The sequence below is a fragment of the Vidua chalybeata genome, chromosome 8, assembly GCF_026979565.1.
Source record: "Vidua chalybeata isolate OUT-0048 chromosome 8, bVidCha1 merged haplotype, whole genome shotgun sequence".
Taxonomy (NCBI): Eukaryota; Metazoa; Chordata; class Aves; order Passeriformes; family Viduidae; genus Vidua; species Vidua chalybeata.
Genome location: NC_071537.1, coordinates 5,252,609 through 5,324,697, shown reverse-complemented (window position 1 = coordinate 5,324,697; position 72,089 = coordinate 5,252,609). Strand labels below are relative to the sequence as shown.

The 72,089-nt window shown below is 40.0% G+C and overlaps 1 protein-coding gene across 1 annotated transcript; it reads left to right on the top strand.

Moving 5' to 3' along the window:
• Window positions 1-18,074: 18,074 nt before the first annotated feature.
• Window positions 18,075-65,352, top strand: PLPP4 (phospholipid phosphatase 4). The gene is made up of 7 exons (XM_053948884.1): window positions 18,075-18,222; window positions 33,828-33,936; window positions 37,853-37,943; window positions 41,250-41,313; window positions 42,549-42,673; window positions 57,681-57,851; window positions 62,392-65,352. The coding sequence occupies exons 1-7, from the start codon at window positions 18,167-18,169 to the stop codon at window positions 62,589-62,591; spliced, it is 816 nt and encodes a 271-aa protein (XP_053804859.1). The 5' UTR covers window positions 18,075-18,166; the 3' UTR covers window positions 62,592-65,352.
• The last annotated feature ends 6,737 nt before the right edge of the window (window positions 65,353-72,089 follow it).

The window sequence follows — 72,089 nt, the reverse complement described above, 5'->3', positions numbered from 1 at the left end:
ATGTAATTCTGGTAATATCATAGAGTTTTTTAGCTCCAGTTTCTGTACTGATTTATCAGAGCTAAGAGACTGCAGTTAGTTATGGGTGTACTAGATCTATTTTTCTTCAGAGCTATATCCTTGATTGCATTTCTGCGCAATATATATTTCTCTTTTATAAGAGAAGCTGTTGTTTTCTGCATGGAAAGTTTGTCAGGGTGGGTGAGGGGGGCTGTGGAGTAGCAGGTGCTGTGGATCAAGCCAGGCCTGAGCACCAAGGAGCTCCCAAGGAGCTCCCAAGGACAGGGGCAGGTTGCAGCAGGGTTCTCGGAGTCTGGGTGTCTCTGTGTGTTGGGATGACCCCAAGATTGTAAAAGTCCTCATTTCCCAGCCCGTGCAGCCAAAAAAGGAGTCTGAATGCTCAGGGTTGGCTTCTCAAGGTTGTTTATTTTCCCTTCTCTAGAACATTCTCTCTCTGCCCTGCTGAGCTCTGTCCAGCAGCTCGGCCATGGCATTCTGTCTGCCCTCAGGGCAGTGCTCACATTTTATACCAAAAACTCCGTGTGCCATGGTTACAATAACGTGCCAATATCTGTCATTGATGTTGGACAGTGTGTCTGTGCCTTAAACCAACAGAAAAGTGTCACCAGCACAGCAAGACATAGAGGGCAAGGAGAAGGAGAAGAAGGTCAGGACACACCCAAATCCCTCCATCTTCACCCCCTGAACTACATTCTAAAAAAAAGCCCCAAAATTCTACTTTTCCACCCTGTGTTAATTCAACTACCCCACTACTCAAACCCCTGTGGCTTGTAATTCCTCATACAAAGTTGGCAGCTTTTCCCACGGGCTAAAATCGAAGCCACAGGTGTTTTTGACTTCATGCCAAGGTCTCCAAGCCCCGTGCCAGGGGGGGATGTCAGAGGGATGTCCTGGACTCCGACACAGGGTCTGGGAGCTCTCCCAGAGGGAAGGGGCATCCCCCCACTGGGCAGCCCTGGAGCTGGCCCTGAGCCTCCCCTTCAGAGGGGATGTGCTCAGGACCCTCTCACATTTCACCAGGAAAGAGGAAAATTTCCTCTTTTAGTTAAAAGTCCAATACTGAGAATTAAGCTCCAGGAATTTATATTCCATGAGCCAAATAAATTTCTTTTCTTTTGCCTCCCTATCCCTCACTGTGCTGTCCTGGACCATTCCACTCCAGGGCAGAGTCTATAACCCCTACTTGTGAGAAAATGTGCCTGTGGTGAAAATACAGAAGAATCCAAGCTTCTGTGCTAGAAAAATTTCATTATTTTTAAACCAGTGCCATGATTTATGGGTAGCTGTGGGACAGAAGGGTGAATTTTAGCATTACTCTCATGAAAGATGGATCTCCTTCATCTTCCCCATTCATCTTTTTAAACATTGGCCTATTTTACCCTTTCACTTTGAGGCTGTCAGCACTAAGGGAAAAATTCTATTCTGGAAAGGCAGAATCAAAAGGAATTAGGTAACTCTTAGGCATTGCCAGGTTGGAATGAAGGGCTTTTCAAGGAGCATCGACATATGAATAGGATTACCTTGGATGCACTGGTGACCAGACATATTTTTAGCCTTTGGCAGAGGAGAATGGAACCTCTGAAAATAGCAGGACTGCCACTCAGAACATGGGAATCACTTTACAGAAAATTACAATTACAGAAATTTACAAGAGGGACTTGAAACTTTTGAAGAAGAGGACAAGGAGATGGGAAGTATTATATATTTAATTTTTTCCCTTCTTATTTAAAGATCATAAAATAACACCTTCCAAATGAGTAACAAATAAAAGTCTGCCTGGAGCCACTGCCAATTTGTGATGCATTGATTTTGGAAGGAAGAGGTTTATCCTCATTTGGGTCAAGCTCGGGGTGCTGGTGAGAAATCAGGGCTGGGAACTGAGCAACAAGTTATGAGAAGCAGTGATTGCCTAGAATTTAAAACTGGAATGGTGTCCCTGCCACGGGAGAAATTGGCTGATGTCAAAAATGGCAATCTTCAAGAGGAAATTTAGCTCTCTTTTGAAATTTTACCTCCTTTTACAGCAACATTGAATCATTCCCACTGATTTGTGAACTAAGCTCTGTATGCTGAAAATAATCTGCTAAAATCTGTGACAAAGCAGAATTCTCTAGGCTTGACTGCATCCTCTATCAAGATATTGTAAATCAGTTTAAAGCACCTCTTGCAAAGGCAGTGTCACTCTTAGAGCCAAGTTCATGAGCCTAGGTGGCACAAAACAGACGTGTAAGCAGGTGATTGAATCAAATCCATGCATGTTTTTCAATGTGTTTCACAAAGGGATTATTTTTAAGCCTGACTAATGAATGTTGTCAGACTAGCCTAAAACAAGGCAGAAGTGAAATAATAATAAAAGAAAAAAAGAAAAAAATATAATAAAAGAAAATGAGAAAGCATTTTAATCCTCATGGGAACTAAAGGCTTAAAATATTTTAATTAATTTCTTTTCATCTGCCTTTATTTTTATTTTTATTTTTCTGAATAGCATTATACTCAGCCGTATCACCACATGGACACTTCATCAAGAGATTTAGCCCATCATAAAATCTGAACTGACAGCATGGGCTCCTCTCTGAACATGCTGCTCTTCTACACTGACTGCAAAGGGAGTGGAAATGAACATCTTAAATTACACAACATATGAAATGCAAAGTTAAGGGGAAATGAGTACCATGTTGAATTTTGATATTTGGATAAATGTTCAGAGCTAAGGTTTGTTTAAGATCTCAATTTATAGGAAAGTCAGCTGGGCTTAAATGAAAAATTATTTTCAGAAAGACTCTTTTTATACCTGATATCATGCATTAGTTCTTCCCTATTTCTTCTCTGACCTGCCAATATAGACATAAAATTTCTGGACCAGCACTGTTCCTTTTTATATCAACACCATATAAGACAAAACCACTGATTTAATTTTTATTCTCCAAGAGCTGTTTGTAATAGGATTTATAAATAGTGATAAATAGAGTGCATGGCAAATTTTCATGTTGTATTTATTAGCTTATTAACTGCTGGACAGTCTCCAGTCTGCTACAGTATGGAAATGCAAAAAAACTTCAACAAAAAGCTGAATAAAGGTTTAATATTGGTTTTACTCTGGACTTCTATAGCACAGAAATTGAGTAGGTTTGGTCAAATATAATTTATAAAGTAGCAGAAGTTGCTAGGGGAAGAGACTCTGCAGAATTTCCTGAGAAATCCAACTTGTAAAAGAGCATAAAAGGACATAATTTGCTGTTAAATGTGAGTTTTTTCACCTAAAATGTGTGTGGGTTAGTGCAGGAGGGGACTAAAAAATGTTTTTGTAACTACTAAAGCACTTTAGGTAGGTTGCTTTGCTTGCTGGTGCATTTTCAAACATGTTAAAGGTTGGAAGCTCTGAGAAGAGAACACCTACAGAAATTTTCTCCTCCCCTTTCCCTGAGTCCCATGAATGTGAAATGAAAGCATTCTTCAGTGTATTAAAAAATTTTGATTCCTATTTGAAAAGTCAAAGGCCTTTTTAAAAATAGTATTGGCCTCTTAAAAACCCATTCATTGACACAGATCTGAGGGGTCTCAGTAAGGAATTAAGTAATGAACACCTGCAAGAGGTTTTCTCTGAAAACACCAACAGCCCTGAGCCTAGGGCGCTGAGTGAATATTGAAAATGTGCTTACTGTAATCTGCATCCTCTAATAGGGCAAGGAAGAGGCATTTCCTACATTCCCTCCTGCAGCCACACAGGAGATAAATCAGCCAAGGAACACGGCTTGTTTGTGCTGCTTTTTGTTGACTGATGTTTTATGCTGCACTGATCATTAAGCAGAAGGCACCAGAGGTGGATCTCATAAAAAGAAGTAATAGGGATGCATTTTTTTTTTTTAAGAAATCCAGATGATTTAAAAAGCCCACGTGTTGCTTGCAGCTGCCACATGGAGTTTCATGGCCAAGCAGAGGATGCCATTTATAATTGGCATTAGATCTCATTAGAGCAGCATTTGCTCTCATCTTCTTTCTGGGATTTGGACCCCAAATCCCAGGGCTTTAGCTAAACCTCTCTGAAAGATTCCCTCTTGTCTCCTGAGCCACTTCTGACCTGTCACTTTAACCTCTCTCTGCACTTAAGTGGGATTTTCTCTTTTCAGAAGAGATAATGATGGTTTTTGTTTATGCCATTCCCAGACAGGTCTCTGGCCCAACACTCCTGTTTTTTAGATTTTTGGTTTGTTTTTGTTTAGAACTAGGTGATCAACAAGTTCTGTATAAATCCTTGAGAACTCCTTTTCTTTTGTTATTTATGGGCTTATTTATTTATTCCCACAGTTATTCAGCTCAGTTTTTGGTGCAGATACAATGCCAGACACTAACCAAGATCTTTGTGTAAGGTTAGATGGAAAATAGGTATTAACCTGTATGTAACGCTGAAATATCCCATTTCCTGGCCTGCTTCTTGGCTCTTCTCCACTAGGAAAGGCTTCTCCTTCAGACTTGAACCACTGTCAAAACAAAGCACAGGAAGCCCAAATATAAATGAGGAGAAACATTTGCTTTTCACAAATCATCAATCTCAGACATCTATTTTAGCATTTATATTCTCATTTGGTCAACAGATAAATACAGGAAAAGGGATTTTGAGAAGTAGATTGTGAATGAACAAGCAACAGTGTCTGTCATCTCCCTCTCTGGTACCTTGCCTGCTTTTTGTGGAAGAGTGGATGGAGTCAGCAAAGCACCCTGCCACAGCAGAGGGGTGTGAAATGTGCCCAGCCAGGGAATGTCTGCTGGGCATGCCAGGGGAGTGATGAAGTGCCCTGGGGTTTGGAAAACTGAAAGCCTGAATGGATGCAGAATCTTCAGTGGCTGAAGCTGTGCCCTCAGTAGTGTGTTAGCAGCAGCCTGATGCCTTGTGCAGGCTGAGCTAGAGCAGGGGCTGGACAGAGCTGAAGAATAAAGCAGGGATTTATTCAAAGGATCTCCTCCATGGGTCCACCTTGGGCAGCACCAGAGCCCAGCCAGGGCTGCCCCCAAGAGGAACCAAAATGGTCCCAAAATGCACGAACGCTCCCGGGGGCTCTCACTGGGATCAGCTCTGCTCCATTTGCACCTTGCAGTTCATTGTCCCATTCCAGCTTTAGCCCATGCACTCCCATCCTGCTTGTTTTTCTCTCTCCAGCCCACGTTGTTTGTGCTCCTGGGCCTGAGATTTGGATCATTTGTCCTTGGTGCCCAGCTGGAGAAGGAATTGTTTTGTCTCCCTGCTCTGTGCAGAGAGCTCACCATCCCCTGATATGAAGCCCAGACCCACACACTAAAGCAACACAGAATCTGAAAAATATAAAAGCTAAAACCTGAGGCATCAAGCTTTGTGAGAGAATCTCCAGATCACTCCCCTTGACCACATTTTGATGGTGTTGTTGTGTCTCAGAGCACAGAAACCGAGTTTCATTTGGATGAAACCAACAGGAAGATCCACCTGATCCATAAACTGGATACTCATCTATTGATTTTTTAAATTAAAAACTCATCTAATGAATGCTCTCCCAGACATTTAGTCCAGCCTAGACACAGTCCAGAACAACCCCTAAATATACAGGCACTGAGTGCTCAGCACAGTTTCACACAGACCCCGCTCCTGGGAGGCTGTGCTCCCTACAAACACAAATCCACATGTAACACGTGCCAGAAAGGTTTGGAATATTGCTCTGCTTGCAAAATCTTCCCCCAGGCATTGCCCATGAGAAGAACTCCAGGACAGCAGAAAGATCAACACAGAGGTTTTGCTCTGCTGGGATCCCCTTTATTTACCACAGAACTTGTTTTTCTCTTTTCCTGGCTCCACTGACATAATCACAGCTGAAAGCACAGCACCTTAGCCCCAAGATTTTCCAATTTTGTCTGATCCTGAAATGAATAATTTGTGAGTTTCCGAGCCATCCCCTTCTTTCCTCCTCAAGAAATGTTATGAAACACAAAATAATATCAACATCCCATGAAGTTCCCACCCCACTTTTATTTTTAAGTGATTCCTACCTTTAATTGCACCATTTTGCAGGGGTAAAATGTGTTTTGTGCAACTTCACCTCTCTCTGGGACATTATTCCCCTCATCCTATGGCAGCTTTCAGAGTTTTTATCACTTTGCCATGACTCAAAATTCTGTTTCTTTAGCAGGGGCAGCCTCCCATCTGCTTTGCTATTGGCACTCAAAGGCAAAACACAGAGCAGGGGCTGGGGGATGTCAAAAAAGGGAGGAAAAGCTGAATATTTCACTGTAATCTTCCTTTATTAGACATGAGGTTATTTGCTGTGCAAGCAGAGGAGCTGCCCCTATTCCCTGTGTCCATGCCAAGACCTGCCAGCTTGGGAAGAAGCTGGTATTTCATAGAGGAATCTCTGTTTTGGTAAAGTCTATATTTTTGTGGAAAACAATTTCTTTTTTTTCTTTTTTATTTTCCTTCCCTGAGAAAAAGCTGTTTCTACTGTTTGGCCTTGCATGGAAAATAAAAATAGATTTTCCAGAAATCTAAACCCTTCATTTTCCAGTTTTCATAGAGACACTTCAACTTGTTATTCCAACTGTTTTTTGAAACGGAGAGGAATTTTAAAATAAAGCAATTAAATGTACTGAAATTATATATTGACCACATATGAATGACAAGTTCTGCTTTACATTGTCTATTAAACAGACACGTAAATTTATTAAAAATTACATTCACTTGTGACATAAGCTCTAATTGCCTAGCAGGTGTAAATATTTTCAAAATATGGGGATATTTATGCTCTTGTTTCACAGGTCAAACTTCTGGCTGGGAAAGCTCACCCAGAACTCAAAAAAAACTTGGGAGGCTCTTGGCTCCCACTCAAGGTACTTGATTTACTTTGAAGACACATTATTGGGGAGAGAACCCAGATCTTTTGGAATTATTACAGAATTTTGATCCTAAAGGATTTTAATTTTGGTTTGAAAGAGCAGTGGATGTCATTGCTGCCTTTGTTCTAACAGTGGCAATATGAAATGCAAGTTTTTGAGAGCACATATTACAGTGTTTGTCCTGGCAGTTATTTTAGGACAGATATGTTGCAGGAAATAACAGTAAATGAAATAATTGGTAGCTCTCCCATATGGCATGACAAGCTCTGATTCATTCAACAATTTGGGCTAATACTTTCACAATAAATATATATGCAAAGGAGTGTATGTGATACATTCTGTAATATTCAAGTTCTTTAATATTTATGCAATTCTTTTAATGATTCCTAAGAACTGCTGTTCTTAGGCTGTGGTGCTTTGGTTAGGAGCTGTTATCTTCATCTCACTTTAGACTGTGATGCCTTTGTGTGCCTTTGAAATCAATATTTTCTTCAAAGGAAAAAGAGCCTTTTTTTTTTTGTCCCTTTCATCTTGTAGCTGTTTTGAAAAGAAAAAAAAAAACAAGTATTTTGAGTAAAGAAAGCATTCTAAATTTTAAAATATTGATGTAAATACTGCAAGGTGTTGGTGCAACACAGGTGCCTACTGTGCACAGGACTGGTTTTGTCTCTTGAACATCAAAAGTATCAGACTGCTGCAGAAGGGGCTTTATAAAAAAGCTGGATGACACAATTAAAGTTATAAAGCATAATGGCAACATCCAGTTACAGCTCAGGAGATGAACTTAAGCCTTTTTCACTCCCTCATTCTCTCATTTTTATCTGCATGTATCATCTATACAGAGCTACCATTTTTGAAGAAATACCCCATTTTGATTCCTTTGTATTTTTCTGTTGGCATTTCTTTATCCAAGGCACTTTACGCTTCAGAGAGTGAATCAGACCCTTTAAACAACCAGGCTGGCTGCTCATACATTTCCTGAGCCTTATTTGCTGTCTCTAGATACAAAATAAGTTGCTGTAATAGGTTTATTGTCAAGGAAAACTCCTGAAGCTTTAGTCTTACTTTTCCATTCTTTTGACAGGAATGCAATTTAATATTGCTCTGATTCTTTGGATGGCTTGAAAGGTACAGAAAATTCAAAAGGAGATGCAGCTCTGTGCCACAGTCAGGAAATATGGATTTCTCCCTTGCAGGAACTTGTGCTTGGATTCCTTTCCCTCCTGAGTCTGAGACAGAAGTCAGTGATGGGTTAATTTTTGGGCTCAATGATCTTTTCCAGCCTAAATGATTCTCTGATTCCATGTTTGGATCACCATTGCTACAACAGGTAGCACACTCCCAATTTTTTTAAGATTTAAGTCCTCCAGCACAGAACTTCTTCAAATTATCCCTGGTAAATCAAAGTTATGGATTTCTCTTTCCACCAGGTCTGTGATGATCATACAGTTGCAGAAAACTATTGTGCTCTCATTTATTGAAAGGAAAATTTTGAGCAAATGTCCAGTGCTCCTGACCTGTAAGTACACACACATGAAAAAAAATATACCTTTTATATCTATAAAATCACTTATTTGTTCTGCAATATTTGCTAAATCTTTCCATCACTATATTTAAAGTTCCATCACTATATTTAAAGTTCCATCACTATATTTTCACAAAGTCAGATGAGAGCATGCTTCTTTTATCTCACCATCTATGTACATTAAATGTAAACTCAGATGTTATTTCCATTCTCAAAAAGTCACTAATTAAAATTTACAATTGTTGTGTCATAAAACTGCACTAATAGATGGAAACATTCCAGTACTTCAGAGTCCACTGATGATTCAGTGGTGTGCCCATGAGCAGCTTGTCAAACTGCAGTTAAAGACTGCAGATTTAATTAAAAATAAATATTTTTACCTTCACACCATAACAAAAAAAAAAAAAAGTTATATTTTCTTCCTGATATATCCAGATGCTTCCTTCAAAAGCAAGGAAATAATAAACCCAAACAAGTTTTCTGGGCCAGGATCTGAAGGACCTAGTCCTGAAAGCATGGATGGGAATTGCCAGCCCAAATCCATGGACTGAAAGCAGCACTAAGACAAATCACAAGATTTGTCCCTTATTCAAAGGTGGCCTTCTCCACTCCACTGCTAAAACCTTTCTTTGCAAGTCTAAATCTCAAGATCTCCTTTTTCCCCTGCCTCTAACAGGAATTAGAGACAGAGCCTTTCAACTGCTCTTTCCAGTTGCAGAAAATTACAAATGAGAGCAAGTCACAGTCCCTTCAGAAGTAAGGAGAAACTGAGGTTATTTTGGGGTTATATTGATGGGAGAATGCTTTGATATTTTTGTACCACTGTAAATCTAAACTTGTCTCAATTCCAGTGCTTGAGCATTGGAAGAAGATTACTTCTATGAACTACGTTAATGCCAGCATTGAAACATCAGCTGGCAATTTATCCCCTTTCTCCACCAAGACCTAAAATGTAGTTCAATAAATATGATTTGATTATCAACAGCAAGAAAATGGGGCTGGGGGAAGATATTAACTCTTTGAAGGAAGAAAAAAAGCAAAGTAGATTGAGGAAGAAGAAGAAGACAAAGAAGAAACGTGAAAAAGAGATTTAAAAAAAATGACAGAGGATAAAAACTAAGCATAAATGAACTTTTTCTTTGGCTCTAAGGATGCATTAATTCAATTTATTCCACCTGAGTGTAGGAAACTTGGATGGAATGCCAGTTCCCAAAAAACATGTCCACACTTCATGATTGTTGGGCAAAATGGGGATCCACAGTTTTGGAACCACCTAAAGACAAACAGTTATTTTTTAATTTTTTAAATTATTTTAATAAAGTTAACCTTCCATTTGGGTTTATAATGGATAGTTCATGTCCACTATTTACAAAACATTCAGTATTTTTTACTAGCAGAAAACAAGACCTGAGAATATGAATCCTAAGAGTCAAAAATTACAAGACTGGAAGACAAAATGAGAAGACTGAGGATCTTAAAAAAGGAAATTCTTTTAACAATTTTAATACTTAGAAAGTAGTCAGATATGCTCATGTTTGGGTTTTTTTTTGGTTTTTTTTTTTTGCCTTTTTTGTCATATCCAACACAAATTTAGCAAAACTGATTACTCACCACATTTAGAAATTATCATTTACTACACTGGCGACCAAAGAAGGATTAATTATTCAAGAAAAAAAATGTATAAATAGATGCTTGAAGATATTGGGTTTTCTCACATCTTTCTCTAAAAGTAGTAATTCTCTTTTATTTGTACAATTCTTTTAAATAAAAAATTCAGTAGGAAATGGAAAAAAATATACCGCAGAATACTCAGGGTAGTCAATCTAATAGGAAAAAAAATAGCTTTATTCCTTATTTTTCAGTGCGCTTAATTAAATGCCTTCCTGAAGCTTATAAAGCATTTTAGCTCATGTATATATTTGCAATTTCAGTGCCAACCCAGTTAAAGAACCTCTAACTTAAGTCTGGTAAGAACCTTCTGCTTTCTTGTAGCCCATTGCCACTGAGGTTGAGTTAAATATTCCCTCTAGAACAAATTAGAGCACAGAACATGTCAAGCCTTCCACTCAAAGCCTTGGAAACTTCAACAGAAATTCTGTTTTATTTGAGGGCTGAATTGCCAACAGAGGTGCCCTGTTCTTTTCTGTCTGCAGAAATGAAGCATTCAGGGAAATATTAGGTTCTTCCCTAAACCAAACAATAATTAGCTAATCATTATTGCCCTTGTGACTCCACATTGATTATAATAAATGCACAGAACTAGTTTTGGTCAGTAAGGAATTTTATAGGAATTGCACCACTTCATTTAGTTTGAGTCAAAATCCTTTTCAAAACCTTGTAATTTGTAGCTGAATCCACAACAGGATCCTTTTGTGGGTACTTGCCCAGCAGAAAGGCATCGCTTTGCCAAAAGCAGCTCTGCAGTTGAATATTTGCACACAGCACTGTTGGTGTAGCATGATGTTAAACAGCTTCCTTTCTACCCCCAAACAGCATAAAAGCCAGTTAATTAAAATCTGTCTGCAGTTTTAAAAAAGTAAAATATGCACAAACTGATTTTACTTGAGTTTGTTCAATTATCTCTATTTATATATCAATGCATAAAATTTATAATATGTTTTAAAAGTCAAATAAATATTTAATATTTGCTTTTGGCTTTCTGAGGGGAAGTTGCCCAGTGACAGAAATTCCTTATTTTTACTTCTGAGAGGAGACAAAGTTGCCTCATAAAATGAAACCTAAATATTAGTGACATAACCAGTGACCAGCATCCAGGCTGGTGGCACCAAGCTCAGAGGAGATAATCTAAATCAGCTGCCTGTGATTGGATTTCATCATTATCAACAGCTGTTATCATTTCCCACTTAGATATGGTCAGCAATCTCTGGCTCACCGTGAGAAATGCGTTTGGATTTGCCAGCTCAGGGAGGTGCTGGTGTCCAAAATTGTAGGATTGTTACAGGAATGCTGTACATTTCCCCTGCTAGGCAACATTAATGACAAAACTGGCTTGGAACACTGACTGCTTGGGATTCAATCACCCTTTAATTAATTAGTAGTCTTTACTTTGAGGAACTGCAGCAAAATGTGCAAAATTAGCAGTCACACACACACACAGAGACTCAATCAGCTCCTTAGCCTACTCAAGTTGCAGAGCTGCTGATTTTTTAAATATAGATAATATAGGAGGCAAAGAAAATGAGGTTGTCACAGTGCAAAAATAAGCACCAAGCTTATCTTTCAGCAAATAATGAAATTGTGAATGCATTTTCCAGGCATCCAGAAGTTAATACTCCTCAATGCTTTCTCTGTCCTTCATCTTCTTGAGCACTGGTAAAATATATCCTCTAATATATATTGAAAATGATACAAATTAAACCGAGTATCTTCATTTGACAGTAGCCTGCATCATGCTAGATGGGCCAGACAGAAATGACTTTGGTATTTAAATAAGCACATAAATTATGACTTAATAAGTGCTGAGAAGAATGAATTCCAGGGTTCAAGTTGGGAAACAAAGTTTTGCCACGTCAGCTCCAAACAGCATGAAGGGTTCATGTCTAATTTTAATTTGCCTTCAGTGGCATTCATGGAACCAGGATGTTTCAGCTCTCCTCTGACCTGTGCTATGAGTCTGACAAAACATCATCAATGTATCCCAATTAGCCATGGAATTAAGGGTGCTTCCACTTCTGCACTTACTGACCAGGCACTTCAGCCTGCAATTGATGTGAGGAAAAAAAGTGAAATGCTTCTTTTGCCACAATGCACCCAGTCTCACAGCATCACGAAATTTAAAGATGAATTAGGTCCCTGGTGTTGCTTCCTGGGTTAGGAAATCGGTTTTGCGCTCGCTCAGAGCTACAACTTAGAAATTGGTCTGGTTCTCATTGAGCAGAAAATCCTATTTTTCTGCTCCTACAAATCACTGACATGATCAGTGGCTGAGGAAGCCCTCAGAACAGCAGCAAGATGTGATTCCTGCTGGGAAACCCCTGGCACATTGCTCCTGAAGCCCTCAGGTAGCAGTGCAGTGAGCACAGCCCCCAGGATTCAGTGTTCTTCCAGGGCTGGGGATGCAGATCCTGTGCACTCACAGTGTGGCATTCCTGGGGCAGAGCAACAAATGGCATGCTTAAAGGGGAGTGCAGCCTGAAAGTGTATTAATACACTGTGACACCCTACTTTACCCTTCCTGGGGCTATTTCCAGTAAATTTGGGTTAGAACAAATTCCTGCTGTGAGCGGCTTCAAAATTCTGGCTTCTTTATTAAGAATCCAGGAGAAATGGCTTGTGGTTTCCAAGAATCCAAGTGAAACATGAACAAACAACCTTTTATTGTTACCAGTACCAAACCATGAGGCCATGTTCAAAATCTGGAGTGTTTGTTTTGCAGCTCGCTCCTGTCCAAGACAATTGGCCATTTTATTTTGTTTTTCTCCACTTATGTAGAGCTTGTTCTTCTATTTACCTCTTCTATTTAATTATCCTGCATCACTGTGCTCCCTTTCAAGTCAAGAGCAATTTGAAACGACTGCAGCAATGGTTGGCAAGCTTCTACTACATTTAGAAGACCAAAAAAGAAAAAAAGAAAAAGATAAAAAGTAATTACACAACAATTTCATTGAAGTCAATAAGGCCATTCTTGGCATGAAGTGTTACTCAAGATTAAAGACAGCAGATGTCTGCTTTAAGTCACAGTCTTCTGCTAAACACTGCACAAGAGCCCTAAATATTGTAAAGGTTAAAGACTGGAATTTATCACAAGTTTATTATGGGAGCATGAATACTTTTACAACAGTAACCCCATAACAATATACACAGTATATTGAGTACTAACAGCACCAGCGTTGTAAATGTCAATTGGCTCATAAATAATTTATCTCAGTTTCATGTACACATGAATTTAATTGTTTAGACTGATCAAATTTCCCCAAGATGCTGATTATTAGGGGCAGTGCTGTGCTGGCTGAAAATATGTCAGTTCTTGGTCTAGAAGAGCTATAAAGGACACATTTTGAAACAAGTCAGGGTTTAGTAGAGAAATTCCATGGACAACAGATAGAGGAGAGGCCAGAGGGCTGGCTGTTCTGTAGGGGTGGGATGTCTGGGATGCCTGGGAGTGGCCAGGTGAGTCCCTAAAGGAGAGCACACAGGGCTGGATGTCCTGGCAAGGTGGGATGTCTGGGATGTCACAGAAGTCACAGAATCACTGGGTTGGAGGAAACCTTCAAGATCATCGAGTCCAACCCAGCCCCAACACCTCAACTCAACGCTGGCACCCAGTGCCACATCCAGGCTTTGTTAAACACACCCAGGGATGGTGACTCCACCACCTCCCCGGGCAGCCATTCCAGAACTTTATCACTCTTTCTGTAAAAAACTTTTTCCTGATATCCTACCTATATTTCCCTTGGCACAGCTTGAGACTGTGTGCTCTGGTTCTGTCAGTGCTGCCTGGAGAAAGAGCCCAAGCCCACCTGAGCACAGCCACCTTTCAGGAGCTGGAGAGTGCTGAGGTCACCCCTGAGTCTCCTTTTCTCCAGGCTGAGCACCCCCAGCTCCCTCAGCCGTTCCTCATGTCCGGGAGTGGCCAGGTGAGTCTGTAAAGGAGAGCACCCAGGGCTGGCTGTCCTGGCAGGGTGGGATGCCCGGGATGCCCGGGAATGGCCAGGTGAGTCTGCCCCGGGCTGGGCAGCAGCACCATGCAGTTCAGTGCGTTGTAGTTCTGCTCCACCAGATGGCCCCAAGCACATAGTTTCACCCCCCCCCCCCCAAAAAAAAAATTCCCAGATGAAATATTTGACACAACTTCATTAAACGGCAACTGCTGAAGCTCGCTGATGCATTAATGTTTAGAACTGTTTAATTAGGCACAATCAGGAGCCAGTTGGAGGCACCTGCACAGCAACTAAACAGAACCATTAACGATTTGCTTTTAAAAATGTTTTAAATATGATATCCAGGGCAATTAAGATGTACGTGGCTGCATCATGCTGATTGAGGTTTTTAATTCCTTTGGAGTTTTATTGCCTGAAGTTTCTTTTGCCCATCAGAGCACCAATAACTACTTAGGAAAGAGACCAGCAGCAACGTATGTGGAATAGCAGCCAAATCCAATGATAATGGGAAATTCCCATTGCCATATGCATCTGTGCAGACATGTACAGAATAAATAAAACTATCTCAGTCTTGACCCTGTTTTTTTGACAAAACCCTCCATGGCTTTGGAGTTCTTCTAGAGCTGAATCTCCAGCCAAGGGCTGTGCACTGCATCTGGCTGTGCAGCACAGATCAGACTGTGCACAGGGAATGTGTATGCAGGAAAGGAAGGGGGAAAAGGGCTTTTCCCCATTGTGACCTAGATTTAAATACTCAAACAGGCAGGAGACGGAGTGGTAAAAGGTAAAAAGAAAAAATATTGACAGAAGTAAAGACAATGTAAGAAAGAGCTAAAATAGCTCTTCATTTATATCTTTGAAAGAATAAATAGGTTGTTTAGTGGACTGTAATTGCTAAAGAATAATAAAAAGCTGCCCTGGTGTCATGTCAGGCTGGATTTTAGTGTTTCCTTGACCAGCAGTTTTTGCTTGAACATCTGGTTGTGTACAGACTCAGGCAATGGAAAACTGGAAATGTTGTTCATCCAGACATGTCTTAATATTTGATCTTAGTGGATCTGAACCCCCATCAGTTTTATGTCCTGTGACAAATCTGAGTGTAAATCACTCCAAAATGAGAGTTGTCGGCCAAGCAGCTCCTGATTTTGTGTCAGAACTATGAAAGGTATGAAAACTTTATTCAAAATCCTTTGCATCCTTTTTAAAACACACAAAATTATTTCACTTTCATGTGTGGTTTCAGAGTTTCAGGTGTTACCACCACCTGTTTTTTTGTCATGTCCCTTTGTCCCTTCTGCTGCAAGCTTGCTATTTTCCACAGCCATTTGGCAGGATGAAGTTTACCTGCTTAGATAGAAAAATCTTTTTTTTTTTTTTTTAAGCTCAGTTTACCATGAGCTGTGAGATTTTGTCCCAAGGCAGGTAAGAAGCATGCACACATCCTGGCAAAAGGCTGTAATCTCCAGAAAAGCCAGGTCAGCTGTGCTGCTCTGTCTGGCTGTGAACACCTCTTTGAGGACTGAAAATTGGCTGCAGGTGGCTCAAAGAGAAACTAATCTTTGTGAGAGAAAAGTACAGAGAACCCAAGTTAGCCCCCTAAAAGGATGGACAGCTGCCTCCATTGGGGTGGGATCAGTCCTCTCTCCCCTGCAGTCACTCCTAAAAACATAAATAGCATTGAGGGCACCTGCTATGCCTGCTGTAGGGATGGATAAAAATCTGGGATGTTCCCAGGGTCACTGTGGTTTGCTCTAGGAAAGTGCTGTAGTGCAGTGGCTGTTCTGTACCTCCTGCTGGCTTGTAGCTTAATTCCACAATCTAGCCTAAAATCTTTTTCTTGCTATTTACCACCATAGCTCATATGCAGTTTAAAAATCAAAGCAAGTTTTTGTTCAGCAGCCAGCTGCAAGCTGGGTCTAGTTGAAAAAAAAAAAAAAAATCAGTCTGAAGTATTTATGCTTCATAAATCACCATCAGCTGATACATGTTGGAGAGCCAGAACACTGCAAGCACATCTCTGCAGCAGGACAAATCTTGTTTCATTTGTAAGGAGAACTCCTTGTTTCATGACTGGCTTGATCCACACAAATTACAAGGCTATTTCTGACTTAAAAAAAAAGATTATTCCTGTGCACACCTACCAGGAGTGTGGGTGCACATTCAGTCACTGGGGGCACAAACCAGAAGAAGTACAAGTATTTGACAACAGAAGACCAACTGAGTGTCCTCAAAGGAAGGTGGCATGTCCTTTGCCACTACCACCAGTTGAATACAGAGATTTCACAACTTAGCTTTGCTTCCTGAGAGCGAATCACATTTTTTAAAATCCGGACTGTAAGCAGGTGACTAAGCTTTGTCTGGAAATTAATAAAACAATGTGTACAAGGGAGAAAGACCTCTTTTAAGTAACATTTTTAGTGTTTTCTCCAGTGCCAGTCACACATCTGGGTTTTCTGGGTTTCAGTCATACTCTTTGCAACAAATCCAGCACTTCTCTGGTGTACTTCTCTGTAGATGAGTTTAGCACAGAATCTTATGTCTCTGCTCTTCCACAAACATGGTCAATCAAAGTTTTACTACTTAGTTAATTCGGAGTTCAAAGCTTCCCTTTAATGCACAGTGCATTAGGCAGATAGGTTTAACAAAGCCTCTCTGGCTTTAATTCTCCAGCAATAATCACGGAGGAAAGTGGATTGGATTCCTGCTGCAGTCCTGATGGCTGTCTTGTAGCTATGTGCAGTGTTAATAGCTATGAGCACTTTCCTGAAGGACATCCCCTTCAAATGCCCCAAGAAAGCAGGTAATTAAATACATTTAAATGTGAATTAGTTTGCTGCATTTCATGACTTAAGGCTGAAATTCTCTTACACTAAAGATGTTCAGAAGTCTCTCCATGCTTAGGATGCTAAAGGAAGAGGAAGTTAAATGAACTCTGTGCAAAAGTAGACTAAGGCAATACAAGGATTTGGGCAGCTCAGAGAATGCCATTGAGAGAATGGTGGATGGATTGGAGGGTTCACAGAAGTAAACCAAGTCATTGGTTGTTTTGCTGCCTTTCTCCCATCCCAGCAATTTGGGGTCACATACAACAACAACCTCTGCATGTTTAGCTAAACTCATCTCTGGGAAAGAACAGGCACTGAATTAATGACATCTTTAGGCCATAATATCACACATTATGCAGAATCTGACCAAGGGACACTGGGGTGCCACGCTGGGTTATCTGCATTAAGAAAGAGGAGTAGGGTTTAAGACGGCACGGATGTGTGAGCAGGTGAAAAGCCTGTTATATAAATACATGCAGCAGAGCATGTTCGAACGCTGTTAATCCTTTATGCAAAGATAAAGCGAATGGGCCAGGCTCAGCGCGGGTGGTGCGGTGCGTGATTGCCCTTTGCACAACGGGCCGGCAGTGCAAAGGAGTTTTGTGAACACCCGGTGTTATCGGTGCGCGGCGATGCTCCCTCCCGCCGGCCCCATTTATTATTGTTCTTCTCCATCTTTTCCAAGCGCGGGGCTTCATTACGAGCCAGAGACGAGCACCGGAACGCCAGCCCACGGCCGGAGCTGCCATCCAGCGTGTGGCGGCGGTGCCCTGGGATGTCAGCCCCTCGCACCGATGGGTTCATGGTCCTCCAGGGAAGGACGCGGAGCGCTGCGCTAAAAGGGGCAGAAAAAGAGCTCTCATCGCGCCCCTTCCCCGCGTTAGGCGGGGACAGCATCCCGGTGCGGGCGGTGGCGCAGGGCGGCCCCGAGGGGCGGGCGGGACGGGCCCGGCTCGGCTCCGGCTGCGGCTCCGCTCGGCAGCGCCGCGGGGGCGGGCGGGGAGGCGGGGAGGGGAAATCCCCAGGATCCCCGGCCCCCTCCCCCCGAGCGGGGACACCGCGTTAGTCACCGGGACCCTCCCCCCGAGCGGGGACACCGCGTTAGTCACCGGGACCCTCCCCCGGCGCTCGGCTCCGCCGCGCCAGCGCCGCGCCCCGCACAGCGCGGCAGCCGCGGCGGCCGAGGGATGGCGGGGCCGGAGCCGCGCCCGGCCGGGCTCTGCGCGGGGCTCCGGCGCTCCGGGACGGGCGGCCTGAGGCGGCCCCGCCGCCCCCGGCAGTGAGAGGCGGCGGCGCGGGGCTGCGGGAGCGCCGGACCCACCATGCGGGAGCTGGCGATCGAGATCGGCATACGGGCGCTGCTCTTCGGGGTGTTCGTGTGAGTAGCGCCGGGCGGCGGCGACCAGCGGCACCGCGGCAACTTTGCTCCGGTGCTGCTCTGACAGCCGAGCGCCGCTCGCACCGGGCAGGCGCTGCGGGACGGAGGTGCGGGATTGGAGGTGCGGGATGGAGCTGCGGGGCTCGCCCGGTGGCTCCGGCGGTCAGCGGACCCCGCCGGGGCAGCCCCCTCGGGATGCCCGAGCTGCCGCCGGTGCCCTCTCTGGGATGCTCGGGGGTGGAATATTTCGCCGAGTGGAATTTTTCTTGGAGAAGCTGCTGTTTGTGAGAGAAGTGTGCAAAAAGCGACCAGCCAAAACAATGCAGCCTCAAAGGTGCCGGTGGGTCGGTTGCAGTCTGTGGGGTAAAGTCTCACCTGGCGGGGCTGTGAAGGCGCCTCAACAGCTGGTTCTGGCAGCAGCGAGCCCCGGGGCCACGGAGCTGCAGCGCCGATGCTGGAGCTGAGCAGGGACCGCGGGCTGAGCGGGAGGCGGAACGTGTGAGAAAGGCTTTCGGAAGCTTCTCCGCGCTCTGTTGGGCAGGGAGGAAAGTCATGAAAATCTGGTTGTTAAAAGATGTGCAGCTATCACTGCAGGACCATTCTTTGTCTTAGCCTTTTTTTTTTTTTTTTTTTTTTTTTAAGGAGAAAGCAGTTATGCATCATTTTGCTTTGTGTATTTCAGCCCTTTCTTTCATGCAGTTTGTGTTCTGCGTGCATTTGAGCAATGAAAAGTTCCACTCTATATAAGTTTGCATTTCTTTTGCTAAATGTTTAAAGATGAGTATTCTCAGTCTTTGTGATCTCTAAGGAGTATCACAGAACCGGGATCAGATTTTGCTGTTTGCTCGTTTTTTTCCTGAGGATGGATGCTGTTGGTCACAGGTGCAGCAGTATAAGACATCTGTTAAGCTGTGATATTGACTTAGACCCGGTGACACAGAATGCTTTGATGAGTCTTTTCTGAGTCTCTCATGGTTAATTAATAACTTGTCCAATTTGCTGATGTTTGGTTTTTTTCCTCGGTGCTCATTTCTCCTGAATATTGATGCAAATCTTTTGATTTGCAACAAAACCCTGTGAGGTACCTTTGATATCTGTCAGTTCAGTTGCATCTCACTTTGAAAGTAGACCTGTTCCTGTCAACAGAACTCCTTTCTGGAATACATGGAGTTACAGGGTGAGCAAAGACTTCAGAAGCTGATGCTACATCAGAACCTTTCTCTTCTTTATGATTGTGTGTGTAATTCACCACCTACACCACCCCTGTAGGAGATCTCTTCATGTAGCTTATTACTATGATATGTAAATCATGAGCCATCATAATCAGTCATTTCTTGGTTGTGCTTCTCTTCTGTCTTTATTTCCCTCTCTAAAAGATTCCATTATTTTCACTCTTTATGCCGTGGTTCTAAAATCCTCTGAGAAGAGGTAGCTAACAGAAGAGCTCTTGGTAGAGTCACCATAATGGCAAATGCCTGTGGAAGAATTTCTCATAATTTCACAGAGCTCCTGCCTCATTGGGATTCTGGGGAATAATTCTGGTATTTCAATAGGTCATTCAGAGCATTCATTGACATCTGAAAGTGATGGGCACCGTAGTGTTCCAAATTCAGGTCACTGTTTATGAAGAAATGCACTTTATTTTGCTGGTAGTGGTTGCAAGAATACCATCTCTAGGTAGGCCAAAAGGAGAGCTTTCCTACTCAGATAATATTAGCACGGAAGTGATCCTTTGTTATTGCAATAGTATTCAGTAGTTCTCTCAGTTTTCTAAAGGGGCAATTACTTGCATTTTGAAACTTTTATGTTGCAGAGATTTAAACACTCTGTTTCCTGTGGTTTTATAGACAGCCAGTGCAAAGGTTTTTATAGAGCATTGAGTTCAGTTCAGGAATATCTTTTCAGGAGTGAACATTCACTGGTGAATTTGGAAGCCCTGGGACAGGAATCCAGGCAGCAGCAGCTTGAGCTCTACTGCAGAAGAGATTTCTAGGAGTGGAATGGCTGCACAGGTTCCACCTCCCTTGGAGAGGAAAGCCATAAACAGAAATGAGTTGAGGCTGGGTCTGAGTTCATCTCTGTGGTGAGTTCCAGGAACGGGTTCTCTGAGGAACGGGACAGAGGAGAAGGAGCTCTTTCTGAAAAAGTCTTGATGGCTTTGTGTCATTACCAATCCTTGCAGTGTCAGAAGCCTGACCTTGAAGGGAATGGTTCCACAGCTATTTGAGAGTTCTGAACCATCTGTGCCTCCCAGATGTCTTTGAGCTTCAACCTAACAGTTCATGTCACTCACAGCAATAGACTGGCATATTTTGTACCACAGAATGCAAAAGAAAAAGGTGCACATTCCACTCTGGAGCTTTGCTTGGTAATAAATGTCATTTCATAAAAATGGAGGTGTGAAAACTTCTGTTGATTGCTGAAATTGAATGTATTGCCAATTTGAATGTATTTTGGATCAAGAACAGCCATGTTTTCTATGTTTAAGACTGGCAATTTTTTTTCCTCCGGTTGCCATAATTATCAACGTCAGTCAAAGGCATCAAAGGCAGAAACCTGTACTTGTTATATAAGATCTCTTCTATCCTGCAGATGGGCACCCTTAGAAGCAATGCACATTTTTGGTAGTTGAGTATTGATTTGGTTGAATTCAGAGCCATTTAGGGAGGATAATGATAACAACTGACTCAGTTCTAGGTGTTGTGTTCATGGCAATTGCTGAGAGCTCACTTAGCAATTAAAGACCGGATTAGGTATTGAAATTTAGCAACTCAAGCTTCTCTGCCTATACAGAGATCTGTGCTAAAGGGCATTTTAGCCCTCAGGATTTAGTGGTATTGAAAGAGGGATTAGTTAGAAGACATTTATTAGAAGGACTGTGTCTACCTGAAATTGAGAAGCAGGAGTTAAAAAAAAAAAAAAAAAAGATAACAAACCCAAACTCCAAACAACAAAGAGTCAAAACCCAAAAACAAGTGGTTGCAGTAAAAAAATATACCTAAATATAAACTTTACTGCAAAATTAAATAGGTGTCTTTGAGTACCTTCAGCAAAATAGCTCTCAAGCTGCAAGTTGCAAACTGCAAGGATGGTGATATTTCTGTTCTGCTCCACAGTTTCTCCCAGTTTCTTAACTATCAAATTAATTTTTAACTTTCAAAATATTTGTCCTTGCACCTTTTGATTGGGCTGACCTGATCTGACAGAATGAGGAATCTTGGAATCTTGTTAATTCCAAGGTGAAGAAAATTCTCATGCTATAATTTGACTATTATATTATGAAGTTTCAAATATTTTCCAATCAAATCCTGACTTTGATCAATTCCCACTTCATGTTTTTGTTTAGGTTTTTACTTATTAAGAAATATTTGTGAGTACAGAACTGAGTTTCATTTTTAAAGTGAGTTTTTCATGTAAGATCTCAGAAGTAGAAGTGGTCTGTTGTTTAATACACCAGCCATGAGGATGTACTGTCTACAGGAAAAATCCAATGCTAATTTGCTAATTTGAAGAATGATTGGATTAGGGTCTTGCAGCTCTGCTTTTCTTCATTTTTGTACTTATTTCTATGACTTGGAGCATATTAAAATGCCTGATTAATGCTAAAACATGTTAAAAATGACCAAACTTTCATCTCCATGTGTGCAGTGGCATTTGTCACTTACAGGTTGCTAGAAGAAAGCAAATTGTTTTGCCTGACTTGGTTTTATTCAGATAAGCCAATTATAAAAGGATTTGTGAGCGAGTCTGATAGTTTTACACAGAAGTGTTGCCCTTAAAACAAAGCTTTTTATCTGTCCTAAAATGAATTCACTGAGTGGTAGCTCAGAATGAGCCTGAGGGGTGTCTTTATTTCTTAGTGTTCTGTTTTAGGTGTCTTCTATGAGGAAAACTTTTTGCACCTGTTTCAGAAGTTTTAGAAGACCACACTGTTTCCTCCTGGCAGGGAGAGAGGATTTGTGTGTGTTGTTGTTGTATATTTAACCCAAGGACTTGTCAACAGCACGTCACTGATGTTTAGAGAGCTAATTGATTAAAAAGGCAAAGTCTTTCAAGGATTGCCTCATCAAACCTTGAGCTCTTCAGTGCATGTGATGTGATTAAAATATAAATGTCATTTGGAGTAATTGGATATCTTCCCCACAGCAGAGTCTCATTAGCAGCCTCCCTTGGGAATGAATGTTTATCTGCAGGCTAATATACAGATATATATTGCACACATGTGAGTTTCCAGCACTGAGGAATGTTGACATCCTTTGTGCCATGTTCAATTTCTGGTGTAAGTAAATAAAAGCTGCTTCTGTGCCTGTTGTGTTTCTTACAAGTTTACAGTATTAATATTTTAATCAAGTTATGAATATGCATGAAATAATTTGGTGTGCAAAGCTCTTTCAAGTAGCCTTCTTTGTCAGGGGATGTTGTCTTCTGGATATCCTGCATATGTTGCCTTTATAAACGATAGTGTGTATTGTCTTGTTAACACAGACAGAAAATCAATTACCCGAGGAAATTCGACAATGCTGCACTTTTGCACTGCTCTTCTCCCAGATTGTGTTTGCCTTTTATCTCTCCTATGGATGGGATTTTTGGAGGATAGACTGAGCTGAAAATTGTGACTGTAGGTGGCAAAAGCAAGATGGTATTGAGAAGAAATCACCAGAACGAGACATTAAGATTTATTTTCTCGTTCTGGCTCAAATGCTGCAAATTGACACAAATCAGTTGGACCAAGAATTCAAAGCACCTCTTAAGCCTTGGCTCTCTAGTGAATGTTTCAAAGTAGGTATTTGGCCAGTTCTTAGTGGTTTTGTGCCCTCTGGTCTCAGTTTGAATATCCCATAATCCTGACTTTGTTTGGAACCTGATATTTGACTTCTGATCCTCACAATCTTGGACTTCATTTCTGTGTGCCCTCATTTCTCATCAAGAAAACAAGGGCAATCCTTTTTCCCACCCTAATCCTTCAGTTAATTGATAAATTCTTTGTCATGAGGTAGCCAAACACATTGAACAGTCTTGGAGCTTTTTCAGTGTTAGTTTCACAAATAGTAATGACAATAGGGAATGAAAGCATCAATATGTTTGTTAACCTGCTTTAAAATAGCTGCATCATTGTAAATTGTAATCTTCATGTTATTAAAGTGAGGGAAAGATTTGTTTTGTGGCACAGGTTGAAGTCTAATTCACTGAGTAGGGTTAATGAAGAGGTAAGGGCAAGACCTGCTGTAGAAAAGAGTTTTTCTGGTGCTCGGGATCTGAGAACACCTATCAGAGGTCACATATTGAGCTACAGACTTGTTCCAGTGCTCAGCAGAGTTGGTCACACCTTTGAAGGGATGGGAGAGCTGGAGTGGAGCTCCTGTACCTCCCTGATATACCACAAAGTAACCTGAATTTTAACTTTGCACTGTGTCCTGGACAGGTTACTGTGAAAACAAAAGGCCCTAAAAATACCAATGATACCTGGTGTCATAGGAGGCACAGAGCAAAATGACAGTGCCTGTCCTGTGTATGAATTACCAGGCAGCTCACAGGGAGCTTTGGTTTTATGGCCAGGTTTTGGTGGCAGGGGTGGCTGTGCTGATCTGATCTCAGTCTGCATTCCCCACCCCCTGTACCACTGCAGGGGAGGAGGGAGAAAAAAATTCTGCCTTAAGCCTGGGGAGAAGGGTGGGAATCTGTTTTAAGGCTTAGGTTTTATTTTCTCATTTTCCTGCTGTGACTGGACTAGTTTCTTTCAGTCAAGTCTGTTTTTCCTATGATAGCAGCTGCTGAGTGATCTCTGCCCGTTCTCACCTCCACCCAGGTGCCTTTCACTGTATTTTCTCTCCCCCCTCCAGCTGAGGAGGGGAGTGATGAAGCAGCATCCACTCAGTGCCATCCTGCTGTTCAGCTATTTGGTGTTTCTGTTAGCTGAATCTCCTGATTCCATTGTTTTTCTACTTTATTTATTGGAATAGGGTAGGATTTTACTGACTTTGATAACAGTTATTCAGGAGAAATTGTACCTACCTGTCTTTTTGTGCAGACTCTGGTCTGAGCAAAAGACAGATTGTTTTTACAGACTGTTGTATTGATACTTCAGTTGTGGAGCTGAATTATTTTATTTGTCTTTCCTGAGTCTGGGGGAAAGAGGGAGTGAAAGGATGGGAAGAGGGAAGGGGATTTAATAGCAGGAATTCTAATTGTCCTGCTAATAGGATAGGATTTACAGTTGATCTCCATGGCTAAACTCACAGCTGAATACATGCTAAAAGAGGATGTTATTGTAAATGCCAAAGCATCTGCTCCAGATTTTTGAGGAGTAAATGGTGACTTTGTGTCTCTTGTTGAATCTTGTTGTTGAATCCCATTTACTCACAGGCTTTGGCACTTTGTGTTTATTTGCTTCTAGCCTGATTGAGGATGTTTTACAGGGAGAATGCTACTGATAGGGTTCCTGGGGGGGAAATTTTTCCTTAATAAATTGATTCTTATACTTTGATCTAAGCACAGTCAAGATAGGGCACAACTGTGATTCTTATGGGAAAGAATTTAATAAAAATTATAGTCTTACTGCTGAGAATGTACTCATATCTGGCACAGTAAATCAAGATCTTTATGGTCTCCCCATCTGTCAGTGACTTTGAAAAGCCAGGACTTGGAAATAGCTGGCAGAATTATTGATGCTAAAAATGAATTAAGGATAATATTTAGTGTGTCTTGTAACTTTTTTGTGTAGTGAGGACTGTGCTGGTACTGAACAGGGGATGCCTGAGTGCTGCATCTGTATTGGCAAGGATTAGAGGACAAGGACAGAAAGCTAAAGACAACACTCATGTCCCTAATTAAAGTATTGGTTGTGATCCACTAATGAGCAGCAGGGACTTAGGCTTGGATGGTTAAGGAAAGCTTCACTTCTTTCTGGGTTCTGGTTCCAATTGTATTTTCTGCATGGAAGAGACAAAGTTGTCATCAGTTCTAACACTTGAACTAAGATTTTCATGACTATATGGATTTTAAAGTACTTTCTATTCACATTTTTCCCTTGCCTTTAAATGTTAAATTTGTCATCACTGGACCACAAATCATTGTTATATATAAAATTCTGTGGTTGAGTGATACAATTCTGTAGAAAACTAGATTGGGATTTTTTTTTTCTTCATTTTAAATCAGATTGCTACAGTCACCATGTATTGCATTTGTTTGTTTCTCTGCATTACAGAACACTTCTAGTTTTACTATCTGAATGGCCAAATATTTCCCTTGTTAAAATACCTCTGACTTTTAATTAAAATTGCATAACAATGCAGTAAGTGGAAATTGTTTTACTGTAGGGTAGGTAACAAGGTAACAATTGGTGTTTTCATAGTAAGTAGCTGATTAATTATTCAGGTAAATTCCAGAGAGTTGGAGGGAGGAGTGAGGAAGATTGTAAGAGAGGTATAGAAAACATATATATTTTTTTTTTTTCTGGAAAAAGTAGAAATAATTCAGTTGTTTAATCTGATGATCTGAGGGAACATGGCAGTGATCTTCACAGGTAAGCAGCTCCATAAAGGTGTATGGGGACAACAAGCTGCTCTTCACATCCTCTGGGAATTAGACAGAAAGGGAAGATTCTTAAATTTGTAGCAAAGGAAACTCAGGTTGAGTGTGGGGAAATGCATTCTAATGCTAAGGACTTGGAGCACTGTGATGGACTGCCAAGGACAGGGAGAGTCTCCACCTAGGGAGGTTTGAAAATGCAAGTTACACTGAAGTGTTTTAGGAGTATTTTACACCAAGTTTTGCTTTCTGTGAGGAGAGACTGGCTGCTCCTGTAAGCTGGCACTGGGTGAACTGAGGTTTCCATTGCCTGAGAGTGCCCCAGTGTGTGGGTAAAAGTTTGAACTGAAATTCCTTGTAAGTGATTTTTGGACTCATCTTGGTGTGTGGGAAAGGAAACAGAGGTACCAGTTTGAATTCACTTGGAGAATACTTCAGCAGACACTGAACAGAAGCCGATGGTCCCTTGTGCAGGGCAGTGTCCTGCCAAATTTTGTGTGCTAAATATTCTGCATTAGTCAGACTGTGGGACAAATGAAGTCCTAGATTAGGTACAATGTTCTACTCTGTAATCTGACATTTTAGCCTTTTTTGGGTGAGAAGTTTTACTACCTCTTTAGCATGTATAATGCTAGCTCAGGAATGCTTCAGCTCTGGAGGGTTTGTGGCTCTCTGCCAAGTGTTGTGAAGCCTTGAAAAGGGAGAACAGAGGGGAGTGCCACCTGATAGAAATCCTCCTGTTTTCATTAACTGCCAGTGTTCACTGAAGGGAGAACATATCTAACAGCCTGTCTGAGCCCTCACAGCCTGCAGAGAGGCTATTAATAATTAATAATTAATAATTGTGTTTGTCTGTGTCCAAGGTGCTTTCCAGGAGCGGAACTATTGCTATTGCACCTCAGGGAGTGCTACAAAATGCAAAAAGTGATGTTCCTTTTCTCCATTACTAGATCTTCTTCTCTTAATATTATTATTTTTTTAATCATTACCAACATTCTGGAACCTGTAGCTGGCACACAAGTGTTTTTGGACTGAGTGATTTTAACAGAGTTGGATTTTATTGGGAATATCATTAGGAGGAAGAGTGAGGGAGGGACAGAGATAACTGAGAGGGGGAGCTTTTGTCACAGAGAGAAACTCAGCATGGTTGTGAGTTTACTCCAACTTTCACTTCCAAATATCCCACTTCTGTGAGGGAGATATGATGATGAAAATGCTGTATTGAAGCTAATTAAGTACTTTAAGGCCTAGAAACCCATTTTATTCCCATGGAATGAGAGTTTTCTCAATTCACAATAATGATGCTCAGTGATATTTAGCTCTACTTGCTATCAAAGGCTCAGCCCCTAACAAGGACAATGAATGGACTGGAAGTTTTTGGAATTTTTCAGGTGCACAACAGTAACTTCCTAGCTATGTTAACCTCTTGTTCTTGTGCTGTTCATGCATGCTCAGATAATCCTTTCCCTTTCTTCTGTGTCACAGGAAGGAAATTTTTTACTTAGAGTTCAAATGCCAGGGACTGAGAAAACAGGACAATATAATATAATTTATGTGCAAAGAAAACCAACATTAGGTTCTAAAACTCCTCTCCAGGCTTTTCTTTCTGTTTCAGCATTGTGAAAAGGTTGTTGGTTTGCTCTTTCATATTATGTATTCTAAGTATATATCTCATTTATTTGTGATTTCATAAGCTGCAGGGCTCCTGTTGTGAGCCTGTATTGTTTTTATTTTGAGATCTGAGCTTTAAGCGAACCCAGGCTCTACAGCTGTTGCCTCCTTGCTGGGTGCAGTGTTGGCTGCAAGGAGGAGAGGCCATTCATCTTTGGAAGAAGTTATACCCTGATATAAATCTGTAAAATCAGTGGATATGTGAGGCAAATCTGGGAAACCTCTCAGTAAGGCTGAAGGAAAATACTGGAAACTCTCATTTTTTAGAACTTCAGGGAAATATGACAGCTGTGGCAATATGTGTGTGTTTTAAAACCATATCAGAATTTATTTTCTATCTCTTCTTAATCAAAATGATTTCTTGTATATCTGAAGGGCTAATGGAGGCATATGTGCTAATTAAATGTCACACTGCAATTACTAGCTAATTTAAAGTATTCAAAAATATTTTCCATCAAGTCATACTGACTCATCTGAAGCCAAAACTACCCTCCAGAACCAGTCCTCTACTTGCCAGTGGCATTAAATAAAAACCCCAAAAACATTGCCTGTGCCCTTTGTCTTTATCAGTCCCAATAAAGCTTTATATAGGGTTTTCAAATTGTTAATCAGAAGTAGTAGCTGTAAACAATGCATGGCATTGTACTGGGAAATAAAAAGTTTTTAGCTTTGAAAAAGGGGTAGTTTATTGATACTGGTGTTTCTGTGTCAGTGTGAGTGTACAGTACTTAACTGGTTTTAGTGCAGTTAGAAAATGATATTTACAGTAACACGTTTCCATAAAGTCTATGAAGAACCAATAAAACATCAGGTCTATTCTGATGGGAGCACCTCTTGCATTCAGTACCTATTGCAATATAAATTAGGATAGATATTTAAAATTAACTCTTTCCTTTTGGTTTCTCTGGAGAAGTTAAAGCTGTTGCTGGGTGTTTGTCAGCAGTGCATACTTGGCATGTGTAGTTAATAAAGTCCAATTAATAAACAAACTGCAGATTTAAGAGTTACTTTGGTGCTGATACTGGAATGGTTTGCCCAACCTTACTTTGTAAAACCATGTCAGGAAACATCGACTCTCTTGACACCCAGTGTTGTGCCTTAACTACAGAGAACGTTTCTATCAAAGTAGAGTTTATATTATTGAAGTTATATTTTTAATTCATGCCAGCTTCTCCCTTGCTCATCATTCATAATTGACTCTTGGCCATATATATTGTAACCCTTCTTGATGGCTGAGGAGCTGTGGATTTCCCAAATTACTTTGGCTATTAAATGGCTCAGATCTCTTTGCTTGTGCTAACCTCTGAGCTGACACAAAGCTGATACACACAGGCAGCAGCATTTCAGAGTCTGAATTGCTCCAGCTCTGTGGAGAGCAGAATCATGGTGATAAACCACAGGCATTGCTTCTTATCTCCCCTCATCACTATTTCCTCTCCTTCAGTTTTGTTACTTTTACATGCCAGCCACAGAACATTTCAAGCTTCTCATATTTTGTCTGTTTTTGCAAGAATTTGTAAAATAACCTCCAAGAAGTTATGGTATTTTTTTTTTTCATAACATTCTCTGTAGGCAGTAAACAAACCTAGGTTTTCTCATGGCTTGAGAATCAGTTTTTTCCTGCAGGTACATCAAATAACATGACATGAATGCTTTCCCCACTATTTGTGTGTTTCAGAAAGGGTGCACTGAAGTCTTGAATTCAAATGTGAGCCAAGGTGATGTGAGCAGTGCTTGATGCACCCAGCTGATGCAAACTCTGGGCTCTGTCTCTCTCAGCCTGGATCACTTGTGGGAATCCCCTAAAGCAAATCCTGAGTTATAAATTGTGCACATCCTCTGTAATTAGGGCAACTATTACCAACTTCAGCACCACTGACACCGCTCACAACCTTGCAGAGCAGCTGATTGCACAATTTAACATGGCAGGAACGCCAGACAAGCTTTTATTTCTAGCTGTGAGACCCAGCTTGAGGAATACTAGAGGAAATATCCATGTAAAAACATGCAAAATGGAGTTTCAACAGTCCCAGTTAACTGGGTTTTTGGGAGAAGCAGCAGTGTTTGCTCACACAGAGTTCTGCAGGGAGGGAATGGTGGTCAGGGCCAAATTTATTCCCCACAAGCCCTCAGAGGTGATTTATAAGAGAAGTTGATGTACATCTGCTATCTTTTTGTTGTTTGCCCCAACAGGGACATGCAGACAGAGCCATTTGAGGATAAAATCTGCTTATCAACAGATGAAGCTTAGAAAAGAGGAGAGGTATTCTTTAGGTGTCTGGGATGAAAGTCTGGGTGTCACAATCACAAGTTCCTGTTCATTCTCTCCTGGTGCTTTGCCATCCCATGTGTACTGCTCTGTCCTCTCAGTTACTGTCACTTGGTATTTGGGACAAGATTTGTCTGTGAGAGGAAAAGTAAAAGGCAAAAAACCCAATTTCCCCCTTCTCCTGCCAACCAACCAACCCCTCTTTAGCTGATACTCAGAACCAGGCAGAATTTAAACTTTGCTCTGTGATTCATGCAGCTGAGGGCCGGGCAGTGGTGGAAACAATAAGAGGAGGTGCCAAACAATATCCTGCTGCTGCTTTTGGGGGATGAAAACCACTGTGGAATCTCAGGTCAAAACCTCTGTGAGGATATTTATGCTCTGTTTGATTCCTTCACTATCAGTGAATGGTTTCATAAAAGATAACCCCAAGTTATCAGTCCATAACATCACAAAACTGCTTTTAGTGAGCTGTTACCTGGCTCTGGCTGTGATGTGGTGCTGATCCTGAAGGGCTGCACGCTGTGAAATGGAAATGGAGTTAATGTACCTCGAAGACCTGGGAAAAGAGCAGCATTTTTACTCAGTGTGGAGCTCTAAGCAGCAGGGCTGGCATGGCCAAAAGCAGCCCCAGGGACTGGGGCACCTGTTGCTCACTGATGTTTTTAATGGAGTTTGGGCTCCTCTTTCCCTTGGGCTGCTTTGAAAGTCACAGTTAAAGGCTCTCGATGTTAATGGAAATGCTTTTATGCCTTAAAGACATGTCATCAGGCTGAAGTGTTTGAAATCTTGCTTGCTAAGCTGTTAAAAATGTTGGGTGAATATGCAAAAATGCAGAAAAAAAAAGGCCAAAAAGCTAAGACTAAGTTTTTCTGTACTGAAACAAAGGAAGCTTTTTTTGCCCACCTGCTGCCAGGGGACACTTCCACGACTGAGGTTGTTCTTCAGGCCATAACACAGAAGGATCAAAATCAGTTTTCTTTGTCCAAGGCCTGCATTCATTTCTCAGCACATCTAGTGCTTTAAACAAGCTTGAGCTGACTTGTGAATAGTGATAGACTGTACTTTTGGTTGGGACAGAGGAACATAAATCCAAGTGTCAGGCAGCTTAGAAGCCAGTATGTCCTCATGATTGTTTAATAGAGTACAAAGGGAATTGACTTCAAGCTAGTGAAATCTCATATCCACTCACCCATTGGTGATGCTTCAAAAGAGAAGAGAATTGTTCTCTGATGAGTCTTGGCATAAAAATTTAATTAGCAGTTCAGCTCTTCAGGAAGATTAAAAAAAAAGTTATTTCTTTTTTTACAGTCTCTTTCCTTTAACTGTTTACTTTCTATTTCTGTATTGTTCACAGATACATCTGCTGCCTTCTGCAGCTACTTCTTTTTCTCCTTCAACAGTGATTCTGAAATTATTTTGCCCAGAGTCAGAAAACTTTTTTTTTTTTTTTTTTTTTTTTTTTTTTTTTTAGTTTTTTTTTTTTTTTTGCATTATGTTGCACTAAATTTGAACACAGTTTTAGGAAGATATTCAGAACACAAGTGAAAGAAATAAATGAAAACCTAATCAGATTTAATATATAGTGGTTACAAAACTGCTGCTGTTGCATAAAATAACAATAATTACAGTCATTGATGGATTTGTTGAAATTACTCATTCTTTATGGGTACAGATGAGTATATATTAATCAAAAAATCAGTCCTCATCTGAAATCAGATACTCTTTATGTGATTTATTACATTTTCGTCTCTTTAGCATGTGTTATTTTCCTCTTAAAGGCATTAAATCTTGTGACAGTATGTATCTGCAGTGTCCTAGTGTGTTTCCTGTGAGAACTGAGTTTGATTTTTTAAAAATTCCTCAGATTTAAACAAATATAATTTTAGCTTTCTTACATCACGAAGGGCAGGAAACAAAAGATCAAGAAGAGCCCCAAACCTTTAACTCTGTTGGCATTTGTTCATAATGTCAAATGTCTTAACATCAAATTAATTACATTTCTGATCCAATGTGACAAATTTTCCAAAAGTCCACTGGTGCACAGATACATCATGATCACCTTGAAGCACAGATGTTTGTGTGTGTTTTGCTCTCTGCAGTTACCAGAAATGCTTCAAAGAATATACTTTAGGACTCTCTCTTAGCTGAAATTTGGAACCAAACCTGCTTGCATTGTCTAGGAGTCAACCTTTATGTTTCTAGTTGAAAACTAGAAAATTAATTTTTCATATGGGTGATATGGAACTGTTCTTTAGAAATGTTTCCTATTTTCATGTCTTGCACAAGCCATTGCCTTTTAAACTTAAAAAAGCTTTGTTTTCATTTTGAAAACACTGAAACAAATTGTTTTGACACTTCTGAAGTTCACCTTCCTTGGGACAGCAGGCTCAGACTCTGGCTTTGGAGAAGCTGAGTCTGACAGTAAATCTCCCCCTTGCAAAACCAGACTCCGTAAGCTCCCAGAACAATCTTGTTGTCCATGTAGGCCAGTACAGGATACAGAAATACTGTTACAAGGCTGTGTTTGACCTTCTTTGGTCCTTAAATTTGGTTGTTTTCCTTTAGGAAAGGAGAGGAAGAAGAGGTTGGTTGGATGTTGTGTGGAGGGAGCCTGAGTGTGCTCGGGTGAAGGGGTCAGAGAAGGGTTTGGGGTGGGAGAGACCTTTGAAGATGCCCTGGCTGCAGCTCCCTGCCGTGGGCAGTGGCAGTGGCTTGCTCCTCTTGAGGAAATTGCTGACCCAGCTGGGTTTGAGGTTTGTCTTCCCTGGGGAGAGCTGCACGTGTGAGCATGCTTTAATTTCACTTGCTCTGCAAATCGCTTTGGGCTTTTTACAAAGTCACTTATGTGCCTGCTACTGATGTAAAACCTGGGTTTGGAGAGGTTTAAAGCCCTTGGCTTTGGAAAACTTCCAGTAAATAAAGCTTTGGGCTGCTACACCTCTGAGTTCTGGCTCTGGTTTATCAGGTGAGACCAACCTGCAGAGGGCTGTCCCTGTGTCCTCCCTCAGCACCCATCCCTGGTTTATTACCAGACCTGAAATGAGCAGTGCTAATCAAAGGCCAGACTTCCCAGGTTGTCTGATATTAATTCAAAGCCAAGAAAAGTTAGAGAGCACCAAAGGACTCTGTGGAAAAGAGAGTTTAAATGAAGTGAGACAATTTAGGTAGTCATGAAAAGCTTCTGAAACGTCCAGCTGTAGCCACAGATCACAATTCTTGCTTTTTCTTTCAGTGCATGACAAAAGATACCCACACAAATTACTTTCTACAGAGCAATGGGACCTCAACATTTCATTTTGATGCTCTTAGTTGCAAAATAATGAAATTACAGAGAAATTAGGTTTTTTTGTGTGTTTGTTTGGGTGGATTTTATTGTTTTTGTGGTTGTTTTTTGGTTTTTTTCTGGTATTTTTGGGTTTTCTTGCTTTATAAGACAGCTAATAGACATAATAATGAAATTAAAACTATTTTGGTAGAATGAGACATTTCTGGTAGACTTAGATTCTCATTCAGCTTGACAGCCCATCCTATTTTAGGGGTAAGTCTCTTTTGGAGATATTCTCTAAAGTTATCTTTTTTTTCTGTCAGTGGAAGAAATTTTCTGGGCTGCTTCTTTCTTTTGCTTTGTGATCCAGCAAATGCAACTGTCGTGCTTCAAAGTCTGAATCTTGACATTTGAAAGACATTTAATATTTTACATTTGTTATATAATTTTTTCAGGAATTATGAACAATAATTATAAAAGACTGGATTACATGATTGTAAATTGATAATAAATTACTACATGATTTATTTAATCTCACAGTGTTATTTGCACACTTCCCCCCCCCTCCCAAAAAAAATTATTCTACACAGTAGTGTTTATTGAACATTTATAAAGTTGAAGAATATCTTCAAAGATGTAGACTTTTAAAACCCATTTTCTGAAGGGTGTATTTGTAAAGTTTGTCTTATGAAAAAGCAGTAAGGTAAGATGGCAGTGTAACAATTTATTAAATTTATTAATAAGGATAATTCATGTATGCTGTGTCACAGTCAAATTTGGGGGGAATTCTAAATGAGCAGAACTCTTCTGGGGGTTTTTGGTCATCACTTTAAATTGTGAAAAATTTGTATCTTTCATTGTTTTTTTCAGTTTTACGGAATTTTTGGATCCATTCCAGCGAGTGATCCAGCCAGAGGAGATCTGGCTCTACAAAAATCCCTTGGTGCAATCAGACAACATCCCCACACGGCTCATGTTTGTAAGTCCTAAAGGCCCGTGGGTCATTTGATGCCTGCAAACTGAGTAAATGTTCCTTTGATAAGCAGCAGGAAATATTTCACAAGCAGAGGATGTTCCTCTAATCCTAAAAGCAATTCTTTTCCAAGCCAATGTTGTCCAAAATGTAGCAAAATGTGGGAAGTCTTTAAAAAGCAGTGTTATCAGATGACTGAATTTATGAATGTTGATTTTTTTTTCAGTTTAGGATTGAAAGCAGTGTTAGCTGAGAGGGATGTGAGAGAAATGAGTAGAGAAGTTTTTTCAATTAGCTTGTTGGGTGACCTGACAAAACCTTGCCATGCTCTTACAAGGTTAAGTGCTGAAATTTTGAGATCCAATTTGTTTTGGGCGTGTTAAGCACTGAGATACTGGACTCTGAATAATCTTTTTCTTTCCCTTGAGGCAAAACCTTTGTTTTAGCTTTTTCCAACACTAAATCTATCACAGAGCTGCCCTGCTGTCACTGCTCTTCTGGCTCTTCCTTGCTCAGCACATGCAGACTGGATGGCTGAATTTGGTTATCAAACTTCATAATTTTGATAACCTTCACTAGCAATGATTAATGATCATAATCATCTCTATATGAAAGAGTGCAGGAAGACAGACCAACTCAGAAATGCTGAAATTATGGGTGTAGTTCAGGCTGTAAAAGTAGTAGTTCAGTCTTTCTAACAGCTGCCTCAGTCATCTTTTCCTGAGTCTTCAGTGAGGCCAGGGTTTTACTTTTCAAACTTGAATTCAGATTAAATGCAAATCATCTGTATAATTTCTATTCAACTTTTTTAAAATAAATGCTTAATCCTTCATTTATAATAAAATTTTAATTAAGGAACAGTTTAAAGGTGTCTCCTGCATATGAGGTGTCCGTATATCCCAGCCTTCTAAGACAGAGGCTGAAGGTCTGATTTTTAAATTTGCCTTTATAAACAAGAACCATTTTGTTTATATTGCATTAAGAAGCAGCTCTATTTTGGACTTTTTAATCTTGGATGGATGAAAATATATGTTTTCCCAGAAACAGAAGACAGCTGTGTAAAAAACCCAAAAAACCAAAAATCAAACAAGAAAGAAACAAAACAACCCCCAAGGCAAACATTAAATTGTTGTGCTGGCAAAGACTGAGTTTAATTGTGGGATTTTTCCTCATGCTCAGCATTGCTTTGCTACATGGTTTCTCTGATCTGGTTGTAACTGAGGAGTTCAAGAGGCAAAGGTGAATCATTGCACAGGGTTTTGCTGCAACGATTTTTGAAACCAGTTGGGATAATCATTAGTCCATCCTCTTGTTCCCTAGGCTACAAGCACTGGGAAGCACTGTTCTGGGAAATAATTATAATATATTCCCATAATAATATTCCCTTAATAATATCCCCATAATAATATTCCCTTAATAATAATTCCCATATAATATGTTCCCATAGCCCCAGACGTTGGCGAGCTTTGAGGCAGCTCTGTGTCAGTAACATTTGTATGGCCTGTGTTCTCTTTCTGGCTCAGATTTTAAACAGTCAACAGCTTCTTAAATGAAGAAACATGGGCAATTTCTATATTCTTTTCTTATTTTTTAAATTTTAAAGAAATATCTGACTTTAGCATTGCTTAGAAGCTTTCATTATGGAAAGAATTTGTTGCAACTACTGTACTCTGATACTGAAATTATGGCCAAGGCTTATCAGAAAGCAATCTCTAAGACTACATGAATTGCTGGATTAATTTATTTGCTATGAGAGACTTGAATTCAAGAGAAATGTTGTGAATGCACATCCAAATTAGACAAAGCTGACTTCTGCATGGGTAGCAAAAACTGGAAGGACCTGAGCCTGGTTCTGTCTCTCTATATCAAAGGATATTCCTGGTCGTGGAAAGTGCAGGTAACTGCCAGCTTTCCCTTGGATGAATGGAAGTGTGTCCCTGTAATTTCAGCACATCTCTGCCTTGCCAGGATGAATAATAAATGACAGAGATTTTGTCCATGTTTCACAAAATCCTGGCAATGTTGGAATGTTTCACTGCTGGGGAAGGAAACAGCTGAGATACATCTGAGGAGAGTATTGCTCATTAGAATGTTGCCAAATCTGTTTTAGATATGAGCCACTTTTTATGAGAAACTTTTTTTCTGCAAAATAAATAGAAAAGGAGTCTGTCACAAGCCAAAATTTCTTTGTGTGTGCATTTTGCTGCAGAATAAAAAGCACCTTCCAGCTAATGCTTTTGTGTAAGGAGCAGCAATACACCACGAACATGAATAGTTCATCTCCCTAAAAAATTCACATGCTTGGAAAATATGAGGAAATCTGCAGTTTTACCAGATTTCTGAAGATGGATGAGGAAGTGGTTTGGAACAAGCTGCCACTTGAATGCTATTCTTTGTTGATAATTTCTGATGATCCTGCTTGTTCAAAAGAATTCTGACTCCATTATACCACCACTATAAGCCTGTCAGCCTTGGCTATATTTCTGCATGTTCTTCAGTACTGGAATGCAGATATTTTTCATCTTTTTTTTCCTGGCAATACTTATTTTTAAGAATAAAACTGGGAATTCTAGTATTTGCTTTAACCTTTTTTTTTTTTAATTTCACACTGTCTCTGAAAGCAGAAATTAAATTGTTGATGAGGCTAGAGAGAAGTAAATATTTCTGGAGCAGTAACGTGGCATTGGCATCCAAACTTGAATTTCACAGATACATAGACAGGGGGAGATTTTAAGTGGAAGTGACTCCTCTTTTTGCACAAATTCTGGTGCCTGCCTTCCTAAATGTGGAAAAGGGGAACAGACTCCAGCCTGTGTTTTGATTTGCATGGTTCACTGAGTTAGAAAGTATTTTGCAGATGCAGCCAAGGACAATCTGGTACAAGATGCACCAAAATTACAAACAGTGAAAATTACAGCCAAAATTACAAACATTGACCACTCTTGTGTTGTTTCCTACTCAGATTGTCTAAAATCATAAAGTGAGGACTGGGATTAATCTGTGGTATAAAAAGAAGATTGAGTCACGTGTCTTTTGGCATAATAGATCTGTCTGATCTGGTTTTTCTGTCACTGGGGCTATTTAAGAGTAAGGCCCAGGTCAGCTTCAGTAAAGAAAGCATAATCTTATTTAAGACCTGGCACCCTTTGTGCCATTTGCAGCTTAATTTTTGCCTTGTTTAAAAGAAAAAACAAACCCAAACCTCAACCAGTAATATTCACTTTTTTAAAAGAGAATAAAGTGTGTGCACTGAGGCACAGATGCCATTTCAGGCTCCTTGTAGGAGAATTCCTGTCCTGCAGCACTGACAATTACAGGATAAGGTTCTGTTTAACCAGTGACTAAACCTATAGATTCTCAGGTGTTGTTTTTTCTGAGTTTGAACAAAATAAAGCAGCTTGCTCCACATCCTAACACTTGTAAACAAAAGAATCATAAAGACACCATCTTCCCAATGCATTCAAGCATGGCAGTTGAAAAGGAAACAAAAAGTAAGATAAAGAACATTTTAAAATGCCAGGAGGCTGGTGCTGCAGTCTGTTGTGTTGAGTAGGGGCTCACTGAGCCCTCAGCCTGGGTGGGTGGGCTGCCTTCCTCAGCAATGCACCCTGAGGAGAAAAATGTCCAAAATCTGAATTTTGGCATTTTGTGGACCTCATGGACTGTTACTTTTTCATTGGAGAAGCTGACATTTTAAATGCATCTCTGGGCAGTTACAAATCAATTGTAGCCAAGGGCTCTATTGGAATATTAATGTGCCCATCACCCTGGAGTTGCAAAGACAAATCATCCCACTTTGCTTAAGGTCAGGAGTTTGATAAAGATCATTCAGTTTAAATGGAGCTGGCTGCAGCTAATTATTAATCAGTGGGACAGAGGTGGAATTGATGCTCTCACACGTGGTGTTTGTTATCTCTCACAGGCAATTTCGTTCCTCACGCCACTAGCAGTCATCTTTGTGGTGAAAATAATCCGTCGAACGGACAAGACCGAAATTAAAGAGGCTTTCCTAGGTAATGTATGTCATGCTTCAAGGTGGAAAAATGTCTGGTGGCTCTCAGAGATTGATTCCAAGTGTAGTCCAAGCCTTGAAGAAAACCTGTCCCCATTACAGTCCATCACAGTGGTTTTCAGTGCAGTTTCAGGGCATCTCACACAAAGCCTTTGGGTTTATTTGTGTTTGTAGATGTACAGATTCTGTGCCTTAATTCCATAGAATTCTACAGTCTAGCCAGCAAGGACTGGAATTTGATCAGCAAAGACAAGTCCATCTGAGAGACTGTACGGATTTATATTTTTTTTCTGTCACACCCAATCTATTACTTATCTCTTATTTATACTTGCAGCTATTCTAAATCAAGGCTTTGACTGGGAAGTCCTGTGCGACTCAGCTGTGTAGGAAATGACTCCTCTCATTGTTTTCTCTGATCTTCTCCTGCAATTTACTGCTACCCATTGCAAAATCCATGCTCTTGGCTCAGATTTTCTAATTAGAAGCTGTTGCTTCATCTTAAACTGCCAATGGAATTAGCTGGGTACTTAATCCTGGACTGTGAGCAGTAGTGGCTGTGCTATGGGTGAGGTCTAATTACAGTTGTAGAGAGGAAATTAGAGCAGAGGACAATGGAGAGGGTAAGTTTAAAGCTGTTTCAGCTAATTCTGGCTGTGCCTGTCTCTTGAAATCTTACAGTGATATGTGCTCAGATCCTTTTTATTTATAGATATTGCCAGAGACCAATTTTGATTCAAGCACTTTCACTGGCAAGGGATACCTTGAAGCACTAAGAACTGCAAATGTTTTTGTTGGCCTTATGTTTAAAATATTCACAATTCTGAAATTCTGTTTTACTGGCTAATTTACACTTTATTTCTTGCCCCTTACATGGTAAAATCAAAGCAATACTCAGCCTTGCCTCAACTAGATAGGATGTAAATGGCACTGGGTAATTGGAAAAAAAAATTTAGGCAAGGCTTAATTCCCACAGATTATTCTTTGTCTAGTTGCTCTCACACAAGTGTGAATCGATCCCAGGTTTGTTTTGACTGCTGTCAGTCATTTGTTGTAAGTTCTGAAATGTCTTAAAGTGATACTTTACTGACAAGTCCATTCAGTGGAAGTAACTCCTCATTCATGAAACACACTGAGTCAGTTCTGATCCTCCCTTCCTCTTGTGTAAGCAGGAAAGGAGCTTAGGCTCAGTTTCTCCATCACTTACTTTCACCTTTTTGTTCTAAAAAAGACATTTTAAAATTTTTTTCCTGCTGTTTTGCCTTCTGTTATTATTCCCTCTATAACATCTAGGAGAAAAGTTGCCAGCTTCCCCAGCATTCCTCTTGCTGCCCAGACTAAGGAAACACCAACCTTGATGTTCTGTTCAGTTTGTGCCATAAGAGTGGAACTTCTTGTGGCTTATTTGTGTTCAAGTGCACTGTACTCTAATAAAGTTCAGTATCTGGTGATGTGAAGGTTCATTAGGTGTGGTGTGCCTCAGATTTGCTGAGATCTGGCACAGAATGTTCAGGAAGTATCTCAAAGGTGGATTTCTTTAAGCATGATGCGTAGAGGAGAGAAAAGGCGAAAATATATGAAAATTCTTTGCCCCTCATTTAGCCATTAATACAGAGAAGGGGATTCAATGCACCTGGAGTAAGGAGGAGTTAATTTAGGTGTCCTTAAACCTTCCCCTGGGAGTGCCTAAATCTCTCACTGTCTGGATTAGATGACTTTAGATGGGCATTATGAATCTTTCTTAAAGGAAACAACAGCAGATCAAATAGAATTTTTTTTTTACCATCCTACATTCACACTGTCACTTGATGCTTGGCTTGCCAGGGTAAGGAATGTGCAACAGTGAAAGGCACAGCTCTGTCAGGTGTACAAGGAACAATCAAGACAAAACTCAACAAAAAGACTGAATTTTACTGCCTGTCTTTAAAAGCAGAAATGTTTTTTAGGAAGGGGAGTGTAGTGCTGTGGCATTGCTGGTCATCTGCATTTGACTTTATGGAAAATTTCCCCACGCAATTTCCATAAGAAACTGATACAAAACAATGGAGGGGAAAAACAGAGCATAGAATTGAGTGGTCACTGTGAACACAGGTGTTAAAGAAGAGAGTTTTTTTAACAGTATGGGTGTCTCTAGGATTGACTTGTTCTTTCATTTTTGCTGGCAGCTATTGTTATATTCTGAGAAAACCCTTATTTTTGCTTTGATGAAGGTCCCACTTTTTTTTTTTAACTTTAAAGAATATAACACATTACGCTATAACACATTTTTATGATCTGTAATATCCTCAGGCAAAGGTTTTGTGGAGACAGGACGAGTGCTGCTGAAGTGCAGCATCTGGGGCAGCAGCCCAAGGAGAAAATAGCTCAGTGGCTGTCATAATCAAAGCTATATTACTGCAAATGTTCTGCTGGAAATCAGACATTTGCCTGATAATTTTTTTTCTGTTGAGAAATAAAATTCTTTGGCTCCTGATTTGCAACAGGGAGCTATGGTGTGGACTGCAAAATTAAATAAGTTTTAATCTAAAATGTGTGTATGTGCAGGATCCAAGTGCCAGTGAAATCAAGGCAAAGATCTTCACAGGCTTGAGATGAGGTTCTTTGGAAAATCTGGGGACTTGGCATGCAAGCACAAATAGAAGTGGTGATTAAGTCTTACCTAGTATGACAGTTCCTTCTTGTTCTCCAATTTTATTAGAAAAATTTGTTTATCATGGGAGCAGATGTAATGGGAAGGCACTGAAATATTTAATCAAAACATCCAAATCCTTTTGCAAGAGAAATAAAGTAATCTAACTGTAGTTTTGGCCAAAAGGCAATTCTTTAGCCTGAAAGTGAAATGTTTAATTGCATCACACACACACACACATATATATATATATATAAATATATATAAATACACATTTGTGTGCATGTAGATATCTATATATCCTGTGTACTGGTCTATACAGGACTTGACAAAAGAGCATGAGAGTTTAATCTGGTAAATTACAAAACTCAAAAAAATTGCAAACCCACAGTACTTCATTCTCTAATTTTTTTCCCATTTATTGACTTATGCCTGTGCAAATGGCATGGTAGGAAAACTGGCTTTGTGTAGGGAAATAAGAACAAAGGAAGTCATGATTATTACAATGCTCTGAGGTGTGTCCTTAGTCTAGCTAACAAGAAAAACAGTAGTCTGAAAAAAAAGATCATTCAGTTTTCAGTCTAGTAATGGTTTAAGTCTGTAAATCAAAAGCTGTAATGCTACAAGTTATTGCTTGGTGCTTAGGTTATTATTGTTCTCTCTGTTCATTGTGTTTTGTAGCTGTTTCCTTGGCTCTAGCCCTGAATGGTGTCTGCACAAATACTATTAAATTAATAGTGGGAAGGTAAGTCCTGTCATGTTCTAAATGATGGGTTTAACTTGAGAGGAATGGAGACAGATTGACAGCTACAACAAATCCCAATAAATAGAGAGCTGCTGCTGCAGAGCACCTGGAATCAGAGGGGCCCCTGTGGAGCTGTCCTTGGGCTGGTGCAGGTGTTGTACAACTCCATTAGGTGACACCCTGCCGTGGCAGGAATCCCTGCCCTGCGTTCTGCTGCTTGTTTCACTCGCTGGCAGACCCAGACAAGCGAGGGCTTTGGAAGGAGTGGTGGGAGCTGAAATCAGTTCATTCAGTTGGCAGCACGGGAGGGGAGAGTCACAGCAGGTGGGAGCTCAGGTGCCAGTGCCCCTTGTCTGATTAAGCAGCAATCAGTTCAGTCTCTGTGCAGCCCAGGGCCTGTGTTTTGTGAGAAGCATATTCTGTGCCCAGGTGACATCAACCTGCACAGCAAAACAAACCTGGCAGCTAAGCAGTAAATGGGTTCCTAGGCAGAACATTCCTTTAGGGAAACATTATTTTTGAATGAAGGGCTCAGAAAATATGTTTTAGGTATTTTTTGTCTTTTATCAAATTTTTAAATAATTTCAGCTGAAAAACACAGATTTGACTTGAATTCATGCACTGTTTGACAGAGTCCACTGCTGCTTTTGTTGCTGGGATGTTTTGCAGCATTGAGGAAGCAATACTTGTGTTTGGTTTCTGATGAACCCCTCTGCTGCAGAGCTGGTGCCCTGACAGTAATGGCACTTGGCACTTTTATTTGATGGGTGCTTTTAAAATAATTAAGAATACACCCACTTCTTCAAACAGGAATAAGCTCATTTTTCCCACACTCCAAGCCAAGTATTTTGCTGTCAACTTGTCTCTGAATCTGTGATCATCCACTTCTCCATGTGGTTTGCTAGCTCAGGATCAATATGACACCAGTCAAACCTAGAGGCCCAGCTCACAGCAGGCTCAGGAGAATCTCAGAGGTTTGCTCAATGCACTGAGACAGTCAGCATCAAGGCTGGTTCAGATTGTGGTGGCTGTTTTTCGGATGTTCTGAGCTGGGTGTTTTGGCAAGATCTGTGAAAATTTGGGAGTCATTATGCTTTGCTCTATTCAAAACTGATCACTCCAGGCAAGACTGATAACCTGCATCTGTGTGATAAGCAGTAAATGTAATAATCACTGTGAGGTTTATTTGTTTACTACAGCTTTTGTGTTTTTAATATCCATGGTGTTTTTTGTAGACCGCGTCCCGATTTCTTTTACCGCTGCTTTCCAGATGGAGTAATGAACTCTGAAATGCACTGCACAGGTGATCCAGACCTGGTCTCTGAAGGCAGAAAAAGTTTTCCAAGCATCCACTCTTCCTGTAAGTTCACTTAAACAGAGCGCCTCTTTTGTAAAAAGCTGTCCTTTCTGTGCTTTGGGGTTGCTCTTCCTCTTCTGGATCATGAACCTGATTTTTGCTGGAGGAGTCTGAATTTCTGACTTTCAGAAAGTCAGACATTTCCTTCTGGAAATAAAATTGTGACTTTTCCTCATCTTGGGAACCACCTGAGATGATTCAGAGTCACAGCAGGACTGTCAGCAGAGTGAAGCACATTCAAGGTTCCAGAACACTGATTCTGAGGGGCATCAGTTCCCCAGTGCAGACCTTTGTCTGCATAGTAAATATTTATTTTGTTATATTCCAGTGGAGTATGAAGTAGGACAGTACAGTAATTCTTCTTTTGGCTTTGAGGTCCTCAATCTAGGTCTCATGGTTTGATCAGATACCCCCAGTTTGTGCTGTATCCTGACAGAAGTTTAGGTGGCTTTTTGAGAATTCATCTACCTGATTTAATTAGTTTCACTGACTTAGATGTTGGTAAAAGTTCCTTTCTCTGTCTTGAGAAGCTGATTTCTAGTGTGTTTTATGTCATGTCTGATAAAACTTCTTTTCATCTGTAAAATGACTTGATTACTGTAAGCTTCTTTGGGATTTTTTGGCCAGTAATGTTTGTTGCTTTCAGCTGTTCCAAGAACTGCCAATTGAGAAGCAGTAAGTTGTATCTATGGAATTGTTTTGAAAGTGGTAACTTCAAGTTGCCTAATTGTACAGAAGTACATACTGCAAACAAGCTGGGTGATGAAATGAGATGACTGAAATTGTGAGCTGATTTTGCTCCTTCTTTCTTGTTTGAGTCTCAGAAATAAATGAGAAGTAGATGTTTGTAGGTGTGTTATAAGCTTTAGTTCCAAGCCAGTGGGGCAGCCACAGCAGGAGTCCTGGGGTTTTCCTCTTACCTGGCACTGGTTGTATAAGCTCTGAGTTACGGTGCTGCAGCTCACACCTAATTTATTGGAGCAGAATGATGTCCCAGAGTATTTAGATCCAAATGATGAGAGCAGCTTTCGCCATCACTGACATAAGATTAGTGTGGCTGAGTTGACTGTATTTCCCACCACAAAGCCTTTTATTAAAATGTGATAAGAATGAAGAGATATTACATATTCAGTAATTTTTATCACTTGATAAGTGTATGTTAGAGTGAGGCAATTCTGCAGCTGCTTGAACTATTTAGCTGTTTGAAGCCTGATGTTATAATATCTAAGTCTCTGACAAGCCTTAAAAATCCACACATATTTTATTCTCATAATGGAGAAAGAAAGCATTTAATTTGACAATCATACAATGCTTCTCTGCAGCAGAATTATTTCGATAACCATAATTGTCATTTTTATCAAGAACAGTTTATAGTTGTGATCACGAATTTAGTTTCTTGTTATTACTTCATTCCCAGTAGTAGAAAGAGTGGAAACCAAAAAAGTATTATGGGAAACACACCATTATACTGCTTTCCTACACCTATGAAGCAATGAGGATGTTTGGGATATAATAATTCATGTTTGCAAGTTGTGCTATAGTTTTCCACTTTCTTAGCTCAGTTTAAAAAACTGTCCTTCCTGTCTTCTTAAGGTGTGAACATTTATGAACTTTCCTTCCATAATCCCAGTCCAAAATTTTTCCTTGGCACCTTTCTCCCTTCCTTCAGCACAAGATTCTTACAAGGTAAAGTGAAGGAGTTCCACTCTTCAGATTTCTGTCATCCTTCACTGTGTGTTGTGAAATTAATGAAACAGCACCTAAAAGAGTTGTTTGTTTGGGTCTTTTTTTTTTTTTTTTGTTTCTGTTAGTATTTAGGGGATTATTTTTTCTGCTTCATGTCTGCAGAAATATAAGTGGTGAGGATGAGAGTTGACATAAACCATAGTACTCTCTTGGTATGATGGTTACAAGTAGCCCACTACAGTTTGGTATTTCCTACTTCACTTGAACCCGTGGGGAAAATAAATCACAAGTAAAAGCTGCCAGGCAGCTCATAAAGAGGGGTTAGAAGCTTCAGTCAAGAGCCATTCTGATCTTCAAAACAGTTTTTCTTAAGGCATTTCTAGGATAGGCTGTCAATCACAAGCTTTGTTATACCAGAATCTAAAACTTCATCCATGCAAGACGCGGCCTTTAACAAGAAAATCCGTGGTGCTGTAAACGGGGAGCTGTAAGAGTGTAAAATGCAGGGATGTGTGTCAAGAGTGACAGCACTGGCACTCCCAGATGGCCTGGTCTGACCTTGCTTACTCCATAAAAATGTTGTGAACAACCTGTTATCACTCTCAGAGCCAACTTGTGCCCTGAAGGAGAGTTCTCCTTTCTTGGAGCACAGATGATTTCCTCGGCTTCACCTCCCTGGGCCAAAGAGTGCATGTCATAAAAGAATAAAAATGTGTGGAGCACAGACTGTTTCATAAAGCCAAAAAGTGACTTGCACATTCCACTGGATCAAAGAAATCTCTGGATCTTTTGGATTTTTTGGAACCCATTTTGCTTCTTTTCCGGTGTACTGCCAGTCTTGTGAGAGGGGATGGACCTTTGGCTGTAGGAGCCCAGACTCCTGCCTGTGTCCAGTAGCTCAGAGGTGTTCCTGAGTGGCACAAACGTTGCTATTCTGACACACAAAATAACTCTGAAATATACATTTGTTTATTCCACATTTAGCATTTCCACGGTTTTATAATCCACTGGCAATTTTATGCAAATTTAAAGCTAGCACCTGTGATGGAGCCATGCAGCCTCTCCATGCCCATACTTCATCAGAACAGAGATGTTTAAAGATCATAAGTGCAGCATTTTTTTCTTGCCTTTGTGCCTCCCGAAGAGTTTTCTTGCAGACAACCTTTGGGGAGCCTGTCCTGAAGAGGCCTCATGGCATCTCCACCTCCCCAGATGTATTTTTCCCTCCTTGCAACAAGATGGAAGCAGCAGCAACAGCAAGCTACAGACAAAAAATGAACAACCAAATGCACGGACATACAGACAATGATTGAGTGTATTCAATGAAACAAACAGAACAATTCATGCAGAAATCAGCAGAAAACCTTTTATTGGTAATGATTACCCAGCATACCAGTGATGAAAAATGTGATGTATGGATAAAGAGAATTTAACTGAATGCAACACATGCAAGAGGAAAATTAAGGTGAACGAACACAGAACATTTAATTGGACAAGCCATGTGCACAACTGGGACCTGAAAAGATCACTGAATTTGCAGGCATACATTGTACTAATGGGATGGATAGACAGCTTTTTGCAATTGATTTCTTCCTTTTCATCTAATGCCTGATGTCGTTTTGACATTTGTGCCAGGCTGACAAAATCTCTCTACAAACAAAATAGGAACTTACAAGTCCTGGAGTGTTCTTTATCTGAAAATCAATGTGCATGGGAAAGAAATGCTTGTAAATCCAGGCTTGTATCCAGTGGAACAATTCCAGGTAGGCCAGATATACAGTAATTAAAAATGGAAAAGAAATCAGTAGGGTTCATTTAATTAACAGTTCTTTGTGACTTTGAATAGCTTTATACATCTGCCAGCTCAAGGAAGATTTCACAATGTGAAAGAGAGGTGAGCATTTCATTGTCTGGTATTTGTGTGGACAGGGAGGTCTGAGTCTATTTTGGTGACAGAAGTTGGAATTTGTATTATTACCATGAGGTCATGAGAGAGAATGCCAGCTTTCTAGATCGTATCTTAAATTGCAGTTAGCTATAATTGGCTAGAATTGCTATAATTGGGTAAAGATCTTTGTTTGGAGAATATATCTTAATTTTTTTCAGGGAACATGTTCAGCCTGGAATGCACCAGGGTGTTTTCATGCACAAGGAAGGCTGATTCTGCTTGACCATATGTCAAGAACATGTTTAATTAAGGTGACAGGAATACTGAGCGTGTTTTCCATATGAGAGCTCACATTTTTTATGAAAGCATGTAGGGTTCATGAGCTGCAACTTAAAATCGTTGCAATGCCCTGGGACCTCTAAAGAGTTCTCAGAGGAGAGCAGAAGAATATGAGCAGTAAATTTCTTGTGATGTTCCCACATCACCAGTCAGGTGACTGGAAGGAGGAGGGAAATAAAGGGGCAAATTCTCTTTTCACTTTATATCCTGGTAATGGCACAAAGATAAACTGGTTCTGCCAAATTTTATGAGTTAGGTTTCGTCCATGTCTTTTTCCAGTTGCTGTCTGAAATGAATTTTGGCTTAAAATATGAATCCAGATCATCAAGTTGGTGATACCAAGTTTTGGATACAGAGCTCTAAATCAAAGGAATAAAGACCTAATCCCTTGCATTCTAACTGAATCTTTGACCCATATTTCACCTGTATAAATGAGGACAGGCCACCAACAGCAAACAAAAGTGTTGCAAAAATAGTATGTGTTTATGTTGAAATAGATAATAAATAAGTCTTTACTTATTGCCAAAACTGGGACAACTTCATGGTTACATCTGAAATGTTTATGTTCATATGTGGCTTAACAGAACAGTAAGTAGCAAATCAGCATCACAGGCTTGCTTCAAATATTGTTCAGTAAAATGGGTTGTTTAGCTTAGAAGAAAAAATTAAATCCTAGGCAGGGAGACGTCCCATATGCTGCTGTGATTGTGGTAATGGAGTCCTTGTACAAGCAAATATGGGTAAATAATAGTAACACAACACAATTTATTTAGAAACACCAAAAATCCTTTGTGAATTTAATGCCAGTTTCTTGACCCCGTTTGCTTTCTTAGAGGAAGTGATTAATTCTTCATGATATAACTCCCTTTAGGCTCTTATTCTGCTCAAAACATTTGCAAGCAAATTGCAGTTGCCAGTTTTGGCTTCAGCTCTATTTAGTGACTATTTTTAAATGTGTTATTTCTGAATTGGCCAGAACTACTGAAGCTGTGTTTTTCAGCTAAGGAATTAAATTAGAGGAAGTTGCATGAAACTGGTTTTGGTACCTTTCTACTGAAGCAAAAATAGTGGCTTGGTGAGAGGTTAATTAAACCTCCTTGGGGCTTGTACTGCTGAGTGTTGGTGGTCAGGGGGGATTGAACCCATCGTGGTGGCCACCAGTACCCACACAGACAGCCTGAAACTCATGTGTCTGCTGTGAAAAAAAAGGAATCATCACTTTATAGTCTGGTTTGTGTCAACTTATAGCTGGATTCACAGAACTTTGAGAGGTGCCTCTGGAAATTGTGCAGTTCCAGCCACAACAAAGCATGGTCAGGGTGAGAAGGTTCCAGAGGACGATTTCCAGTTGAGTTCTGATTTAATGTGAAGATTCCACAACTTATCTCACAGGGAGGCTGGTCCAGTGCCTGACCACTCAGTGAAAATGTTATTTGTTATATTTGAATGCAATTTCCTGTGCTTCAGTTGGTGCCAGTTGTCTCTTCACCTCGTACTGGCAATCACCCAGCAGAGCTGGAATGTTCTTCCTCCAGTCCAGGAATTTGCATTTCCCTGTGTTGGACTTCAGGAGATTCCTGCTGGCAATTCATCCCTGAGAGAAAGATGCCATCAACTGATTGGAATCCAAACTCAGTAAAAAATAATCATTATAACATAGTGGCTGCAGAAATAATTGAACTTACGATTTCACATTGGATTGGATGGATTTATGGGAATTAAATCAATTATAAATTAACATATCCTGTATAAAATTGCTGTATCAAGAGCAAAATAAAGGACTCATGTGATTTTTAATTTGTAGCTGCAATTTAGTTACTTATATTAGTTTGAAAAGTTGACTTTTGGCTAAATTGTGTCTTTTTTAAAAATAAAAATCTTTATTGAGTCTAGAGATTCCTTTTTGCAAGGAAAAACTAGAGTTTTGAAGAAATGATTTTTGGTAATATCTCAATTTTATATTTACAGAATGAATGTTAACACAGAGCTGTGCGAGAGCTTTCATTTCTTGTGTGGGTGTTTTTGTTTTTCTTTTTATTATATTGCTGAAAGAGGTTTGTAGAGATTACTGTTGAATATAGCTGAAGAAATCAGAGAATTCAATCAGAAATCTGGAATGAAGAATGCAATCAGAGGCTGTGGGGACAATAGCAGTGACTTGTGTTGTCATGTGTTTTTTAATTACCTCCTTGATGAATGAAGGTATCTTGATACATTTAAGAAAGTAATGGCCCTTTAGAAGTGAAGAAGAAAATTATTTTCTTTGCCTCTTGAGCTATAGTTTACACTTACAGACAAAATGGAAATATGTAAAAATCTAAAGTTAAAAAAGTGAGCTGCAAGTGTAAGTAAATCTCTGATCTTAGCTCCAATAAAGTTTTCCCAGCAGCTGCTGCTGGTTATTGGTTATTATATTGCTGTTTCTTGGTTATTTTATCTGTTCAGTTTGCTTTCATCTGTGCAGGAAAAGAGCTTAAGTACTTTTCAGTCTAATTCTTCCTTTCTTTTTGCCTAACTTTAGCTTTTTAGGCAAAATTTATAAGCTGAGGTTAAGGTATTGGTTTCACAGGCTGCAGAAGACTTTGTTGTGCTGCTGTATCTAAAATAAAGACCACTGCTCTTCTGCCTGACCTTTTCTGTTCAAGGCCTCTGAGTCACACCAGAGACCTAAAGATCAATTTCCACCTGTGAACTGTGGTGACAGCTCTTCTCTGGAGTGAAATGGGTCAGGAAGCACAGGTTTGATTGGAACTGGAAGGCTGTGACCTCAGGGGAGGCTGGCACATCACTTTCTGACCATCTTTAAGGAAGAAATCTCACAACAGTGCTGGCAAATATTGAGATTCTTTGAAACTGCCATTGCAGCACATAAATCAGAATATGCACGAGAGTGTTCTGCCTGTATTAGAGCTACTTGCAAGTAAACCCAAATATTCTGTGTCCATGAGGACTTTAAAACTCCCTACTGAGCACTCACCTTTGTAAGTTGGGGTGAGTCTTTTCCACCCTAAAAGAATTAGTTGTGATCAGTCTCCAAATCCTCCTTGCACACTCAAATCCCCTTTGAGCAGCAAAAGGGATAGACCTGACTCACACAAGATGATGTTCTTGTAATGCAAATAACTCTGAATCCAGAATAATTTCATTAAAATCAGGAGTACCAACTACAATTCTGCTATAAGCAAAAGAAAAATAACTCAGTAAAACCCTTGAAATTGAATGATAAAATGCCAGGCAGCTTCCTTTCGAGGTGGCTGACTGATTTATCAAACGGCAGAAATCTCAGCCATAACATTTTCTGAAAACATTAATTTAGGTCTCTTGAAAGCAAGGGGATATTAAAAGGCTCTTGAGATAAAAGCTATGAGATAATGCAGGAAATCAAGTATACTCTTTATGCCAGAAAGAAAAAAAGAACACCTGCAAAAGCCTCATTTGGATTTTGCTAATGCTGTCAGTTCCACACAGAAAACAGGAGTTATTGCAGGTGATTTATTTTCCTTCCTTCTGCAGAAGACTGAGCAAATGATTACATCAATGTTTTCTCAAAAAAAACCCACATGACAATTATTTATGCAAAATATTTTTAAAACTAATACTGCTTTGTTGAAAACTACTGATTTGGCTGGTGGTTTTTTTTGTTGAGACTTTCAGTTTTTCCTTTATTTCAACCTGAACTAAGACAATGGGTTTAAGTCTGATTCTTGCATTTTATATAAGCAACTGGGAACTTTTGGAGAATTATTATGTTGAGGGTTGCTAATCATGTTGGAAGGCAATGCAAGTTGGATTTGTGGATGGAATAGCATGGGAAGTATTTAAAAAAAAACACTCACAGGGAAGGTGGGGGAAGGAAGAAATCTCTGGATGATTTTACTGAGGGAATTAACCAGAAAATAGAAATCAGAATGATTGACCCGATGTTTAGACTATCATAACATTTCCACAGACACTTGGGACTAAATATGACTGCTGAGTCATATTAAGTCTTATTTAAAAAGATTTAAACATCACAAAATATTTAAAACATCACTTGCTCAGTCCTGCAAGAAGTTCTCTACCATATGGTAAGGTATTTTATTCTTCATTTTATTAACCTGTCTTTGCTAATCTCTTCACCCTGGGATCCACGTGGGAATGATTAGAAGCTGTGCCAGGGGAGGCTCAGACTCAATATCAGAATAATCTCTTTGCCATGGGGGTGGTCCAACACTGGAAGAGGCTTCTCAGAGAGCTGGGCAGTGTTTTCCAAGCCTGTCACTCTTCAAGAGGCATTTGGACACTGCTCTTAATAATTTGCTTTAGCTTTTGGTAATTTTTTTTAATTTAAAAATAAATTTAAAATAATTAACTAAAACTAATTAATTTAAAATATTTTTTAAAAATAAAAAATTAATTAATATAATTTTTTTTTTTAGCTTTTTCAGCCCTGCAGTGCTCAGGCAGTAGGAATAGATGATAATTGTTGGTCCCTTCCAACTGAAATATTCTGCTCTTTTCTGTTCTATTCTCCATGTTCCCTGCTTTGTCTGCCTTCATTACTTGCTTGAAATCAGTAAGTTTGTGTGGGTGAGCACAGGAAGACCTTGTCTGAACAAATTGAACTACTAGTTGATGTAAATATCAAAAAAGCCAATAGGCAATGTTTAAAATATATTTATGCTGCCAAACAATAGGAGAGGATATCACTTTCTGGTATTGTTTAGTATGGCAAGGAGGCTGGAATCTCAATGAAAAATATCACTGTATGCAGAGAATGCCTCTTGCAGCAGGGCAGGTGATGGGTGGGAGTTAAATACGAGGAGCAGGAGAATAATTTGGATATGAATATCCATGGTTCTGGCCTTGATTCTATGTGTATTCTTTGGAAATGGGGAATTCACCTCGAGCAGTTGTAGTGCTGGTAACTGGTTCACAGAGCAGTGCTGCATTCATCTGGACTTGTCCCATCCCCCCCAGCTGGACTCTGCTCAGGATTACTCCTAAATTAGGTTTCTATCTAGTCCCCCTCCTCAGTTTTGGGAGAAGAAGAGAGAAATCTCTTGGTTTTTTTGCTTCTCTGAACCAGTTACGAATTCTGCGGCAGCAGCCTGGGTGTGGATTCTCTTAGCCAGGTGAAGACTCTAAAACAACTCTCAGCACATCCCAGCACTTTGCTGGGGACTGCCTGGTTGTTAATATATTATTGTCTCTATCTCTTCACAACTGACCGCCCCACTCAGTGTTTGTCACTGCATATCATCAGAGATATTAAAGCTGATTATATCATTTATGCTCCAGACTTGCCTGATGAAGCACTAATTAAATTAGCACAGCAATTGTGCTGTTTCTTGCTGTGTCACTGCAAAGAAAAAAAGGTGTCTGGGAAATATGATGTCATTAGAATGAAAGGACAGGTGGCTTCTCCTCCCCTTTTCCACTAAATACTTCAAATTAGTCAGTTGTAAGAACGAAAATATTTTTACATGTTAAAAGACATCCATTTGTTTGAAAAATTAAAGTGATTTATGTGCTTCAGAATGGAGAAATTATTGAATTTCCATATAAATGTTTGCTATCCTGTGATAATTTTTATAAAATATTACCTCAGTACTTGTAATTATAGTTGGGTATCTAAATTTGAACTGTTAATTATCTTTAGCTAGCAATTTCATGGAGGATAATCATATTTCCTTCACTTGAAAATTAACATTTTAAGTAACAAATGAGCTACAAGCCACAGGTTTTTGGCAGTAATTGCTGCTACTCCCCTATTTTCAAGATAAATCTCTTAATTAACAGCTGTATGGCACTGTCTCACTGAAATATTTCATCCTTTTATAAAAGAATCCAGGGAAATATGAAACGGATTTCTCAGATACGCAAGAAAAACATTTAAAAAAGCCCTGTGGGGTTTATTGGCTTCTTAATTCACTCTCTGAGTATACTCAGGAATGGTTGTGTTTAATGCTTCTACCTCTTCTCTGACATAATTACCTGTGAATACTCAACAACAAGAGCTGTTGGAATTCATGAGGGGCTTGTGAAATGAACTCCTTAATGATCAGTTTTCCTGCCTTAATAATAAATCAACTCTTCCGAGCCTGTTTGAGGTTCAGATTATGTGCATACCTCAAAAATATTTTCCTTTTTCTCTGAATTGAAAAAAAAATAAAGGTGGGTTTTTAAAACAGGAATCCTAGAGGTGTAGAACAGTGGCTCCTCCCTGGGATTTATCCTCCCTGGCCAACATGTTCTATGAGTTTGTTTTACACAAAGGATGTAGGGTCACTGTGGGGTTTGGGTTGGAAGGGACCTTCAAGGTCATCCAGTTCCACCCCCTGCCATGGACAGGGACACCTCCCACTAGACCAGGTTGCCCTAGAGCCTTCTCTTCTCCATGCTGAACAATTCAGTTATTTAGCACTTTGAAAAATTGTATTTTCTCCCTTTTCCTTTGTATGTTTAAAGGTATTCATCCCAAATCTACTGTGTACTCCAAAACAGAGAGCAACTCTAGTTTTGCTCTCTTCAGCTAGCAAACTTCATTCTAGACTGAACTGGAAATGAAGATGCCCAATTTTCCAGTCCCTGATTTTTCCAGGAGAGTTATTTAAAAGTCTCTCTCACGAGAATTTTTGGCAAGTTTGGAGCCCAGTGAATTCAGTGACAGTAAAGTGCTGCTGTGCAGCCACTTCCTCCTTGGTGTCCTGGTTCACTTTGAAAGTGGGGGTGGGAAAAGGCTCAAACTCATTTGCCTTCCCCCTGTCCAAACTCTACTTCTCTCCATAAAACCCCAATAAAAGTTCCTCTTGCAGATGGGGGATAGATCAGGCTGCATTGTTTTGCACTTTGCAGGGTTGCAGGAATAAATAACATTTCCCTATTCCTGCTGTGTGTCACACCATGAAAAGGGAAGCAGTGATTTTCTGTATAACCCTTCCTGCTCAGGCTGGGCATAGTCCTGGGGTTTCCATAGTTCCTTTTTGAAGTATTTAAGGGGATTATTTGCAGTATTAAAACTGGTAAATTCCAGTAAACTCTTTGACACTGCTGACCATGGGTTTGACAGAAGCATTCTGATCCTCCACTGTAAAAAAATTCTATCCATGGAGAAACTCTTCAGCCTGCCTTCTAATTGTATTTTACATGCTAATCTGTATGTTTGGGCCAATTTCCTTCAAGTAAATTTTAAATGATGTGCACATCCCTGAATGAGTGATGCATGACAAGAGGCTGAGCAGGATGTGATCCTTATCCAGGATACTACTGATAATGTAATTACAGAAAAACAGGAAAGCAAGAAGTTACCCTGACCCATTGGTTGGAATTTGATATTTCCCAGTGTTGAACTGGAAAAGAAAAAAATTGCTCTTGGTAAGGATTATTTGTTGTTAAATATCTCATAAACGCCCCCATGGCCATAATTTGTATTAGAGCTGAAGAGGCAGTGATCTAAGGCTTGTGCCTACATACTGTGCTTAAAAAGAGAAATTATTGAAAGTAATTCCAGGATCTGAGCTGGTTTAATCTTCTCTTTACTATGTTCTCAGAGAAGGAGGATTTTTTTTTTCAAGGTTTCTACCCACAGAAATGGAAGAGTAGGCTGTGGAACAGGTTGCTTTTAGGACTTTTGTAAAAGGTATCATGAACTGAATAAATCAAAACTTAATTATCATTTTTTGATGGCAATGAGATGCATTCTGAGGCCACCTTAGGAATTTCAGATGAGATGAGGTATCAGAAAAAAGTACATAAAAAACATATCACCACAAACCCCAAAAAAGTTCATAAGAATTCACTGTGACAGTGGTGCAAAAACAATCTAATGACTAATGCTCTTGCTTTTCAGAATCTATTTTTGTTCTAACATGTCTCTGTCTCCAACTTCTCTTTTTTTTTCCCAACTCCCTGCATACATTTGTAGTTTGTGATGTGCTTTTCATGTTGCTTCTGCTGAACTGTCTTACTCTGTGAAAAGAAATTAATAAAGCTAAGCCAAAGGGAAGGTGATTGACTGTCCCACTTGGAAAAAAAATAAAAAATATTTTGTGATAATAAGCTCATAACATTCTTTGGGAATTGTACTTCTATAAAATGCTCTTTGAATTGAATTTCAGCATTAAATTTTATGCATTCATTTGGTATCATACTTTTTCCTTCAAAAAAGATAAATATTTCAGTCTTTGAACAGTGTGAAACTGAAAACACACAGCAGTAGCCCTAGCTGCTGGAATTCCTTAGTAGGCTGCTAAGCAATTCCAGTGATGGATAGTCTGTGTTTGCACTTGGGAAATGTACAGTAATCACTGCAGAAATAAAGCATTGCAGACAAAGGGATGGATCATTTTATCTGATCCTTATGAAGGCCATTCAGATGGTTATTTTGTGATTTCTTGTCACTTAAGTAAGTTGAGGGGTTTTCTTTAGTTCAAAAACTGCTCAATGTAAAAAAGTCATTTATTGTGTGCTTAGCAAAGCATCCATTAAAACTTGAGAGGCTGAAGATCCTCCTGGGTTAGTTTAAATTTCAGAAAAGCACTCACAAAAGCAATTACATTTTTAAATGAATAATTTATTTGGGGTGCTTTAGATCAGATTCTTGTTTACAGTTTCTCACCTTATGCCTTTCAGCTTGGTAATTGGTTTGGTCTGTACAGACAGGTTTTTCAGCTCACCTGAATTCCCTCTCTGGAGGGAATCAGGTGTCAGGATGGGATCTGTGGTGTCTCCAGATGCTGTCATCCTCCTTATTCCTTCTGAACTAATTTTTAAGAAAATAACATCATAGAAACAAACTGAACAATTGAGCCTAATGTATTTTTATTTATTCAAATAATGATAATGCATTTTAAAGCATTTTAACAAGCCATGACAGAACCTGTGGCTTGTCTCATGAGAGTTTTTCCTGAGTTCAGCAACTTGTGGCATCAGGACTTTGATTTGAGTTAGCTACACTAATTGGTAAAAATATCCCATTCCTCATTCCTTTCACCTCTTATAACATTTAAAATCAATTAAATATTTGTGTCTGGAATTTTTATCAGCTTGTTTCTTGTGTTAACGTTGTTTTAGACTAAATCAGGCTGATTTTCTTCTATTCATTTACACCAATGTCTCCAAAAAGGGCTGGTTGTTATTTTTTATTGCTTTTCCATTCTTTATATAAAGAGAGTTTGATTTATTTTCTGGAAGAAGGCAGCCTAGAAGTGCTTTTGTATTGCTCTGCTGAATCTTTGGGATCTGTCTTCTCAATAACTATTACTAGGAGAGTAGGCAGGGTGTGATCCTTCAGGACATGTGTGTATTTGCATTTCCTTCATGCTGCAGTGATGTATTGACTCCAGCTGGTGGGGGAAAAATGTGCTCAAATACACTCTAGTGATGGACCAGTTTTTCAGTGTAAATATCACCTTTAGGCCCAGGATTCTTGGAGAGTGAATTGCTTTTCTTAATGCTCTTGACATCTTCCAAGCAGAGCCATCAAGCAAAGCTGCCTGCATGGGCTGCACAGCAACTGAGCTGTCTTGAATTCTCTCAGTTACTTTTATAAAGGACACCCCACATCCCAGAGCATTTTGTTGTTAATTCCATGGGTTTTACTGCTGACTCTGCATGCACTGGCACTGTTGGGTCAAGCAGCTCTTTCTGGATTTGCACACTCCAGGGTAAGGGAAGTCAGTCTGAAATTCTGCAGTGTAAGGCTTCTCTACACAACGTTAGTTCTACAGCCACAATATTAGTGTTATATATTAATACATTATTAGAGTATTATATATTTATTTTCCCTCTTGTATTAGGCATGGATTACCCTAGAGGAGTGTTTGTGACTCTCCTCTTTCTGCCATTTAGTTTAGAGAAACACATCCACCACCTAAGGATAGATCCTGCTGAACTTCCATGTTCTTCCAAGAGCATCTCCTTCTGGAAATGTGGCAGACCCTGAAAAGAACCCCACAAATTTGAGAGAAATAGTCTTTTTAAAATATCACCAGATTCTCTGTAAAGTCCTTTTAGCTAAATCTGCTGCTGCTGTGCACCATGCTGACAATTGCTGGTAAAATTGCCTGGTATATGGTATTAATCCTAAATATGAGTCTGTGTGAACTGAACACCTACTTTATAGCTTGGGCAATATTCCTTTAAGCCCTCTAAATTGCTGGGCATTATAGATTGCCTGAAAATAAAACCACAAAGCAATTGATTCTTCTGTCTGGGAATGCTGCCTTCAGATTTCAGTTCACCTAAAAAATAATAACCAGAGGTGAAAAGTAGAAATATAAAGACAAACATATTTTTGGAGTTGGAAAGTTTTTGCTTCAGGATTGCATTTGATATTGCAAGACATTTCATTTTGATCCTTCCATTTATTCATCTGGAAGATAAAATGATGCAACCAAGTCCTTTCCTTGTCCAGTGTCTCTCTGGAAGGTGTAAAAGCTGTAACAGGAAAGAAGATCAGTGCAGAAACCTGGTGCCTGAGTTCTCTTGTCACTGCCACTTGTGCATGTTCTGTAGAAACTGAGTAATGAAACCTAAAAATCTCATTTAAATGTAATTCAATTACAGTGCAAAGTGTCTGAGTCCTTTTCTGCTTTGAACCTTAAGTTTTAGAATAGGTCTAAAATCAGGAAAGATGTGCTGAAGGTTGAAGCATGAAAAAGCTTTTGTGACTCAAGTTTAAAAATTGCTTAAATGTTTAATTTAGTATGTGATGTCTCCACCAGAGGAAAAAGGTAAATTGCTGAAGGAAGAAAAAATTTAAATTTCTATGGGATAGGTGAATGTCTAGAGGCAACACAGTGTTTGCAGACATGTCAGATGATGTGAAAGCTGAGTATTATATATTAGAAAGAAATCAAATTGCTTCTGAGTGTTCCCTTGCCTGGTTGCTTGCGTTGCTCCATAGGTAAAACCACTGCTGTGGAGAATATATGTTTGTCATGGATCTTGCTGGAGAATGTCTTTTCTCATTCACTTCCCCCAGAAATGTGATTTTTTTAAAGTTTGGAAGATCATGATTGCTTAAAAAAAACCCCCAAAAAAACCAAAACCCAACCAACCAACCAAACCAGCACTAATTACAGTCCACTGCAGTGATGTGCTTTGCTTTATCAGTTGCATTTTCAGGCCTTGGCTTCACCACCTTCTACCTGGCTGGAAAGCTGCACTGCTTCACGGAGAGCGGCCGAGGGAAGAGCTGGAGGCTCTGTGCAGCAATCCTGCCCCTCTACTGTGCCATGATGATCGCCCTGTCACGGATGTGTGACTACAAACACCACTGGCAAGGTGAGGCATGAACGTGCCCTTTTGTCCTGCTCTTCTTTTCCCTTAGTTAGCCATGTATTTCTTTGTTTCAGTACATGGTGTGAGTAAAAACACCATGGTGTGCTATAGATTTTCCTTGCTCCTGGGTTGATGCTGGGGTTTTCTAGCAAGGTTGGATTAGCTAGCACTGACCTTCAGAGCTTCAGGCCTCTGCCACAGCATCCTCTCCTCCCTCACAGCTGGCACTTCTGGAGTGCAACACCCATCAGGTCACTGCAGCTGTCACCGTTGTCTCAGAGTCCTTCAAAATTCTGCAACTGATGGAGAAGGCTGTGCTATTTATCAATTACACACTCATGTGACAATTCAGAAAACCCTGCCATCATTTATTTCTTTACCCATTTCTTGACTTTCTTTATGGCCACCTTTGCAGCTTCCTTGCTTTTCCTCATTCTTCTGCTAAGTAAGCCAGCCTGTAATTACTTTTTCCCTATTTGTCCCTGTATTCCTGTAAGAAATAGCATGCATGGTATTTCTGATGCTGTTATGTAGGTCATCTTGGCTTTCTGTGGTATTGCTAGTACTGTACTGCTGGCCTTGCAAATTGAACTCCCCTCAGGGTCCTGAGTGCTCCTTTCAATTATCTGAAATTTCAGTTTCATTGTGGTTACATGCTGTTTCCTGTTTTCCAGCACTGTGGTGGGTTGACCCTGGCTGGACACCAGGTCTGTCACTCCCCTCCTCAGCTGGAGGGGTGAGAGAAAATGCACTGAAAGGTTCAAGAGTCGAGATAAGTTGAGGGAGAGTTCACTCAGCAGTTGCTGTCAAGGTGCCTGGAGCAGCTCCTGCCCCTCCTTCCTCACTGACCTGGGTGTCAGCAGGGCTGTTTCTCTCACATGCTCTCACTCCTCTCTCCAGCTGCCATTGTAGTTGTCCAGATTTTTTCCCCATTTTTTCACGTCTGTTATCCCAGAGGTGCTCCCACATCCCTGCTGTGCTCAGCCTTGGCCAGTGACAGACCCATCCTGGAGCTGCCTGGTGCTGGCTCCGTTGCACATGGAGAAGCTTCTGGCAGATTCTCACAGAAGCCACCCCTGCAGCTCCCTCTGCTACCAAAACCTGGCCCCAAATGCCAGTACAAAGACACATCATTCTGTTGATTCCTCACATCATTTCAATTAATTGCTGCATTGCTCTGTCCCCCCAAGCACCTTCTCATCTCACCCAGCAGCAGAACCAATCTCAGCCATGCTTTCCCTCACCCTGCTGTGCTCCTGCAGCTGCTTGGTCACCAGCCATCAGCCTTGACATGTTCTCTGAGGAGCCTCCTGCTTTCCAGCAGAGCCTTGCCTTGTTTCAGGACCCATTTCTCTCCTTTTCTCACTGACACTGGGGCTGGAGAGAGCCTCCAGCACAAACCTGCTGAGCACGAGGTGCTGGCAGGAGGCACAGAAAACACTTGGCCCTTGGCTTGAGCTCCCTGTTAAAGAGAAAAGGAGGAGTGGGAAGAAATGTGGAGAGTGCAGGTTTGCCCTTGAGTTTGGAACAAGGCAGTGTGAACTGTGCCTTGCCAGAATGACTGATGGGCTGAAAGGTGTGCTGTGAGCAGGTGATGATGGTGGGCTTTGTACATGGTGGAGGAAAACTGCACCCAGGGGGCTGGGACTTGGTTCATCACAGCTGCTCCTATTCTGCCTTTGAATTTTAAGGAGATGGAGCTGCAAACTTATGGGAATAAATTACACGGGACTCCATTTTCTTCATTCTTTATTCACATAATTCATTTTTATACAGTTTTACAGACCTCATGTGGGACTCTAATTTGTTAGTAGCTTTCTTGGCAATTACTTTTATTGGTTAGTAACAAGTTGTTATTCTGCATTGATTGGTCACTCAAACTCTCAGTATCTACATGGAGGGAAGCTGGTAGTGAAAGAGAGTTTTCATTTTTCTATCTAACGGTGTAAAAACAGTTTATACAGGTGCAAGTTATTTTTTTTTACCCAAGAATAGATTGTTATGTTAACAAATTGCTCCCAACAGGATTGCTTTCACATGGGAACTTGCAAAATGCTAGCTTTGACAAGGCCAGCCACTGATTCCAGGAGAGAAGACTTGATTTTATAAAGCTTTTCTTTATGATTTTTCTACCTTACTGCAGCACAAACTCATCTCTTCCCAAGAGCAGTGCTGGCAGACATTATCCTGCAGGTGATCCCTGCTTTCCCCTGAGAGAACTTTGCTCCCAAGGGAGAGACTGGTTCGCTCTGGGCACAGCACAGAACCTCAGGCCTTGGCTTTTGTGCTCAGCAGAGTCAGCTAATTGTGGTAAATTATTTAGGGTGACTTTGTGATGAAGCCTCTACTATGCTGTGGGAAATGAAAAAGGACCATTAGTTTTGAGTCCAAGACTTAGCACAGAGCAGGTGAAAGATGGAGTGGAGTGTCCCTCTATTAAAAATCCATTACAGCATTAATATTATGAGAACTTTATGAGCTCCCTTCAATTTGGCTGGAGAGAGTGATATTCAAGGCCTTAGTATTGGTATTAGTGAATATTAGGATATTTAACTGTGAATCCCGAATATATCAATTCCCAATATATAAGTCCCTGTATTGGCTTATAATTCTGAAAATGTTAATTTACTCATGGAATAAGGGAGGATTTTTTTATGGAAAAAAAGTAAAGTTAAATACTGAGAATGAAAGAATATTCTTTTTCCTTTATGGACAAAGGGGAAAAAAGGAAAAAATAAAAAGAGGAAAGTTATTTCTACTATGAAATCAAACAAAAGACAGAATTGTTTTTTTCAAAACCAGGAGTTAAAATAGCTGCCTATGTTTTTGCTTTATTTAACCCCAGTCAAGCAAGGTGAGTAAGACAGAAACCTTTGGCATAAATCATGTAGTGAATTTGTCTTACTGTGGTACCCATGCTGAGGTCCAGAGTTGCATAATTTGTATAAAGGTTTTGAAATAAATTATCTGGGCAAGTTTTCAGCAAGCCTTAAAATCCAGGGAACCTAAAGATGACTGGCAAAAATCTGGTGTTTCTCCATGATTAAAAACAGTAATTTAAATAGTCATAGGCTTGACCTGAGTGTTAAACAAAATAAAAAATCAGCTGGAACACTATTCAGTCAAAGTAGGATAATCTGAGAATTGCATCCAACACAGGTTTATAGAAAATTAATCTTGTCACAATAACTAAGTTTTTTACAATTTGATTGATGCTGTACAGTGAAAATTCTTGCCCTCAGTACCTTTAATACCATTATAGTTTGGTAGAGCCATGAAATCAGTCAGCTTCCAGTGTGGGTAGGATAAGTTACTGTCTGCACACAATCACCTTTTAAATTCCTGTTTGAGCCCCTGTTACATTAATTTGTGATAGATTCATTATGTCCTTTTGTGTGGAGGAAGAGAACAAAGGATTAGAAGGCATCTCCTGGGTCATGCCACATAGTCCTGTTCCTCCAATGTGACTTAGAGTCACATTTCTTAAATTTATCCACCTCAGTATTAAATTTTTCTTGCCCCAGCCATTCTTGATAAAAGGCATCTCACTCCTCTGATGATTACAAACCATCTATTATGCATTGAAAATTGAACCACATGGTCTTTATTCTAATAAAAATCACAGTGCCAAACCAGGGTATTTAATCTGTGTTTAAGGACTTCAGACAAAAATAATTTGTATTGATTTACTCTTCTTTGCCAGTAAACTCAGCGATTCACCATTTTTATTACACTTTGGGTTTCTTGAAATTGAAAGAATGGAAACACAGGTGATGTGTGCTGAATCAGTCTTGTTAAAATAAAATGTGCTGTCGGGTCATATTTTAACGAGTGCCTTTTGCCTCACTTCATTATTCTTCATGTTGAATCTGAGGCTTTCACAGTGTGTGTATTTCCAGTGAAATTTTTCTCTTGTTGATTGTAAATGAAGCACAAGATGAAGTGAGCATTTTAGTAAGAGGCAGAACCAGAAACAGAAGGAATTCTCCATAGAAAATTTAAAATTCCAAATATCTCATCCAATAGCCTTACTTATCTTACTTTATTTTCGTTTAGGAGTATGGGATAGTAAAACACATTGAAGAAAGACATTCAAAAGGTGTTAAATCAGTTAACAGGCATGCTTAGACTTTGACCTTTCAGATGCTTTTGGTAAGAATTCATCCAGCTTGAAATTGTTCTTGGCAGTCTGCTTTTATAAATGGGTGAAGATCCATGGGTTGCCCACCCACAAGTGGTCAGCTGTGATCAGGAGTGTCTGATACCCCATGGAGGCCGTTCTATTCCCAGTGCTCATCTCCCAGAATTTAGCCAACCATCTACAGTTTGGGTGTTCAAAACATTACACAAATCCCCAAGGACAGATTTTATGTGGCCAGTGTGATTGTGGTATTTGATTCTAAATTCTTTAGGAAAATTCAAAATTCACATTTTCTGTGTTAAACACTTCCACATCAACCAAATGTCTTTTATTTGCTGTTTTCACTCCTGGCTGCCCTTCCCTTTGTAACCTGCTTCTGGTTTTGTTGCTTTTTTCCTCCAGATGCTTTTGTTGGAGGGATCATTGGCCTCATTTTTGCTTATATTTGCTACAGACAGCACTACCCTCCTTTGGGTAATACAGCCTGTCACAAATCTTACGTCAGCCTGCTGGATCAGAACTCAGTGAAGAAAGAAGAGAGACCCACAGCAGACAATGCTACTGGGCTGCCTCTGGAGGGGATAACTGAAGGTCCCGTATGACTTTGAGAAATGTGCAGAATGAACTTCTAGCCTTCTCACATTTCCTCCAAACTGGTCTCTTAACAGTGGTTCTTAATGTACATTTTCCCTTTTGTTTCTTTCCTTTTTATAAAGGGAATTAATTTTATTTTTAATGCCGTGATACCATCCTACTTTTAAAGTTAAATTTTCAGTTTGTTCTGACTTGCTGAATTATCTGTTTTCTGTCTACTGCAAGCAGGTAGAACTACTCGAGGGAAGGGGAAAGAACATTAATAAAAACAATCTCGTGTGGAGAATGGTTAAGAGAGTAATTTTGAGATGTGGTTGAGCACATACTAGATCTGGAAACAGATTTTCTGAAGTACTGAGTATCTTCTGCAAAGTTCTGGTCATCTTCAGCACTCATTGATTTCGATGGGTGGCGAGTACACAGAGCACTTTTCATCAGGTGTCCAACATCTGTAATTTGATAATTTAAGGCATCATCCTTATGTTTATCTTGCTGCCTTCTGACATTAACAAAGATCTCCATGTGCTGGTGGAACTTTGTATTAATTGTCAAGTTTTGCCAAGGTCATTCTGAGCTACTAATGACTAAGAAAGCAAAAGGTGTGGCTGGTGAAGCACTTGTGAGAGCCAAGCCTTGTGCATCAGTAGTTCTACAGGATGATTCTCACGTTCAAGAAATTCCATGCTGTTAAAATTGCCAACTAAGAACAACACACAGGATGGATTAGAAACTTGGTGTTGCACCATCAGCAATTTTTGAGAACTCTTGCAGTATTTACCATTGAAACAAATTTGAAAGAAAAGAACAACCATTGCATTAACAAGCTGAAGTCCTTCAAACAGGTGTTTAAAACCCCCTAAAACTGGGAGGATAAAGAAACACAAAGTTTTCTGTGGATCTCATTGTGCCATGTTCATTCTTGTGTAGTGATTCACTGCAGCATTGGTGACCTGAGGAAATGCAAAGATTCTCATTCGTGACTTTGGGCGCAGAACCAGGAATGCTTGTGGTGGTTTCCAGCACTGTAACATGTCCAGAGGAAGGCTGGAGACAGTTTTCCACCAATCCCATCCCACATTTTCAGCTCACCATGCTCTTGGGCATGGTGCTTGCCAAGGTTGGTACCTGAATTGGAACTCACCTGAATCAAACCACTGTTGGTATGGAGAAGGTTGACAAGTGTGTGACCTAAGTTAATTTGTTACCAGTAGGATTCTTTCTGTTAGGTATGCACTATGCAGTATACACCACATTCCTGTGAGATGATGTACCTTTGGGTGGCAGAATGTCAGATTCCAGGTTTTCTCTCCTTAGGTATCCTGTGAAAAATGCAGGCAAAATATTCCAGACCACACCCTGGCAGTTGAACATTTCTTGGAGCAATCAAGATAACGTTGATCAACGACCACAATTACGGTGCTTCAGACTGGAGGAGACTGCTGCCATGATTATAATTTCTGTGTTCCTGTTGGAATATGCATCGGCCTTGTAGACATTTTGTGATTCAAACAGCTCAATGTCTTTATGTAAGGCTTGTCACTTACTTTCCTCAAAGCTAAGCTTTGTAGATTTTTTTTTTTTTTGAGAAGAGCTGCTTCCTGATTGGCAACACTTGAATTTTTATAAAAAGTAAGTAAATTAGGGTCCCATTAAAAATAAGCCTAATAACTGTGTACAAGAGGATGCAACCTTGCTGTGTATAAACTTATATGATATTTGGAAATGGCTATGAATAGGAAATGACATTAATGGACAGAAAGTAACAGGAGTGAACCTGGAAGGTTCTGTAGAAATCAGGCCTTGCAAAGCTGGCACAGTTTAACTGAGTCAGAGGGAGGACGTTTCACTTACAGAATTCTGAGCTCTACAACAGAGACAGTTGATCTTAGCTGTGGTTTTCCTGGTGAATATACAGTAATTCACAATACCAGCATCAGCAAAGCAAAATTACATGGCATTTGCACTGGATTTGACAGAACACCCCTCTGTTGTGGTTGAGATCTTATTCTAGAAATCCACAGAGTTCAATGGAGGCTTAATCTTCCTACAAAGTTTTTAAACCATCCTACAGAATTCTGTAACAAATATAGTTTTCTATTACTTCATGTGGGAGGATTGCTGAGAGCCCCAGAGCCAGGGCAAGGCTTTACCCATTAGCTCTTTCTTTCAGCAGGAACCCTAGTCTTCCAGGTTATATGCAAATGTTAAAAAAAGAATAAATCTTCAATCAAAATCAGAAGTTTAATACTGATGCATAGAGCATTTTGCATGTTTTTATATAGATCTGGCTTATTCTCAAAATGGAGTGGGGCCTTCTAAGTGTGCTGTACACATTCTCAGTATTTGAATGGCTTTTGGTACAGGCAGGCTGTCTTTGGGATGAGGAAAAGCTCATCCAGCCCTCAAGTGAGTGGTGGCTGTTAAAGGATTGGAACATGAAGTGTAATGCAGCATAAAAACTGAAATTGCAGGAGTAATTGGTGACCTCGGAAAAGCAGTAAAGAATAACACATTTTAATGGGAATAATTAAATCAAGAGTCATAAAGTAGACAATGTAAAAGGTTTGATTAAAATGTAATTAAAATTATGAAAGACTTAATGGAATGAAACTTGTGGAGGGATCTGTAGGCGCCACAATCACCAGTGCAAAGTCAGTGTAGGGAAGGCATTTTTGTGGATCAATGTATTTTAATCTCATGCTTTCTCAATGTGAAGGAAATGTAATGTTGTAATGCACCAATAAAGCAACACATGAATGTGGGTTTGTACATCTGCGTGTTATCATTTTTCGGAGAAGAACATAATTTAGCAAGTTATTCTCGTTAATAAATCATGCAGAGCATCACACAAAAAAGAAAGCCCTAAAGAAACAGTGTTACTGATAAAGTCATTACTGATGCTGTTAAAATGGAACAGCCTCCCTCAATTCACCAAAGTAATGCTCTTCAGCTTTCCTCCAGGCAAAGGCACAGTGTAAGTCTGCAAGGCTGAAATTCTGTAATTTTTGCCCAGCTAAACCCAACAGGTCCCTTCCCCTGGTCCCATTCCATATCTCAAATAACACTGCAAGTGCCATATTTAATAACAAAAGTGGTTAGACTGGAACAGGAGGACAATATCAAATCAAACCCAGCAGGGATATCCTGAAACCACGAGACTGGGAACCAGCAAAATGTCCCCAGAGTGACTGCAAATCTCAGGCACTGCGTTGGGAATAGAGCATTTGTGCTGATTCACTCTGATTTTGTTGCTCTTTCTAATTTGGCCCTCTAGTTTTTTTCCCTGTGCATAGAACAAATTATTTCTATTTAATGTGAAAAGAGAAGCTCATTTTCCTTCTTTCTATCCATGGCAAAAAGTACTTTGCTGTGGATGGGGGGGGGGGGGGGGAGGGAAACCCTATGAAACCTATGAAAAAAACATTTTTGTTTTGTGGTGCTAAAATTCTAATGACTTTGGGAGAACTGCTCTGGATCACTGAGCAGATCACATCCTGTACGTGGAATAAAGCCTTCACATGGGTTTTTTTGTCTTAAAATTGCTAAGCAGCACAATGTTTGGACAGTTAGGAGCAGCACCCACAGGCATTATCTGAAATCAATTTTTTTTTTACTCTTACCCATCTTTACAAGATAAATAATCTCATCTGCTATCCCAGAGTACACTCCATACTCATCTGATAAGCAGAATGCCTACATTGCTGTCCTAAGAGGCTAAAATTAAATTAGAAGTTTCCACTGGGATGCACTCAGTTTAATTCAGTTTATTATATGGAGAACTCCTGTTCTACAGGTGTGCAAATTACTCCCTGCTCAGGAACTTGCCCTGAACAGAGAAAAAACATTATCATTTTGCCATTAAATTAAAATTAGTTCAACACATATAAACTTAAAATGACAAGACTGGGTAGGTAACTTCAAATGCACTGAATTAACTGAGATTCTTTTTGCAGATGCTACAGGATTTTTGCTGAAACTTGCAGAAATAACAAAAAAAAAAAAAATCAGCATTTAGACTGGACCATGGTTTAACCCATATAACTATAATAAAAACATCTGAGCTGCAACAGATGTACACTGAAGTTACAGAAGTGAAGATCTGCCCATTATTATTTTCTGAAAAAAAAAAAAAAACTTTCCAAAGGGGGAAGCAAGAGGCATTTGGGATAACCCACATTACATAATCTGAGTAGCAAGATATGAATGGGGCATGAAATAGAAAAACCTCTCTCAGTGCTTTGACTTGGTGAAAACAACAAGAGTGATGCATTCAGCCAGTTCAGGAGGACTGCAGAAAGTCAAGCATGAAACACAATTGAAGCAGCTCCAGAAACCTTAAACCTCTGGACTGAGTCTCTTTGTTAGTTTGCCAAAAAAGCTCTTAATTTCACTGGCAGATTTGCAGCAGCCATGCATTATTCTACTAGATTTTAGCATGGAACTAATTTATTTCTAAGAGTAGATGGGGCTGGGCACAAGGACACTGGTTTTTATAACAGTGATTATCTCTGGCTTGCTTTTATTTGGCCTCTTGTTCACAGATGTAATTGTGCTTTTTGATTACAACCCACACCACTGTGTTCTCTGAGCTCCTTTGGGTCCCTGGTTCTTTCCATCTGCAGAGCAGCCTCTCTCCTGGTGATGAGAAGGGGAAGAGAATTGATGGTGACATATACAACAAACCTTCTGGATGGTGTCTGCCTTCCTTTTAATCTTAATTAGATTTTCCAAGTCTAATTAATGCACTTATATATAAGCAACATTCACCCACAAGACAGAGTGCAGCTCTAGAAAGGAGCAGATGTCATTGCAGAATTGCCCAACTGAATCCAGACAAGCTCCAGCCAGAGGACTCAGGTTGCCATTGTCCAACACACAGAATTTCTCACTTTTTAAGCCAAAGGACATTTAAAGAACTTTAAGGCCTTTAAAGTTCTTAGTGTTGCAGTGAGAAAGGGAAGTTTCCAAATGTGCTTTCACTCTTGAATTCAAGCAAATTCTCCCCCTGATTCACAGCTGGAGCAAAAGCAGATTTCTGTTTTCCCCATTTCTCAGGTTATAGGCTGAGCACACTCACAGCTGATTTGGAGGGGCCGGTGAGTGCCCTGTCACACCTCTGGTTTGGAGACAACTCAAAGCATCCTGGTTAGCATCACTCTCAGTGACCTTCTGACACCATCCAGATTAAGAGGGAAGAGCTGCTAATTTAGATCCAAGCCCACCACACAATTCCTGGCAGAGATCTAAGCCAGGGAAAGTTTGGTTTATTAGTTCCAACAGGCTTGCCCAGTGCCCCTTGGACACACAGAGGAGATGGCTCTGAAGGCTCCCAAGAGTCAGGTTATTGTCAAAAATCTCCTTGAGATTTTTATTAATTGTTTTTGTGTGTCTAAGGGTTATTAGGAGAAAGGAGTCCCCACTCTATTGAGGGTGATATTTACAAATCATTTATGGCTACTTAACAGACTGTTGAAAAATATCTCCTTTTCCAGGCAGGCTGAATACACAATTCTGTTGTGTTAGTCTGTATTCTGTTCACATCACCCCTTATCAGCACTGCAGAGCATTTGTGGATACAAAAACCCATCTCATCTTCATTCCCAGTCCAACAGATTGAAGCCACAATGAAAGTTTCAGATGTGGGTTCCTGCTGAAACAATATAACACTGTAAAAAAGGAAGGGGAAAAGAATACTACAGCAATGTCACTCTAATCTAAGAGGTGTAAACTTGTCTAGGGAGTGAATGTGATGGGATTCATATCTGCAGCATTGTTCAACAAAGGTAAAGCAGCTTAAACATCCTCTATCACCGAGTGTGGAAAAGCCTGGAGCTGGCTTCTTCAAACAAATCATTGCACAGAGTAAAGGGAGGGAGATCATATTTCTGGGGCTTGTTTGGGAAACAGGAATTCCATTTCATAAAGGTTGGGAAATATTTTTAATTCCATGTGTTAACAAAACTCATAATTTTAAGAACATACTAATGGAACAAACATAATCTCTTGTTACATCTCAGTATATAAAGACTTTTGCCAGCCTGTGGGAGAATGATTTCCACCCTTACTCTTTTGAGGCTTCCAACCTTCTCATGTCAAGAAGTGCCCAGAGAAACAGGGTTATTTTTGAGTGGGTGAATTGTTCCTTCCTAATTCCATTCAGTTCTGAATAACCTCCTTTAGAATTTCAGTGCAACACCTCTTCTTCTGTGAATTGTCCTGATGGGAAATAGTTTCATTTTGATTTTTGACCAATTTATTTTCAGCATCAGCTGGAGTCTCCTCTTTTTAAACACTAAAAGAAAACTCCTGTGCTACTGACCCCAAAAGGGGTGAGCACAGCTGATCTAAGTATTCAGTTCAGGCTAATGGGGAACAAGGATTTTCACACAAAAACTCAGCTCCTGCAGCAACATTTTGAGTGAGAGCTGGCAGGGGAGGCACAGAGAGCTCATGGATGGTGCAGGAAGAGATGCCACAGGAATTCATTATCAGTAAGTGGTTTTACATTTTCTATGAAGTAAAGAAAGTAGCCTCTGCTGTATTTGGGATTTCCCAGAGTAAATGGCAATAAATCAGCTGTGAGTGCATTCCAGCTGGGAATTTGTGAAGTTTAAGCACTGCAAGGTTTAATGTGGGGAAACTGTGGAGCAGCTTATGTGCTATGGCTAAAGGGGGGAGCAGAAATATTGACCTTGTTTCTGTATGGCCTTTACTTTGACAGAGGTTTCTGCAGCAGGGGGAAGCAGAATTATCACCTAAGAAACTTTTTCAGCTTTTTTTTCTCTTCAAACCAGTGTTTGTGTTCTCCTATCTGCCATTAAAAAGGGCTAGCTTTTACCTCAAGGTGTATTGGCTTATAACCAATCAATATTATTAATCTCTTCCATCCTTACTTTTATCAAATGATTATACTGAAGAAGCCAACTGGGTTTTTGAACACATATTTATTTAATACTTCCAGCATTTAATACTTACATTTCTCATGAGTTATAAAGACCTGTTATGCAAATAAATACATGTTTAGCCGTAACACTGTCCTTGCAGAAATAAAGAGGAAAAGTTACAATACTTCCACTGCCATCTTGCTGTACAACTCTGGTGGTGAGAGCATGGTTAAATGAGTTTAATGGCACTGGTAATGGCTATGCAATAAGAAGCATTTACAAAGCAGTAAATGCAGCTATGAAGAGAGGTGCTTACAAGGTAAATCATAGCAGGAGTGCCTCGTTAGGTTGTGATAATGCACTAAATGGGCAGAGTCAGTGCAATAATTAGTATCACTGTTCAGAATTTTGCATGATTTGCAGCCCCCTCCAAACCTGGGGAGGTAAATCCTGCATGAGGGGCTGAGTTTGCTTTCCTCTGCTCTGTCTTTGCTGATATTCACCCAGGTACATCAGCATCATGAAGAATTTGTTTAAACACCAGAACTAACAGGCGCAATAAGATCTAAACCCATCCCCTGACATGAATTTCAATGGCTTTGCTGAGAGAGAGAGGGACAAAAATACATTTTGTTGTCAGCTGAAGCAGACTAAAAGCTTTTCTGTCACTTCCCTGTCCTGATGTATTTTCACTTAGTTTCAAAGTGAGGCAAGAGGTGTAATTGACTCTTGGGGTTTGTTAAAGGAATAAAGGTTAGGTCCAAAGGGGGCAGCTAATCACACAGTGTTCAGGGAAGTAGAGAGAGAGATTCACAGGCTCTTCTTTCTTCTATCCCTGCCCCAGTGTAGCATCACAGTTCATATTTTATGGCCCAGTGATGTGCTTTCAGGAAACACACCGTGCTTTTGTTCAGGCCAAATTGTATGTTTATGTTTTGGGTCATTTCTAAACCCTTGCATTAGTACCCCCAGCAACTTTTGTGAGCTAGGGCTCTGACACAGGAAAAAAAGAAAGTCTAGAATCTGAGCTTTCAGGGGGTGAGGCTTTTAAAATGGTCTCTCAGTATCTGTAGTGTGCAGTGATTGCTCTCTGTTATTCAACAGGGATCCCCCAAGGGGATTATTTGAGAGAGTGAGATTCTCCTGCAAGCTCTCACTATTTCTGTTAAATGATGGTTTCTTTTTGGCTTTGCAGGGCACAGCTGAGCAGTTCAGGTCCTATCCACAGAAGCTGGAACTGGCTCATGTGAGCAGGGTCTGAGCCAGGTTTCTGTCAACATCAGGCCCTTAAATGAGGTTTAGGGGCTTTGGGCTTTTTTATAACTAACAGGCAACTCTGTACTTAGATTACTCTAGAGGAAGTTTTTAACCTACAGCTGCAAGTGAATCCCTGATTAGGACAAATGCAGATATCTGCCTACAAACCTGACAATGAAAAGTTTATATTAAAATTAATGTGGTTGTTAGGAAAAAGAGCTTCCTTTGATCAGTGGAAATCAGTGAGTCCAAATCAAGTTGGGGGATCCTGGCATTAATACTGTGCATTACTTTCTGTGAGTTTGTCTGTGGGAAGGTGAGCTGGCAGGCATGACAGAGCTCCTAAAATCATCATCATAAGCTCAAAATAGTTCTTTACATGAGATAAACTCGCCTGAAGTCCAAAAGTGGGTCAGTCAAATTGTTCCATTTCAACAAATCTTAATGTCAATTATTCAAACTGGTACTCCAGGTCTAATATAGGCTTTCACTCTTTCCTGCTACCCAGTAAATGCAGATGGGGGATAGATGCTCATCTGGGTTGAACATGGCTTGAATCACCTTTATTACCCATGAGAGTTATTTTTTTTCTGATTATTATTGGTTCCTGATACTATCCAAAGGACATGAAAGGGCTTGAGGGATCAAAGTAGCTCTCATCTTTCCTTTCACTCTTCTGGCTTTAAACTCCAACAGGCAAAAGCTGGTTTTTGGTTCATTCTTTGTTCAATTATTTGTTTAAATGAGTCCAGTGAAAATACCTTCCTCTTTCACATGGTGTGTTCTAAGGAAAATCCTTTTGTCATGCTGGATTCTTGGCAGTTTTTCACAAAACGTTTGCATGAATATAATCAGCTTAGAGAGCATTTGTTTGCACTGAGCATTACAGAACTATCCCTGGATGCTCTCTGGGCATTCAGGGAAGTATCTCCCATCCCATGGGAAAGATTATTTTTATATATTATTATTATTTTGTCTATTATTATATATATTATTTATTATTTTTATATTTATTTTTATCTATTATCTTATTATTTTTATCTATTATTTCTCTACATGCAGCAGTGGTTAGAGACCTACTCTACCTCAATACAAGCAGGAAGGACTGCACTGACATTTTTCCCTCCCTCTTGCCTTGATCTAAAGTCATTCATTAATTAAAATCACTTCTGGAAGAGCACCTTTAATTTTTCCAGCTTCATGCCCCCTAGCAGAAAAACATCTCTAAACTATTTTATTGATGTATTTGGGAGTTTCTCCTCTGTGTATGCTCCAGGACAAGAACATCTGGAAAGCTGCAGACAATGACACTAATAAATTATCCTGCAAACTTTTCCACCCCTCAAACCATGCAGACTGAATTTG

Coding starts and splice junctions, on each gene's coding strand:
- PLPP4 (XM_053948884.1), top strand. CDS start 18,167: ATGCGGGAGCTGGCGATCGAGATCGGCATACGGGCGCTGCTCTTCGGG. Junction 18,223..33,827: donor CTGCTCTTCGGGGTGTTCGT/GTGAGTAGCGCC, acceptor TGTTTTTTTCAG/TTTTACGGAATTTTTGGATC. Junction 37,944..41,249: donor AATTAAAGAGGCTTTCCTAG/GTAATGTATGTC, acceptor TGTGTTTTGTAG/CTGTTTCCTTGGCTCTAGCC.